At 45.4% G+C, this 72,089-nt stretch overlaps 2 protein-coding genes across 2 annotated transcripts; both read right to left on the reverse strand.

Moving 5' to 3' along the window:
• Nucleotides 1-34,694: 34,694 nt before the first annotated feature.
• LOC125506669 (protein AMEIOTIC 1 homolog) lies at nt 34,695-39,387 on the reverse strand. Its single transcript, XM_048671429.1, has 8 exons — nt 39,370-39,387; nt 38,322-38,902; nt 37,420-38,265; nt 37,024-37,120; nt 36,150-36,212; nt 35,885-35,947; nt 35,669-35,752; nt 34,695-35,495 (listed from the first exon to the last, which is right to left on the reverse strand). Exons 1-8 carry the CDS (start codon nt 39,385-39,387, stop codon nt 34,914-34,916), a joined length of 2,334 nt encoding a protein of 777 aa, XP_048527386.1. The 3' UTR covers nt 34,695-34,913.
• Nucleotides 39,388-40,176: 789 nt separating this feature from the next.
• LOC125507332 lies at nt 40,177-45,535 on the reverse strand. Its single transcript, XM_048671949.1, has 14 exons — nt 45,161-45,535; nt 44,489-44,562; nt 44,275-44,392; nt 44,074-44,156; nt 43,825-43,990; nt 43,554-43,747; nt 42,987-43,174; nt 42,800-42,895; nt 42,433-42,548; nt 41,724-41,825; nt 41,525-41,634; nt 41,344-41,431; nt 40,815-41,032; nt 40,177-40,710 (listed from the first exon to the last, which is right to left on the reverse strand). Exons 1-14 carry the CDS (start codon nt 45,257-45,259, stop codon nt 40,506-40,508), a joined length of 1,857 nt encoding a protein of 618 aa, XP_048527906.1. The 5' UTR covers nt 45,260-45,535; the 3' UTR covers nt 40,177-40,505.
• Between the last annotated feature and the right edge of the window lie 26,554 nt (nt 45,536-72,089).

Consider the following 72,089-nt stretch of genomic DNA (forward strand, 5'->3'; position numbering starts at 1 on the left):
GGCCCGACTACGGCGCCAAAATAAAAGATAAACCCAACATGCGACACGGTCCCGATCGCCCCAACTGGGCACCACTATTGATCATCAGGGAAAGACACGTAGTAACGGCGTGAGTCCTCGTCGAACTCCCACTTGAGCTCAAGCGCGTCATCTGGAACGGAGTCATCAGGCCCTGCATCTAGTTTGGAAGTAATCTGTGAGTCACAGGGACTCAGCAATCTCGCACCCTCGCGATCAAGACTATTTAAGCTTATAGGTAAGGCAAGGTAAATATGTGGAGCTGCAGCAAACGACTAGCTTATATGGTGGCTAACCTGTTCGCAAAAGAGAGCGAGAAGAGGAGGCAAAGCGCGAACGAATAACTAGAGAACAACCTGCGGCAAGCATTACTCCAACACCGTGTTCACTTCCCGGACTCCGCCGAGATGAGACCATCACGGTAACTCACATAGTTGATTCATTTTAATTAAGTTAAGGTTCAAGTTATCTACAACCGGACATTAACAAATTCCCATCTACCCATAACCGCGGGCACGGCTTTCGAAAGTTCAAATCCCTACAGGGGAGTCCCAACTTAGCCCATGACAAGCTCTCACGGTCAATAAAGGAATAGACCTTCTCCCGAGACATTCCGATCAGACTCGGTATCCCGGTTCTACAAGACACTTCGACAAGTTAAAACAAATCCAGCAACACCGCCCGAATGTGCCGACAAATCCCGATAGGAGCTGCACACATCTCGTTCTCAGGGCACACTCAGATGAGACATCCTACGAGTAAAACCAACCCTCAAGTTGCCCCGAGGTGGCCCCGCAGTCTACTCGGTCGGACCAACACTCAGAGGAGCACTGGCCCGGGGGGGTTTAAATAAGATGACCCTCGGGCTCCGGAAACCCAAGGAAAAAGAGGCTAGGTGGCAAATGGTAAAACCAAGGTTGGGCATTGCTGGAAAAGCTTTAATCAAGGTGAACTATCAAGGGGTTCCCATTATCACCCAACCGCATAAGGAACGCAAAAATCCGGGAACATAACACCGATATGACGGAAACTAGGGCGGCAAGAGGGGAACAAAACACTAGGCGAGAGGCCGAGCCTTCCACCCTTTACCAAGTATATAGATGCATTAAGATAACAAGATAATATAATGATATCCCAACAAGTAAAATAATGTTCCAACAAGGAACGGGCTCCAATCTTCACCTGCAACTAGCAACGCTATAAGAGGGGCTGAGCAAAGCGGTAACATAGCCAATCAACGGTTTGCTAGGACATGGTGAGTTAGAGGTTTGACATGGCAATTTGGGAGGCATGATAAGCAAGTGGTAGGCATCGTAGCATAGGCATAGCAAAAGAGCGAGCATCTAGCAAAGCAAAGATAGTAGTGATTTCGAGGGTATGATCATCTTGCCTGCAAAGTTGTAAGAGTTGACTGGATCCTCGAAAGCAAACTCAATAGGCTCCTCGTTAGTGAATTCGTCTCCCGGCTCTACCCAAACAAGACAAACAAGCAACAAGGATACAATCAACCACGTGCAAAGCTCAAACAATATGATGCAAAGATGGTATGCTATGCGGGATGCGATATGGGATGCATATGCAAGATTTGACAAGGAATGAATGAACCTGGCCTCAACATGGAAATCCAAGTGTGCCACTGGAAAGGTGAGATGAAATCGCTTGAAAACGATATAAAGAACGCCGGAATCGGAGTTACGGTTTGGAAATGGCAAGCAATTCAAATATGGCACCGGTCTGCGATATACAGCAAGTAGCCATCTAAATGCGATGAGATGAACATGCTACAGCACTCAAACATGACCACAAAATACATGGCAGGGATCCATTTATGATGCTTAACAAAAGAGGAACACTGAGCTACGGCCAATTCATCCATTAACAGGTTCAAACAAGCATGGAAAAAATGCATTTGGTAAACAGATTTCAGACTTAGTGAAATTAATACTTGTCTGGAATTTCAGATCAAGTAGCACACTTTGGAGCATTAAAACTATATGCTACAGGACCTGAACATGGCAAAGTAAAGCATGGAATGGAGCTACTCAAAGGGCTTAACAAAAGTCCCTTAGTGACCTTGAGCCAAAAGGGATCATAAAATACATTTGCAAGCATGTGAACAAGGCAAAAACATAATCAGTTCTCAGACTTTGTGAAAAACTGGAGCATGCAAAACAGATATCAAGTAGGCATGTTAACGAGCTCGATGCACTCACTACAGAGCATGTCATGAAAATCTAAGCATACACTCATCAAGAATACACATTATACAAGCTAGACATGGAAAGAACAATAACATAGCATGCACGGATCAACTACAACATCCTCGGCAAAATCGCTAACAAGTAGACAATCTGCCCAGATTCATGAAATAGCAAAAGTAGAGCTCGATTGACTCAAGCTATGGTGCTCCATAATTTCAAACAAAGACATGGATGGATAGAGCACTACAATATTAACAAAACATCCTTACTGATCATCCTTAAAAGAGGCACGGATCACTAGGAAACAACATGAACATATGGCATATTGAGATAAATAGGTCAAGGACTTAGTGAAAAAGCTAAGTCCCTTAAATCAGCATTAACGAATGCACCACTTTGCAAGCTTGTGATAGTAACCACACACATCACAAAAATACATGGGTTGCACCTCTGAATAGATGGAAAAACATATAACAAAACACATGTAGAGCTCAGGGGCATATCATGCACACAATAATCATGGCAAAAATGACAAATATCTAAATGGAGCAGCAGATCTGACAATTATCTCAAATAGCACTCTTCCAACAGCATTTCGGGCATCGAAATGAACTTAAATGAAAATGATGCAATGAGATGACATGATGTGCTCTCTGAGGTGAACATTTTGATATGCTATATGCCCAAAACGGATCTACGGATGCAAAGTTACGATGCGTCAAAGTTTGCCAAAAATCTAAGAAACTAGGGACTTAGAGAAAAACAACCGCCGAAACCGATCCGGATCTACGGTTTGCTGGGTCCGCGAACCGAGGCGGCAGCGCACGCGCTCCGGCGAGGCGGTGGTGGCAGGGGCCGGCGAGGAAAGGCTGGATCCGGCCGACTCGTGCCCGGATCCGGTTGGAGGAGGCCGCCGACGAGGTCGGGGAGTGGCGGCGGAGTCCTTCGGCGGCTCGGGCGATGAGGAAGACAAGGTCCGGCGAGGTGCGGCTGGCCGGAGCTCGCCGGTGATGGCGCCTGCGGCGGCCGGGCGCGAGGCGTCGAGGAGGGAGGCTCGCCGCACGGGAGGGCGATGGCGGCGCGCGGAGGAAGCGGCGCGGGCGAGCCTGCGGGCCGGGAGGGCCTGCCCCGGGCCCGAGCGGGCTGCAGCGGCGGTGGGCGGAGCTTGCCACGTGGCGGCCCCTCAGTGGCCGCGGGCGGCGGCGGACGAGGTGTCCGGCGCGGCGGACATGTCCGGTGCGCGGAGGAGACGATTTTAGTGTTTCGGGGAGAAGAAGAAACGTGGATCTCGGAGGGGGGGCTATATATAGACATAGGAGGAGCTAGGAGAGTCCAAATGAGGTACGGTTTTCGGCCACGCGATCGTGATATATTGCTCTAGATGATGGAGAGGGTTTTGGTGGGTTTTGGGCCAACTTGGAGGGGTGTTGGGCTGCAACACACACGAGGCCTTCTCGGTCCCTCGGTTAACCGTTGGAGCATCAAACGAAGTCCAAATGGTACGAAACTTGACAGGCGGTCTATCGGTAGTAAACCAAGGCCGCTTGGCAAGTCTCGGTCCAATCCGGAAATGTTTAATCCCCACACACGAAAGAAAGGTAGAAATGACCACCGGAGGAGAACGGAGCGCCGGAATGTAAAACGGACAACGGGGCAAATGCTCGAATTCATGAGACGAACACGTATGCAAATGCAATGCACATGATGACATGATATGAGATGCATGACAACGATAACAACACACGGAGACAAAAACCCGAACCCGAGAAAATAAAATAACTTAACACCGGAAACGGCAAGAGTTGGATTACATATTGGGTAAGTCATATCCGGGGTGTTACAAGCACACAACCTGTTGAAGATACTCGGGGACGGCGGCCAGCTCGCACACAACCTCCAATGACGCAGGTGCGGCACTGGGAGGAGGAGGGCGTTGGATTATGCAGGGACGACATCGGAGAAGGACTGCAAGGTCAGGAGGATCCGCGATCTGAGGCCTACCACGCTCGTTGCCTCTCAATGTCCACCTCTTTAAGGAGAACATGAGCAAGGGAGAAAATCAGCGGCTACATACCAGGAAAGGAAAGAGAGCGGGAGAGATGAAGAGGATTGACGTCCATGCATATGTTTCCTTTTCTTGGTTTGTTTTCCTTTTTATTTTCTTCCCTTTTTACGTGTGTACCGAAGAATCTCTAATCAATCTCTGAAAAATCAAATCAAAATTAATCAACTATACCATAAGTTCCTCAATCACATTAATTAATATTTTGCGCAAGGTATGGAAACGTTAATTAATGTAATTTTTGAGAAGTATGGAAATATTATTTAATGTGATTGAGGAAGTTATGGTATAGTTGATTAATTTAGATTTGATTTTTCAAAGATTGATTATAGATTAATCATAATTGATTTTTTTCACATAAATACATTACGAATAAACGGAAGGAGTATCAGACGCGATTCGGTTCTAGCATGGGAGGGATGGTGGGAGGTGAGACGAAAATAAACCAGACGAAAATAAACTGGGACTATTCAACCAACTCGTCCATTAGGAGTAGAGATTATCAAGAATAAATCAAGCAGGACGTAGTGTTTTACCTCCATCAAGAGGGCCCGAACCTGGGTAAAACATCGTGTCCCCTGCCTCCTGTTATCATCCGCCTTAGACGCACAGCTTGGGACCCCCTACCCGAGATCCGCCGATTTTGACATCGACATTGGTGCTTTCATTGAGAGTTCCTCTGTGTCGTCATCATTAGGCTTGATGGCTCCTTCAATCATCGATAGCAATGCAGTTCAGGGTGAGACTTTTCTCCCCAGACAGATCTTTGTGTTCGGCGACTTCGCACTATGGGCCAACTCGCTTGGCCATCTAGAGTAGATCGAGAGTTACGCCCCTGGCCACCAGGTCAGGTTTGGAAGCTTAAACTACACGGCCGATATCTGCGGAGACTTGATCTTTGACGAATTCGAGCCCCTGCCTAGTGCGCCACACGGTCACGATGAGCATGATTTAGCTCTGCCATCGGATTGTGTTCAGGAGATCGCGCAGGCAACCGCTCCGGCCCTCAATTTGGAGCCAGTTGCGCCATCCATGGATGGGTGGATAGACCCCGCCACGGAGGCCGCACCCTCATCAGTGATCTAGCCGAGTATCGACCTTACCCTTCACGGGAGCCGTGACGCCAAACTACCGGATTCTTCCCCGGCCACAGACTCCGAACCGCCTGCGCCCGTGCCTATCGAATCTGACTGGGCGCCGATCATGGAGTTTACCTCCGCGGATATTTTTCAGCACTCGCCCTTCGGCGACATACTGAACCCATTAAGGTCTCTCTCCTTGTCAGGAGAGTCCGGGCCGAACTATGTTCGGCAGGATTGGGATGCGGATGACGAAGAAATTCGATGCCCACCCACCACCCACTTAGTAGCCACTGTCGATGATTTGACCGACATGCTCGACTTCGACTCCGAAGACATCGATGGTATGGACAACGATGCAAGAGATGAACAGGAACCACTGCCCACAGGGCACTGGACGCCCACTTCATCATATGATGTATACATGGTGGACACACCCAAAGAAAGCGACGACGAGGAACGGAAGGACGCAGTGAAGGGTTGTTCCCTCGAGAAGCAGTCAAAGCGGCGGCGTAAGAGCCGCTCCAAATCCCGCCTCGGCAGAAACAGCGGTCATATAGACCCAGCGATAGAGCAGGGTGAACCATCGCTCGACCAGGGCAACACGGAGAATCAAACCGAACAACCCGACCCCGTTGAAGATAATAGTCCGGACGACATCACACCGGACAGGCACCCGGAGCAACAGAATGCCCATCAAAGGCTGGTTGCCACTGTGAGGAGTCTGAAAAAGTAGATGCAAAGGCTCAAGGCTGCACAAGACACACTCAGAATCAGATGGAGTGAAGTACTCAACACTACAGCGAAGTACGGCTGTAATCGCCACACCAAGAGCTACCCGAAACAAAAGCTGCTACGTGAATTCGATGAGGAGGCCTTAGATCCCCCGCAATCAAAAAAACGGCCATCCAGTCGGATAGACGACCTCGTGGCCAACATAGAATGGCAAACGACGCCGCACATAAGCCGGTACGCGATCCACGTGAGGACTCGCATCAAAAGTACGGCGCAACCAGATCCATCTACGGGCCACGCAAGCGCTCCAGCACGCAATGCAACACAACAAACATCCCAATGCCATGGTACACCCAAATACAGGGGTGCCGCACACCCCCTATGTTTCACCGATGAGGTGCTAGACCATGAATTTCCAGAGGGATTCAAACCCGTAAACATAGAGGCGTACGATGGAATGACAGACCCTGGGGTCTGGATTGAGGACTACATCCTCCATATCCATATGGCTCGAGGAGACGATCTCCACGCCATCAAGTACTTACCCCTCAAGCTCAAAGGGCCAGCTCGGCACTGGCTTAAAAGCCTCCCCGAAAACTCCATTGGAAGCTGGGAAGAGCTCGAAGACGCCTTTCGGGCAAATTTTCAAGGGACCTATGTCCGACCACCGGATGCAAACGATTTAAGTCATATAACTCAACAGCCCGGAGAGTCAGCCCGAAAGCTTTGAACAGGTTCCTCACTAAAAAGAACCAAATAGTCGACTGTCCGGACGCCGAAGCCTTAGCAGCTTTCAAGCACAGCGTTCGAGACGAATGGCTTGCCAGACACCTCGGACAGGAAAAGCCGAGAACAATGGCAGCATTAAAGCCTTATGACCTGCTTTTCCGTGGGCGAGGACAGCTGGTTAGCCCGATGCAGCACCAGCGACCCAAGTACATCTGAAGTCAGGGACGGAAACGGGAAATCACGACGCAGCAAAAGCAAGCGCCGGAATAAAGAAGACAGCCCGAAGAGCACAGCGGTAAACGCCGGATTCAAAAGCTCTCGGCCAGGTCAGCAAAAGCTGCCCCCCAAAGGCAACAGAGACGAACTGTCCAGCCTAAACAAGATTCTGGACCAAATATGTCGGATCCATAGCACCCCCGATAAACCTGCAAATCATACCCGTAGAGAATGTTGGGTCTTCAAGCAGTCCAGCAAGCTCAACGCCAAACACAAGGGGCAGGATACACCAAGCGAAGACGAGGACGAGCCTCGCAAGCAAAGCACTGGGGAACAGAAGAAGTTCCCACCAGAAGTCAAAACAGTAAACGTATTACACGTGACAAAGGGGAGAAACAAAGCGGCACTCCTAGAGACACATGCCCCAGGGCCTATCACCGTGGAGTCCTGCCACTGGTCGTCCCAACCGGTCACCTTCGACCATCGAGATTACTCAGCAAGTATCCGGCGTGCAGGATGGGCTGCCTTGGTATTAGACCCAATAATTAACGGATACCACTTCACACGAGTCCTGATGGACGGTGGCAGGAGTTTAAACCTGATATATCAGGACACAATCCGCAAAATGGGGATAGACCCAACAAAAATTAGCCGCAGCAATACTACCTTTAAAGGAGTAACGCCAGGCCTAGAGGCCCATTGCATGGGCTCCCTGCTACTAGAGGTTATATTCGGCTTTCCCGATAACTTCCGTAGTGAAAATTTAACGTTCCACATCGCTCCGTTCCAAAGTGCTATCAAGCACTACTCGGACGCGAAGCTTTCGCTCGCTTTAACGCAATACCGCATTATGCTTCACTCATGCTTAAGATGCCTGGTCCACGTGGCATCATTACAGTAAATGGAAATATTGAGTGCTCCTTGTGCGCGGAAGACCGTGCGGCTGCCTTGGCAGCCGCACACTAAACGGCCTCACCAACTAAAGCATCTGACAGGTCGTTAAGACCACGGACACGGTTGGACGAGTCCGGTACTGCTATATGTAATTGATACAGGTTTGATGGCTATACCCCTATTACAATACAAGGGGATCAACGCGCGCGCACAAGTGACAATCAGGCTCAACTTTACTCATATTGTTTATTTAGTATAACTTACCTTTTGCACGGCAACTTTTCAATCAAGTTCCTCTCTTTTTCAGATGACCATCGTGCTACACCCGTCCAGAATATGGCACAATGGAGACACAGGCGCAGACGTGCAGTAGGGACCCGTTCCAAGGATTCTTTTTAGATTAAGACCCTGCGTAAACCTTTTTTACTGTCTCTTGTTGATACACATCCCTCGGATTCTCAGTACAATTGAGAAGGATGCTGACGTATTGGCATGTGGCCACGTCAGAATATTGCACGTACCTGGACACCAGGGGCTTATTACAAAGGGCACTGTTTAGGCCCGGTTTACACCATAAAGACCGAATACCTTAGGGAGTGTTCGGCGTCGCGAGTTTGGCCTTCTATGCATCAGCTCCGAATCATGTCTTTGGTCAAATGTTGGGTTTGCCCGGCTCCTGTGTTTTGCTGCCTTACGATCCGCTCTATCGGCTAAGGCGGCACCAGGAGAACTACTGTGATTGTGCCCTGGTTCATCCGGACGAGCACCTCAGTAGAGAAAGCCAAAAACTGACTGTCATGATATAGCGTGAGACTGGTCAACCACTCGATGACCTATCGGAATCTTCGGGATTCCTCTGCCTTAACGAAGGGCCGTTTCCTGGCCAGGCATGTACGCACCCCGAATTCGGATGAGTAAGGAGCCGCCAGGGGCTATATAGTAGCCCCACTGTCAAACTCCTCTGGCTAAGTGAAAGTGTTAAAGCATTATAGTCCGGTTGCCTAGTTCGCTGCGCTATCACCTCCTTAATGGACCAAGATGTTGGGTCAAGTGTGAACATGCGTCTTCTGCGAACACCCCCGCATTATATGCGTGGGGGCTGAAGCTGACGACTGCAATCTTTCAGGTTATATACATATATACATAAACGGCCGCACAGGAGGCATCATAATACTTTCGGGCAAAAGTATAAATACAGCCTTGATAAACTTAATAAAACAGTGTTTTTATAATGGGAATACATGTCACTCAAACATAATATTCTTCGAGCACTTGGCCTCTATCGAACGAGCGCCTTCAAGAACTTCTTCAAAATAGTGCTCGGCAGCCACTCAGCCTATGGCCGAACCCTGCTCCGCAACAGTGGTGGCATCCATCTCCGCCCAGTATGTTTTGACACGGGCAAGGGCCATCCGCGAGCCTTCTATGCATGCCAACCTCTTCATCGCATTAATGCGCGGCACCACACCAAGGAACTGCTGCACCAAACTAAAATAGCTATTCGGCTTTGGCCTTTTCGGTCACAGATGATCCACAACAAACCTCATGGCGAGTCTGGACAATCTATTCAGCTCGGCCCATTCGGCAAGCCGATCAGTCAATGGAAGCGGACGCTCTGGAATGTTAAATTGTGACCAGAATAGCTTGTCCACTTCACGATCTGTTTGATCTCGGAAGTATTCGGCCGCATCGACAGCACTCGCTGCCAAGTCCAGATATGCGTCCGCCGAACTCCACAGCCGGTCCATAGGGGCATACTGAGGATCTCCAAACTTCCTCCGCAGCATAAAGGGTTTCCCAGCCGCGATATCCCCGACTTGATGCAGCTCCTCCTTTTTTGGCATCGCAGAGCGGGTATCTTTGGTCGCCATTGTGGCCTTTTCCAGGTCCGTCGCCTTCGCCCGGTTTTCTTCTTCAAGAAGCTGGCAACGGTCGGCAGTATCTTTTAACATTACAGCCATTTTGGCCATTTTCTCTTTGCTCTCGCAATGTGCGGCCTGTTCGGCCCTTTACTCTTCGGCCGCTTGCAAAGCAGCCGCATTGCTACTCCTTGCTTGCTCCTTGGCTCGGGCAAGCTCCGCCTGAAGGGTCTCCACGGTGGCCGCTCCATCTGCAGTCACAACATATTAAAGATACTGGCATCATGCTGCTCTTATTATGTGACGATCACCAGAAAGGCCACTCACCCTGTGCCTTGTCAAGCCACTCGTTGACATGCACGATGTCGGCATCTGCCGCATCCAGCTGCCGCTTTAGTTCGGCATACCCATCAGTCCGGCTAGCCACCAGAGCCTCCACCACCTGCACATAAAGGCAGTCTGGTTATTGCCTGGGACTATGATCCTCTGTTTGCCGCCGTTTTCGACGACAATCAGAGTCTCAGGGGCTACTATCTACACAGGGCACATCTAAAAATGTGCGGTACTTTCAAAAATATACATCATTTCACGTACCTCAAAACCCGTCAGTAGACTCATAAAGGCTTCATGCAGCCCGCTTTCGGCGGATGAAATCCTTTCAATCATCGTACCCATCAATGTGCGATGCTCTTCTGAGATAGCCGCCTTCTCCAGCAGATCCCTCCGTACATCCGACCGCGCACCAGACGATGCCGGACTCTTTTGATTGCTCTCTTCGAGAGCCGGATACTAAGGACTTCGGGTGGCCCTAGGATTACCTTCTGGCCTTGCCGGATCAGGAGAAGCCCTCCGCGACGACACCTCAGAGTCGCCCTCTTCGTAAGGCGGTGTGGCAGGGGGAGGCGTTTCGCTCTCCATCATCTCCGGAAGAAGATCCCCCGAAGACGAGCTCAGCTGAGAAGGGCTAAGATCCGAACTGCAAGATAAATACTTCGGTTATTTTCCTCAGAAGTAAGGTAGCATATCTTCACTATTAAATACCTTTTGATTACTTACAGCTCGTTAGAGGGCTGATCCCCGCGCGGACATTGTGCGGCAAGTACACCCTCTGAGGCAGGACCCTCTGGCGGAGATTTCTTCTCCCGTTTGGAAACCTTGATTTCCGGATCTTCGGAGGTAGTCATCTTCCTTCCCCGGGGAGAGAGAATGTTAGATTCTTCCCCTCGATTATCCTCCCTCGTGGAGGCGCTCATTCCCTCGGTTGGAATAGGTAGCGATGGAGGCCTGCTTTCGTCCTCTTTATTCCCCCCTTCGTCTTCCTTTAAGGGCACCGGACAAGGTGCTGGCTCGAGCATCTTTTCCAGCACCGGATTGTCCAAGCCTTCAGGAAGGGGGGCCGAACACCGGATCATCTTCGCCTTTGTTATCCAGTCCTGGTCAAAAAGCGATTCTTCAGAATGATGTCATGATAAATAAAAGGACGGTGTGTTCGGCCATGGGATTACTTACTTGGGCAGCGGTGCGGTTGCTGCTCAGGCTCACGTCCTCGGTAGTGTCCGGACACTCTATTTGGGGTCCGAAGAACGATTTGTACATCTCCTCGTGCGTCATGCCGAGGAAATTCTGAATAGTGCGCGGTCCTTCTGGGTTGAATTCCCACATGCGGAGGGGCCAGCGTTTGCAAGGCTGGACTCGACGAATCAGCATGACTTGCATTACCATAACCAAACTGAAATCTCCCTCGAAGAGATCTTGGATACGGCTCTGCAATATTGGCACGTCCTTGGCTGGACCCCAGCTCAGTCCCCTGCTGATCCATGACATCAGTTGTGGTGGAGGGCCCGAGCGAAAGGTGGGGGCAGCTACCCACTTGGCACTTCGGGGAGCTGTGACGTAAAACCACTCTCGTTGCCACAATCCGTACACCTCTGGAAAGGAACCCTTTCGCCATGGAGCATTAGCAATTTTGCTTATTAAAGCACCTCCGCACGCTGCGTACTGTCCCTCGACCATCTTCGGCTTCACATTGAAGGTCTTGAGCCACAAGCCGAAGTGAGGGGTAATGCAGAGGAAGGCCTCACAAACGACAATAAATGACGAGATGTGAAGAAGGGAGTCCGGGGCCAGATCGTGAAAATCCAGCCATAATAGAACATAAGACCCCTGACAAAGGGATCCAGAGCGAGGCCTAATCCTCGGAGGAAGTGGGAGACGAACACAACGCTCTCGTTGGGTTCAGGAGTAGGGACGACCTGCCCTCGGGTGGGCAGCCTATGCGAAATTTTGGTGGTCAGATATCTGGCCTCCCTCAACTTCTTGATGTCCTCCTCCGTGACGGAGGAAGACATCCACCGGCCTTGAAGGCTGGATCCGGACATGATTGAAGGTCCGAATCGCCTGACCTTGGCTTTGGGTGTTAGAACTCGAGGCGGGGGAGGGATTCGATTGAGCACGGGAGGGGAAAAAGTAACAGCCAAGTCCCTTTATAAAGAGGGTGAATATCAAGCGTCCTCCTCGTAGCCGTTTGGGACTTGCCTAAAATCTAGGAGTCCTAGGCACGGTTGGGTTACCCACGTCCGTATTGATGAGAATCCCGTAATAAGGGGAACACGATCTCTGCTTTGACAAGACATGTCAAGAAACCGCCTCACGTTATGTGCGGGGCTGGTTAAAGAAAAACGGTTCAAATAATTACAGGGCCGTGGTGTGATGTCATGCTGCCAAAACATGTCAGCAGATTAGATTTGTGGAAATATTATTCTCTCTACGGTGGTATGTGGAACTTATTTTGCAGGGTCGGACACTATCCTTGTATTCAAATTCTTTTGTGGTGTATTCGGAGGAGGAACCCGCCTTGCAATGCCGAAGACAACACTGCGCGCCGGACTCATCATCATTGAAGCCTGGTTCAGGGGCTACTGAGGGAGTCCTGGATTAGGGGGTCTCCGGACAGCCGAACTATATCCTTTGGCCGTACTGTTGGACTATGAAGATACAAGATTGAAGACTTCGTCCCGTGTCCGGACGGGACTCTACTTGGCGTGGAAGGCAAGCTAGGCAATACAGATATGTATATCTCCTCCTTTGTAACCGACCTTGTGTAACCCTAGCCCCTTCCGGTGTCTATATAAACCGGAGGGTTTTAGTCCGTAGGACAACATACAATCATACCATAGGCTAGCTTCTAGGATTTAGCCTATCCGATCTTGTGGTAGATCAACTCTTGTACTACTCATATTGTCAAGAATAAATCAAGCAGGACGTAGGGTTTTACCTCCATCAAGAGGGCCCGAACCTGGGTAAAACATCGTGTCCCCTGCCTCCTGTTACCATCCGCCTTAGACGCACAGTTCGGGACCCCCTACCCGAGATCCGCCGGTTTTGACACCGATAATCACTCCTATCATTGCAAGCAAGAAAATCTCTAGCAGTTTCTTCATCCATAACATAGCCCTCAGGCACAACAGGTAATTCATATCTAGGGGGAGAATCTTCATCATCACTTTCATCAATATTATTAGTTTCAATAATTTCATTCTCTCTAGCCCTAGCAAGTTGTTCATCAAAAAATTTACCAAGTGGCACAGTAGTATTAAGCATAGAAGTAGTTTCATCATAAGTATCAGGCATAGCAGAAGTGGCATCATTAATAACATGCGACATATTAGAATTAATAGCAGAAGAAGGTTTAGGTGTCGCAAGCTTACTCAAAACAGAAGGTGAATCAAGTGCAGAGATAGATGGTAGTTCCTTACCTCCCCTCGTAGTTGAGGGATAAATCTTGGTTCTTGGATCTTTCAAGTTCTTCATAATGATAAGCAGATATAAATCCCAAGTGACTCAAAGAATAGAGTTATGCTCCCCGACAACGGCGCCAGAAAATAGTCTTGATAACCCACAAGTATAGGGGATCACAACAGTTTTCGAGGGTAGAGTATTCAACCCAAATTTATTGATTCGACACAAGGGGAGCCAAAGAATATTCTCAAGTATTAGCAGCTGAGTTGTCAATTCAACCACACCTGGATAACTTAATATCTGCAGCAAAGTATTTAGTAGCAAAGTAATATGATAGTAGTAGTAACGATTCCAAAAGTAACGGTAGCAAAAGTAATATTTTTGTGTTTTTTAGTGATTGTAACAATAGCAACGGAAAAGTAAATAAGCGAAGAACAATATATGGAAAGCTCGTAGGCAATGGATCGGTGATAGAGAATTATATCGGATGCGGTTCATCATATAATAGTCATACATATGGTGATACAGAACTAGCTCCAATTCATCAATGTAATGTAGGCATGTATTCCGAATATAGTCACACGTGCTTATGGAAAGAACTTGCGTGACATATTTTGTCCTACCCTCCCGTGGCAGCGGGGTCCAATTGGAAACTAAGGGATATTAAGGCCTCCTTTTAATAGAGTACTGATATGTCTCCAACATATCTACTTTTCCAAACACTTTTGCCCTTGTTTTGGACTCTAACTTGCATGATTTGAATGGAACTAACCCGGACTGACGTTGTTTTCAGCAGAATTACCATGGTGTTATTTATGTGCAGGAGCAAACGTTCTCGGAATGACCTGAAACTTCACGGAGACACTTTTTAGAAAATAAGAAAAATACCTGCCAAAGATGAAGGCCAGGGGGCCACCACCTTGCCATGAGGGTGGGGGCGCCTGCCCCCCTAGGGCGCGCCCCCCTACCTCGTGGGCCCCCTGTTGCCTCTCCGACTCCAACTCCACCTCCATATATTGAGTTTCGGGGAGAAAAAAATCAAAGAGAAGAAATCATTGCGTTTTACGATACGGAGCCGCCACCAAGCCCTAAAACCTCTCGGGAGGGCTGATCTGAAGTCCGTTCGGGGCTCCGGAGAGGTGAATCTGTCGCCATCGTCATCATCAACCATCCTCCATCACCAATTTCATGATGCTCACCGTCGTGCGTGAGTAATTCCATCGTAGGCTTGCTGGACGGTGATGGGTTGGATGGGATCTATCATGTAATCAAGTTAGTTTTGTTAGGGTTTGATCCCTAGTGTCCACTATGTTTTGAGATTGATGTTGCTATGACTTTGCTATGCTTAATGCTTGTCACTAGGGCCCGAGTGCCATGATTTCAGATCTAAACCTATTATGTTTTCATCAATACATGAGTGTTCTTGATCCTATCTTGCAAGTCTATAGTCACCTATTATGTGTTATGATCCGTTAACCCCGAAGTGACAATAATCGGGATACTTACCGGTGATGACCGTAGTTTGAGGAGTTCATGTATTCACTATGTGTTAATGCTTTGTTCCGGTTCTCTATTAAAAGGAGGCCTTAATATCCCTTAGTTTCTGTAAGGACCCCGCTGCCACGGGAGGGTAGGACAAAAGATGTCATGCAAGTTCTTTTCCATAAGCACGTATGACTATGTTCGGAATACATGCCTACATTATATCAATGAACTGGAGCTAGTTCTGTGTCACCCTAGGTTATAACTTTTACATGATGAACCGCATCTGGCATAATTATCCATCACTGATCTGGTGCCTACGAGTTTTCCATATACTAGTTTACGCTTATTTACTTTCCCGCTGCTACTGTTACAATCACTACAAAATACCAAAAACATTACTTTTGCTGTCTTTACTTTTGTTGCCGCTACCACCACTATCATATTACTGTGCTACTAAACACTTTGCTGCAGATACTAAGTTTCCATGTGTGGTTGAATTGACAACTCAGCTGCTAATACTTGAGAATATTCTTTGGCTCCCCTTGTGTCGAATCAATAAATTTGGGTTGAATACTCTACCATCGAAAGCTATTGCGATCCCCTATACTTGTGGGTTATCAAGACCATTTTTTGGCGCCGTTGCCGGGGAGCATAGCTCTATTCTTTGAGTCACTTGGGATATATATCTGCTTATCATTATGAAGAACTTGAGAGATCCAAAAACCAAGATCTATCCCTCAATTACGAGGGGAGGTAAGGAACTGCCATCTAGCTCTGCACTTGATTCACCTTCTGTTATGAGTAAGTTTGCGACACCTACACCTGCTTCTGCTATTCATTCTGATATGTCGCATGTTATTGATGATGCCACTTCTGCTATGCATGATACTTATGATGAAACTACCTCTATGCCTGATACTACTGTGCCACTTAGTGATTTTCTTGATGAACAACTTGCTAGGGCTAGAGAAATTGAAAATATTGAATCTGATGATACTGATGAAAGTGATGATGAAGAACCACTTGCTATTCCTAAGGGTTATGTATTTGATCAAGATGCTTCTTTAGCCATTTTAGCTTGCAGAAATAGAACTAAACTTAAAATATTATTAGCTAAATGGAGTAAGCAATCTCTAAATGCTAGAACGAAACCTGACCCTGCTTTTGCTACTTCACCTATCTTTGTTACTGATAAGGATTATGAATTCTCTGTTGATCCTGATATAATTACTTTGGTTGAATCTGATCCTTTTTATGGTTATGAATCTGAAACTGTTGTGGCACATCTTACTAAATTGAATGATATAGCCACCCTATTCACTAAAGATGAGAGAACTTGCTACTTTTACATCCTTAAAATATTTCTATTCTCATTAAAGGGTGATGCTAAGATATGGTTTAATTCTCTTGATCCTGGTTGTGTGCGCAATCCCCAGGATATGATTTATTACTTCTCTGCTATATATTTCCCTGCTCATAAGAAACAAGCTGCTTTAAGGGATATATATAATTTTGTGCAAATTGAAGAAGAGAGTCTCCCACAAGCTTGGGGGAGGCTTCTCCAATTACTTAATGCTTTGCCTGATCATCCTCTTAAGAAAAATGAAATACTTGATATCTTTTATAATGGACTAACCGATGCCTCCAGAGATTACCTGGATAGTTGTGCTGGTTCTGTTTTCAGGGAAAGAACACCGGATGAAGCTGAAATTCTATTGAATGATATGTTGACAAATGAAAATAATTGGACACCTCCGGAGCCAATTCCTGAGCCTATTCCTAAACCAACTTCGAAGAAGCGGGGTATTCTATTTCTCAGTCCTGGAGATATGCAAGAGGCAAAGAAATCTATGAAAGAAAAGGGTATTAAAGCTGAAGATGTTAAGAATTTACCTCCTATTAAAGAAATACATGGTCTTAATTTACCGCCTGTTGAATAAACATATAATCTTAATCCTTTACCTATTGAAGGAACTCATGATCTTGATAACCCGACACAGGTAGTAAAGGTAAATTCTCTCTATAGATATGATAAAGTTGTAATCCCATTTACTAAAATTGCTAGCCCATGCTTAGATGAGTTTGATAAATTTATGGCTAAGCAAGAAGATTTTAATGCTTATTTTGGTAGACAATTGAAATACAATTCAAATATGCTTGGACACTTGGGTGATTATATGGCTAATGTTAAAGGTGAAATTAAACTTATTAGTAAACATGCTTCTATGGTTACCACTCAAGTAGAACAATTACTTAAAGCTCAAAATGATTTGCTCAATGAATTGAATAGTAAAGATAATGATAATGCTATTAGAGTGGCTACTAGAACTGGTAGAATGACTCAGGAATCTTTGTATCCTGAAGGCCATCCTAAAAGAATTGAGCAAGATTCTCAGAAAAATAATATAGATGCACCTAGCTCTTCTAAAAAGAAGAAAAAGAAAAATGATAGGACTTTGCATGCTTCTAGTGATCCTATTGTTGAAACACCTGAGAATCCAAATGATATTTCTATTTCTGATGCTGAAACACAACCTGGCAATGAACCTGAAACTAATGATAATGTTAATGATAATGTTTATGATGATGCTCAACCTAGTAATGATAATGACATAGAAATTGAACCTATTGTTGATCTTGATAACCCACAATCAAAGAATCAACGTTATGATAAGAAAGACTTTGTTGCTAGGAAACATGGTAAAGAAAGAGAGCCTTGGGTTCAGAAACCCATGCCTTTTCCTCCCAAACCATCCAAGAAAAAGGATGATGAGGATTTTGAGCGCTTTGCTGAAATGATTAGACCTATCTTTTTGCGTATGCGATTAACTGATATGCTCAAAACCAATCCTTATGCTAAGCACATGAAAGATATTATTACAAATAAAAGAAAGATACCGGAAGATGAAATTTCCACCATGCTTGCTAATTATACTTTTAAGGGTGGAATACCAAAGAAACTTGGAGATCCAGGAGTACCCACTATACCATGCTCCATTAAAAGAAACTATGTTAAAACTGCTTTATGTGATCTTGGAGCCGGTGTTAGTGTTATGCCTCTCTCTTTATATCGTAGACTTGATTTGAATAAGTTGACACCTACTGAAATATCTTTGCAAATGGCTGATAAATCAACTGCTATACCTGTCGGTATTAGTGAGGATGTGCCTGTTGTAGTTGCAAACGTTACTATTTTAACGGACTTTGTTATTCTTGATATTCCCGAGGATGATAGTATGTCTATTATTCTTGGAAGACCCTTTTCAAATACTGCAGGGGCTGTTATTGATTGCACTAAAGGCAATGTCACTTTTCATGTTAATGGTAATGAGCATACGGTACACTTTCCGAGGAAACAACCTCAAGTTCATAGTATCAACTCTATTGGAAAAATTCCATCGATTATATTTGGAGATTTTGAATTTCCTCTTCCTACTGTCAAGAAAAAATATGATATCCTTATTATTGGGGATGTGCATATCCACGTTGAGGTAACATAGTGTTATTCGAAATTTCTCCGGTTCCATGTTATTCAGAATGAGTTCATTAACAAGACTTGATAAACCTTGCTAGTGGATTCCTTTTGATGATCATGAGATGGATGAAACTAGAAGGCACAACCTTATGTACCCCACATTTACTTTCTGTTATTTATATTAAATAAAATTAAAATAAATATTTTCTGTCTGTTATCTGATTATCCGTGCAATATAAAAATACCTCGAAAATAAAAGTTCTCCAAATGCCCTGAAAATTAAATATGACTTTTTCTAGAATATTTGAGGATTTATGGAACTGGGAACACACCAGGGGGGTCAACCACCTGCCCACGAGGGTGGAGGGCGCGCCCACCCCCTTAGGGCACGCCCCCTGCCTCATGGGCCCACGGTGGCCCTCCTCCACTTATTCCTGCACCCACACACTTCATATTCATCCCCCAAACACGAATAACCAACTCAAACCCGAGTCCAAGCTCGTTTTGCTGCCATTTTCGATCTCCTTGCTCAAAGCACCTCTCACAAAACTGCTTGGGGAGATTGTTCCTTGGTATGTGACTCCTCCATTGGTCCAATTAGGTTTTGTTCTAGTGCTTTATTCATTGCAAATTTTTTGCTGCTTAGGTGACCCTGTTCTTGAGCTTGCATGTCAAATTTATATGGTCAAAAGTACTTTTGATGCATGATATAGACCCTAGGCACTTGTAGGAGTAGTTACTATCAATATTATTGAGTTTGGTTTACTTTTATTTTGAAGTTACTAAAAATTTCAGAATTTTTCAGAAAATGATGAGGAGACTTTTGAGGGGCTCATCGAGCCAAAGCTCGAAGGAGAAGGCACCGAAGCCTAAGTATAATTTGCCTCGCACCGCGGAGGTTCGGGCGTGTGAATGGCCTTCCGAGGGTTTCTTAAGAGCAGCCGGGATTTATGAAGATTTTCATGAGTTGGCTCAGACTGCAGGCCTTACCGCTTTCCTCCACGACCAATGCGGTCAGTATCTCTTGCTCACAAATACCCTTGTGCAAAACTTGCATTTTAATTCTAGGAACTCACCACCTACGGTGGAATTTCATTTATATGATGAGCATAAGGAGATGTCACTTTATGATTTCTGTCGGATTTGTTTAGTCCCTTTTGGGGGCAAGACAGAAGAACCACATCGTGATGATGTGGAGTGATTTATTGACACTATCACTGTAGGGGAAACAAGGAAGGTTTCCGATGCATGAATCACTAGCATACATTTTCCTGTTTTACGCTACTTTACATTATTTGCTAGTCGTTGCTTAATTGGTCGCGGAAACTGTGGAAACCTGAGTATCCCTGATATTATTATTTTGCACCACGGTTTATACAGTGATAACTCTTTTAGTATGGGCAGCATTATTGCCAAACGGTTAAGTCTAAACCGTACCAAGGGCCCCATCTTTGGAGGCATCTATGCTACACTCCTAGCTGCACATTTTAACATACCTATTAGGCATGCTGAGAAGGAAGAAAAAGTGATGCCTCGTGTTTATCTAGATTATAAAAGTATGGTGTCACATGATTTTATTGTTAAGAATAGGGAAGGAGAGCTTAAATACCAATTGTTCTTTAATAAACATCATCCTGAGACTATTACCTTGCCTGCTCCTTCTTTGTTTGATTTGACTATAGGCACGTACCTTGTTCTGTTTGCGGCTATCCACGCCTACCGGAACCCTGCACCAGCCGAGGAGCCAGAGCCGGAACCACAATTTGATCCTTCACGACAGTCTAATTACCAGTGGGATCCGGAGATGATTGTCAGCCAGTGGAAATCTGAGCCTTCTTCTTCCTCATCACAGTACGACCCCAACAACTATTATTATGGATATCCGCCAGGCCAGCCGTGGCCATAGACCAACTTAGGCCAAAAGCCTAATCTTGGGGGAGTACGTATTTCCCACCGACACTATATTCATGTTCACACACTCATTGCTAAATGTCGGTGCTCATACTTTTTCATTGTATCATCCATGCTAGTTTAATTTCCTTTTTATTCTTTCTTCTTGTGTGTTTAATAAACCTTAGGAAAAACCAAAAAAAATAGTTGTAGCTTTTAATTAGTTTAATTTACATGCTTGTAGTAATGATTAAAAAGAAAACCATAATTAAATTGTTGAAGAGGCTTGTCGGTGTCAAAACCGGCGGATCTCGGGTAGGGGGTCCCGAACTGTGCGTCTAGGCCGGATGGTAACAGGAGGCAAGGGACATGAAGTTTTACCCAGGTTCGGGCCCTCTTGATGGAGGTAAAACCCTATGTCCTGCTTGATTGATATTGAAGATATGAGTGTTACAAGAGTAGATCTACCACGAGATCAGAGAGGCTAAACCCTAGAAGCTAGCCTACGGTATGATTGTATGTTATGATTGTCATCCTACGGACTAAAACCCTCCGGTTTATATAGACACCGGAGAGGGTTAGGGTTACACAAGGTCAGTTACAAAGGAGGAGATATCCATATATGTATTGCCTAGCTTGCCTTCCACGCCAAGTAGAGTCCCATCCGGACACGAGACGAAGTCTTCAATCTTGTATCTTCATAGTCTAATAGTCCGGCCAATGGAGATAGTCCGGCTGTCCGGAGACCCCCTAATCCATGACTCCCTCAGTAGCCCCCGAACCAGGCTTCAATGACGACGAGTCCGGCGCGCAGTATTATCCTCGGCATTGCAAGGCGGGTTCCTCTTCAAATTCTGTGTACCTGTCGAAATAATGTCCGGTTCCTTGTGATGGTTTGTACTTCTTGGCTTCTACGCCCAATAATGGCTACTTTCCACGTGTCGAGCGAATGTAAAGAGCCAGGGTGTTTTCACATTTACCCCCCTAGATATGTAAATGAGCCGTCTATTTAAAAAGACGAGGATTCAGATCCAAATCACATCATCCTCCCTTGTCGAGTCTTCATCAGAGCGTACCCGACAGAGATCCATTCCACCATGGCCGGTCGATGCAGCTCCTCCTCTCGCACCTCTAGTTCCAAGCCTGGAGATTGGGAGAGATGTTCCATCCCTCACAGCAAATTGGTGATGCTTCAGTCCAAGGGATTTCTTCCCCCAGTGTACCTGGTCCCGGTTCGAGCCGGGCTTGCCACTTATAATGGCGGAGAGCAAGCGGAGAGCTGTCCCAATCCCTCCAAGGGAGAGCGGGTATGCCTTGTCCCTTATCTGGTAAGAGGGCTCGGATTCCCAATCCATCCGTTTCTCCGAGGGCTTCTGGAGTTCTATGGCCTCCAGCTACACAACCTTACGCCTGCCTCCCTGCTGCACATCGCGGGATTCGTAGCCCTTTGCGAGTTATTTTTGGGCTGTGAGGCTCACTTTGCTCTGTGGAAGAAGATGTTCTGCCTTGTGCCCCGTTCTAAGAAGGGATCTATATATCAAGTGGGCGGAGCCGAAGTGTGGCGTATCGCTGGGACCGGATATCTATCCGGGACCCTGAAGAAGACGTCCGAAGACTGGCCTTTGGAATGGTTTTATATAGAAGATGTCCCCCTTCCGGACCCTATTCAGATCGGCCTTCCGGAGTTTGACAACGCCCCTTTGAAGAAGCGCCAGAGCTGGCATCCACGGAGCCCCCTGGAGGAAGACGACCGGGACATTCTTTATCTGATGAGCTGGATAAGCTCTTTAGCTCGATCCGGATTGACCATGATTGAGGTCATGGCTATATGAATTATGCGAGGGGTGCAGCCGCTTCAGTATAGAGGCCACCCCATGTGGGACTTCAACGGGGAGGATGACGCCACCCTCCATGGCCGCAAAGGGCCGGGATCGGCTGCTGATCTAATAAAGATCTTGTCTACTTTGTACAAGGGAGAAGAGGAGGAGTTCCTCCGTATCAACCCGCAGGGCGGATTCTCCATGTACAATCCTTCGAGCTGGGTAAGCGGAGATTTTTTTCTCGCCCATCCGTTTAGTATTCCTGTAGTTTAAGTATTCATTCTAGCGATTTCATCGCAGGAGCTGCGCCAGGCAGTAAAGGAGATAAACAACCCTCCTCCACAGCCCGAGGACCCCGGACGGTCCTTTGACCCGGCCTCCCAAGAGGATCCGGACATATCCGTGGAGCTGATCGATGGGGTTTTTTACCAAGGGAGTAATGACAATACCTTGGTGGCCATTACGGCCGATTACCCTGGGCTAGTTTCAACTTCACAGGTGACTGAGACCGAAATCCCAGCACTTCAAAAGGGGTCCGTCCTTGTGCTCTCCTTTTTTTCATTGCCATATAACAGCCGTGTCTTGCAAGGGAGGTCCTAGGGGTAGAAGGCCGAGCCTATGGCAACTAGCCAACAAGGGGCCGCTAGGCCAGGCAGGCTGAAAAGATCCGCAGTCCGGATTGAGGCACTGGCGCAGCGGTATAGTGCGCCATCTTTATTGCAAGACATTACTTACAGGGGCATATTAACGCTCGTGCCTTCTTTTCAGGAGAAAGAGCGCTCGTCGGACTATACCCGGAGAGGCTACCAACCACGCATCCACAAGCCAGGCTCCAAGGCCGGACTCAGGGGTGGGAACGAGTACAAGGCGTGCACCGGGTGCTCCTCCGACAGAGGATACGGATGGACTATATGCCACCCCTTCCGAGGTGGAAAGTGCCATGAATCATAGACGTCGCCGGACTGTTCTTCGTGACGCTTGTTTCTCCCAAGAGGCTTTAGATGCCTTCAACTCGGGAGATGCGCACCTCCGTGCCGCTCAAAATGGTCTAGCCAGAGCCACGGAGCAGTATGTAAAAGACATACGGGTGAGAAAATTTGATGATTATATATATATCAGTAGCCCCTGAGACTTGAAACAGTTAGGATAACTGGTTTAAGGATCATTTGTTATGTAGGTTCTTACAGAAAAGAATACTCAACTGTCCCAGGAGCTGGAAGAGTGCAAAGACCAACTTCAGGCCGCACTGTCCGCCGCAGGGGAGCCCAAAGAGACCCCCGCTGGTAACATATCCGTCAAATGATAAGTATCATATTGGAGTGCGGCTTTATATGCAAATTTGATGAAAAAATTGCAGATGACGCTGGAGTGAATCCGGATAAGCAACAACTCAAGCACCAGCTGAAGGCTGGTGAGAGCGTGCTTACAAGGGTGAGGCAGGAGAAGAATGATCTCCAAGATGCCAACACCAAGCTGGGCGTGGAACTGAAAGATGTTTGTGCCCAACTGTCGAACTCTGTTAAGGAGAATCGATGGCTTCAGCATGGCATATTTAGTAAGTGCTTGAACGAACTTAAAAAGAGTTCGGCGGGGAAGCTGGCTGACAGAGTTATGTCTGTAGGTATGTTAACAGGTCGTCCTGCCGAGGAGATGCCTAGTTCGATGAGTGATCTTCTTCCCAAGCTCGCACAGTTGCACAAACGAGTTCGGCAGGTGATGCAAGGCATTGCCCAGGCCTTGTGGCCGTCCATCTCCCTACCCGTAGGCCTCAGAGAGCTTGCAGAAAAGCTGAAGGGAGCACGGCGGCGCTTCCGATTATGGAAGATATCGGCCTGCCATCAGGGCGCCAGGGAAGCTTGGGCGATGGTGAAGACACGGTACACGAAGGCTGACCCGAACCACATGGCCGAAGTCGGACCTGTGGGGCCTGATGGCAAGGAGATCCCTGTAAATTTAGTGTATGGCCAAGTAGAATTGGCCGCAAAGTATTCCCAACAGGACTGTAGACTAGACAGCCTATTGGATGGCATTGAAGAGGAATTCAACCAGTCAGATTGACTATGTAATTGTAAAGTGACATATATGATGCCTTCTATCCGGATTGTAGATCGTTTGTCATGGCGGACCTTTTCGCTTCAACCTCGGGACCCGACAGTCCGGAGTGTATCCGAATACCCTCTCGGTTATATAAGAACCGGGGCATGCGTGGAGACTAGGCATAGGGGTCATTAGTGCTTTATCAGACAAGTGCCCAACTAGTTGTGTTATATTACATGAGTAGTAAGAAACATCTTCCAGAGAGAATAGTTCCGTTAAGGGTTCCTTTCCCTAGGTAGGCATGCCCTAAAGTGCATGTCCGGACTGCGACAAGAAGCGCAGTAAAAACGTCTGGGGGCAGATATGGTTAATAAATAAAAGTCATCTTTTGTTCAATGACCGAATATTCTCTTAAGAACGCTAGCTTTCGGCTTCACCCAGCCTGAGGTACACGTCCGGCTGACCCGGCGGTAACAATCGCAGAGGTGCTCCCCTTATGCTCTAGTCGAATTAACGGGAACGTAGGGCATAAATACAAGAGCCAGGCAACCCAGCTTGGCCAAAACTTAAGTCATATCGATGCATATAATGGTGAAAAAAGGTACATGCGGAAGTATAACACATGTGTTGGGCGTGATGTCCAGGTAAATAATTTAAGCTTCTGTGAAAGAAGCTCCCAGGTGTAGATAGTGCGGCTAGCACCTCTGTAATGTACAAGTGAGGCACAAGGTGACCCGTGAAGGTCTTAGAGGAATAAAATAAAGAAAGGGAAACAAGACAGACGACGCATATGCGGAAAATGGACAAAGGGAGGGGACTAACATAAAGTCTGATGCTAGGCGTAGAATCTTCGGAGCCTGGCTGCGTTCCATGGGTTCGGCTCAAGTCGACTAGTCGATGCATCCCGCAGTCGGTACGCTCCGCCGGTCAGAACTTGGTCGATGATGAAGGGACCTTCCCATTTGGGCTCTAGCTTGTTATTTTTCTTATCCGGCAGCCGGAGAACTAGTTCGCCAATGTTATAAGTTTTGGCTCGTACTTCTTTGCTTTGGTATGTGCGAGCCTCTTGCTGGTAAAATGCGGAACGGGCTTTGGCTACATCGCGCTCTTCCTCCAAGGTGTCCACACTGTCCTGCCGATCGAGCTCAGCTTCTCTTTCTTCGTACATGCGCACTTGAGGTGACTCATGAATTATGTCACAGGGCAGGACTGCCTCTGCGCCGTACACCATAAAAATGGTGTGTATCCGGTACTACGATTTGGCGTGGTCCGCAGCCCCCAGAGTACGGAGTCGAGCTCCTCTACCCAGTGCGTGTCAGACTCTGTTAAGGAGCGCACTAGTCTGGGTTTAATGCTGCTCATTATAAGACCATTTGCTCGTTCGACTTGACCGTTGGTTTGTGGGTGGTAGACTGAAGCATAATCGAGCTTGATGCCCATTTTGCTGCACCAGAGTTTTACCTCGTCGGCCGTGAAGTTTGTGCCGTTATCAGTGATGATGTTGTGGGGGACGCCATAGCGATGTACAACCCCGGATATGAAATCTATCACCGGTCCGGATTCGGCTGTTTTAACCGGTTTGGCCTCTATCCATTTGGTGAATTTATCCACCATGACCAATAAGTATTTTTTTCTTGTGGGTTCCACCTTTAAGGGGTCCAACCATGTCAAGCCCCAGACCGCAAAGGGACATGTAATGGGGATTGTTCGAAGGGCGGTGGGTGGCATATGGCTTTGATTTGCAAAGAGCTGGCAACCGGCGCACCGCTGGACTAAGTCCTGTGCGTCTGCCCGGGCCGTTGGCCAGTAGAATCCTGTACAGAAGGCCTTGCTCACAAGAGCCCGGGCTGCGGCGTGATGACTGCCGAGTCCGGCATGAATTTCTGCCAAAAGGTTCTGTCCTTCCTCTTCGGAGATGCACCGTTGAAGGACTCCGGTAGCGCTCTTTTGTACAATTATCCCTCGTGGACCCTGTAGGCCTTTGATCGCCGCACTATGCAGCGTGCCTCATTTTGGTCCTCCTGGAGTTCCTGTCTAGTTAAGTAGGCCAGGAATGGTTCTGTCCACGGGGCAATAATGGCCATTATTTCGTGGGCTGATTGTGTTATTTCGGTGGCGGAGCCTCTGATTGTGTCAAAGAGTTCAGTATCGGGTATTTTGGCCAGGTCCGGACTGTTGTTACTGGTGTCCCCTTCCCATGTTACGGATGGCTTGAAAAGCCTTTCCAGAAAAATGTTGGGAGGGACCACGTCGTGTTTTGCGCCAATGCGAGCGAGGATATCCACCGCCTGATTGTTTTCCCGAGCCACATGGTGAAATTCGAGCTAGCAGATCTTGATCAGCTTGAAGCTGTTGCTGCTTTTTCTTCAGGCTATTTGTCGTGGCCATAAGCCTGCACTTGAAGCGCTCTTGTTTGACGGGATCCTCTGGTACGGCGAATTCATCGTCGCCGAGGCTTGCCTCGTCTTCGGAGGGGGCATGTAATTGTCATCCTCCTCCTCTCCACCAGCCGCTCTCTCAGGAGAGCTGGCTCCTTCATCCTCCTGATCTAACTCTTGCTGGAGGGGGTTTTCGTTGTCTTCGGCGCTATCCGGAGTGTTATTATCTCCCATGCCGGTATCACCACTTTTGCTTTGGCGGGACTTAGAGCGGTGCCGCTGACGTCGGCGCTTGGGTTGCTTCTTGGAGGGGTCATCCTCCGCTATCTCGTCGTCGTTGCCTTCAAAGGGTGTATCCACCATGTATATGTCATACGACAGGTGGCTTTCCAGTGCCCTGTAGGTGCTGGTTCATGTTCGTCTCCTACATCGTCGTCCATACCGTCGATGTCTTCGGAGTCGAAGTCGAGCATGTCGGTTAAATCATCGACAGTGGCTACAAAGTGGGTGGTGGGTGGGCGTCGAATTTCTTCGTCGTCCGCATCCCAGTCATGTTGGCCATGATCCGGCCAGGGCTCTCCTGACAAAGAGAGAGACCTTAGTGAATTCAGAATGTCGCCGAAGGGCGAGTGCTGAAAGATATCCGCAGCGGTGAATTCCATGATCGGCGCCCAATCGGGTTCGATTGGCAGGGGTGCGGATGGTTCGGGGTCCGGAGGAGAGTCCAGCACCTTGGAGTCACGGGCTGCGCAGAGGATTATGCTAGTGTTTGGCTCGATCGCCGTCGAGACTGCAGCCCCTGAGGCAGTGTCTAGCCACCCGTCCTCGATTGGCGCAGCTGGCTCCGAGCTAAGGGTCGGAGCTGATGCGGGCGCGGCCTCTGGGGTACCGTCCGATGGCAGAGCTAGGTCATACCCATCGCGACAGTGCAGCGCGTCCGGCTGTGGCTTGAATCCGTCGAAGATCAAGTCCCACGGATGTTGGCTGTGTAATTCAAACTTCCAAATCTGACCTGATGGCCAGGGGCATAGCTTTCAATCTGCTCCAGATGTCCAAGCGAATTAGCCCACAGTGCAAAGCCGCCGAATACGAAGATCTGTCCGGGGAGAAAAGTCACACCCTGGACCGCATTGTTATCGATGATAGTAGGAGACATCAAGCCTAACAGCGACAACACAGAGGAACTCTCAATGAAAGCACCAATGTCGGTGTCAAAACCGGCGGATCTCGGGTAGGGGGTCCCGAACTGTGCGTCTAGGCCGGATGGTAATAGGAGGCAAGGGACACGAAGTTTTACCCAGGTTCGGGCCCTCTTGATGGAGGTAAAACCCTACGTCCTGCTTGATTGATATTGAAGATATGAGTGTTACAAGAGTAGATCTACCACGAGATCAGAGAGGCTAAACCCTAGAAGCTAGCCTACGGTAAGATTGTATGTTATGATTGTCGTCCTACGGACTAAAACCCTCCGGTTTATATAGACACCGGAGAGGGTTAGGGTTACACAAGGTCGGTTACAAAGGAGGAGATATCCATATACGTATTGCCTAGCTTGCCTTCCACGCCAAGTAGAGTCCCATCCGGACACGAGACGAAGTCTTCAATCTTGTATCTTCATAGTCTAACAGTCCGGCCAATGGAGATAGTCCGGCTGTCCGGAGACCCCCTAATCCAGGACTCCCTCAAGGCTCTTATATGCATTATTGTTGATATGATAAAAGAGCCCATATTGCCTTGTCGTCTCCTGTTTATTGAATGCTTGCAGATCCCAGCTTAGTCCAATGCACGTGCACTATTATTATTATTCACATCGTTCGGTCGTGCAAGTGAAGGGCAATTATGATGATATATGATGGACTTGCTGAGATGAGAAAAGCTGGTATGAACTCGACCTCTTTTGTTTTTGTAAATATGATTAGTTCATCGTTCCTGATTCGGCCTATTATGAATAAACATGTTTGCAATGACAACTAGATATCATAGTTTCTTGTGCCATGCTTGATTAGCTATGAGTTATAATGATTTACCTTGCGTGCCAACATGCTATTGAGATGGTTATGATGTGGTATGATAGGGTGGTATACTCCTCTGAATGATTTAAGTGACTTGACTTGGCACATGTTCACGCATGTAGTTGAAACAAAATCAACATAGCCTTCACGATATTTATGTTCATGGTGGATTATATCCTACTCATGCTTGCATTCGATGTTGATTAATTTTAATGCATGTTCATGACTGTTGTCGCTCTCTAGCTGGTCGCTTCCCAGTCTTTTGCTAGCCTTCACCTATACTAAGCGGGAATACTGCTTGTGCATCCATCCCTTAAACCCCAAAGTTATTCCACATGAGTCCACTATACCTACCTATATACGGTATCTACCTGCCGTTCCAAGTAAATTTGTATGTGCCAAACTCTAAATCTTCAAATAAATATCATGTTTTGTATGCTCGAATAGCTCATGTATCAACTAGGGCTGTTTGTATCTTCCATGTTAGGCAGGTTATTCTCAAGAGGAGTGGACTCCGCTCCTCACTCATGAGATAAATGGCTGGTCGCCGGGATGCCCAGTCCCATGCTTTATGCAAACTAAATCAAAATAATTGCAAACAAAACTCCCCCTGGGACTCTTGTTAGTTGGAGGCACTCGTTGTTTCGAGCAAGCCATGGATTGATGCTTGTGGTGGAAGGGGGAGCATAAACTTTAGCATTCTGTTTGGGAACCGCCTATAATGTGTGTAGCATGGAAGATATCGCCATCTCTTGGTTGTTATGTTGACAATGAAAGTATACCGCTCAAAATATTATCCACCTCTATTTCAAAACCAAGCTCTGGCACCTCTACAAATCCCTGCTTCCCTGTGCGAAGGGCCTATCTATTTACTTTTATGCTGAGTCATCATCCTCTTATTAAAAAGCACCAGTTGGAGAGCACTGTTGTCATTTGCATTCATTATTGTTAGTGTACATTGAGTATGACTTGACTGGATCTCTTTTACCATGAATTACAATGTCTAGTCAGTCCTTGGTCTTTAAAGGTGCTCTGCATTTATGTTATGCGGTCTCAGAAAGGGCTAGCGAGATACCATCTTGTTATATCATATTATGATTGTTTTGAGAAAGTGTTATCATCCGAGATTTATTATTATTGCTCTCTAGTTGATTATGCTATTGATATGAGTAAACTTGATACCTATGCGTTATTGTGAATGTGGTTAGTTATAATATTTGCTGAAAATTTGAATGCTGGCTTTACATATTTACAACAACAAGAGCAAACAGAGTTTGTAAAAGTTTTTCTTTATCACTTTTAGTTTGTCAACTGAATTGCTTGAGGACAAGCAAAGGTTTAAGCTTGGGGGAGTTGATACGTCTCCAACGTATCTACTTTTCCAAACACTTTTGCCCTTGTTTTGGACTCTAACTTGCATGATTTGAATGGAACTAACCCGGACTGACGCTGTTTTCAGCAGAATTACCATGGTCTTATTTATGTGCAGGAGCAAACGTTCTCGGAATGACCTGAAACTTCACGGAGACACTTTTCAGAAAATAAGAAAAATACCTGCCAAAGATGAAGGCTAGGGGGGCCACCACCTTGCCACGAGGGTGGGGGCACGCCTGCCCCCCTAGGGCGCGCCCCCCTACCTCGTGGGCCCCCTGTTGCCTCTCCGACTCCAACTCCACCTCCGTATATTGAGTTTCAGGGAGAAAAAAATTAAAGAGAAGAAATCATCATGCTTTACGATACGGAGCCGCCGCCAAGCCCTAAAACCTCTTGGGAGGGTTGATCTGGAGTTCGTTCGGGGCTCCGGAGAGGGGAATCCGTCGCCATCGTCATCATCAACCATCCTCCATCACCAATTTCATGATGCTCACCAGCGTGCGTGAGTAATTCCATCGTAGGCTTGCTGGACGGTGATGGGTTGGATGGGATCTATCATGTAATCGAGTTAGTTTTGTTAGGGTTTGATCCCTAGTGTCCACTATGTTCTGAGATTGATGTTGCTATGACTTTGCTATGCTTAATGCTTGTCACTAGGGCCCGAGTGCCATGATTTCAGATCTGAACCTATTATGTTTTCATCAATATATGAGTGTTCTTGATCCTATCTTGCAAGTCTATAGTCACCTATTATGTGTTATGATCCGTTAACCCCGGAGTGACAATAATCGGGATACTTACCGGTGATGACCGTAGTTTGAGGAGTTCATGTATTCACTATGTGTTAATGCTTTGTTCCGGTTCTCTATTAAAAGGAGGCCTTAATATCCCTTAGTTTCCGTAAGGACCCCGCTGCCACGGGAGGGTAGGACAAAAGATGCCATGCAAGTTCTTTTCCATAAGCACGTATGACTATGTTCGGAATACATGCCTACATTATATCAATGAACTGGAGCTAGTTCTGTGTCATCCTAGGTTATGACTGTTACATGATGAACCGCATCCGGCATAATTCTCCATCACCGATCCATTGCCTACGAGCTTTCCATATATTGTTCTCCGCTTATTTACTTTTCCGTTGCTATTGTTATCATCACTACAAAATACCAAAAACATTGCTTTTACTACTGTTACCTTTTGTTACCATTATCACCACTATCATATTACCTTGCTACTAAACACTTTGCTGCAGATATTAAGTTTCCAGGTGTGGTTCAATTGACAACTCAGCTGCTAATACTTGAGAATATTCTTTGGCTCCCCTTGTGTCAAATCAATAAATTTGGGTTGAATACTCTACCCTCGAAAACTGTTGCGATCCCCTATACTTGTGGGTTATCAAGTACCGGACCAAAGCATTAACACATAGTGAATACATGAACTCCTCAAGCTATGGTCATCACCGGGAGTGATCCTGATTATTGTCACTTCGGGTTGCCGGATCATAACACATAGTAGGTGACTATAGACTTGCAAGATAGGATCAAGAACTCTCATATATTGATGAAAACATAATAGGTTTGGATTTGAAATCATGGCACTCGGGCCCTAATGACAAGCATTAAGCATAGCAAAGTCATAGCAACATCAATCTCAGAACATAGTGAATACTAGGGATCAAACCCTAACAAAACTAACTCGATTACATGATAAATCTCGTCCAACCCATCACTGTCCAGCAAGCCTACGATGGAATTACTCACGCACGGCGGTGAGCATCATGAAATTGGTGATGGAGGAAGGTTGATGATGACGATGGCGACGGATTCCCCTCTCCGGAGCCCCGAACGGACTCCAGATTAGCCCTCCCGAGAGAGTTTAGGGCTTGGCGGCGGCTCCGTATCGTAAAACGCGATGAATCATTCTCTCTGATTTTTTTCTCCCCGAACACGAATATATGGAGTTGGAGTTGAGGTCGGTGGAGCTCCAAGGGGCCCACAAGGCAGGGGGCGCGCTCAGGGGGGTTGGGTGCGCCCCCACCCTCGTGGACAGGGTGTGGCCCCCCTGGCATGGATCTTTCTTCCAGTATTTTTTATATATTCCAAAATAATTCTCCGTTGATTTTCAGGTCATTCCGAGAACTTTTATTTCTGCACAAAAATAACACCATGGCAATTCTGCTGAAAACAGCGTCAGTCCGGGTTAGTTCCATTCAAATCATGCAAGTTAGAGTCCAAAACAAGGGCAAAAGTGTTTGGAAAAGTATATACGATGGAGATGTATCATGATGCCCCCCTTGCCTTTGTTGGGTGCAAGCAATTGTTGTGTTTGTGTGCAAGTACTGCTAACGTTGTTAGTGTGGTGCCTCCTACTGGTTCGATAAACCTTAGTTCTTAACTAAGAGAAATACTTTCTGTTGCTATGCTAACCTTTCCACTCCGGGGAATCCAACAACTCCTACGGGAGTAGCAATGCCTAATAGTGCTTAGCTAGAGCACGTATGCCGACAAGGTATTTAATAGGTTGAAAATGGAGAACGCCAAAAAGGGCTTACTCCCAATGTCACCTGGTACAGTACTTTGCAAGAATCAGTGTCCTTGAATGGCTGATGAGTGGATACAGATGAATGATCGAACTCCTGCATGCCAGAATTGATCTCCCCTATAGTCCAGCTTCGATGATGCCATAACATTACCGTTTCCACAATTAAGGTCGTAAGACCGGAACAACACATTAGGTTTCGTGGATTCCCATTATCTCATATTGTCTTCGCTCCTCATAGATATCAACACCTATCACCTGGAGGACACAGACTCACTAAACAATATGTGTTATCTGTGTAGGTCTTCGAATCATGTTGCATGGGCTCTTAAATTGGACAACACACATTATGTTCACCACAGATAAACAAATTAGTGAACAATCATAGAACTATTGCGACAAATGATGGCATATATAATAGACACAAATGAATTTCATCAATCCCCTACATCTCCAACACCTATGGGGAATTGCTCATGCATGAGAGGGGGATAACCAAATAACTCCAGATGTCAAACAAAGGGAATTCATCTCAATAATATCAAAAAGATTTGTAATAAGATGAATGATTGAACAAGTCTCGATCTCGAGATGAGTATGAATAGTGTCACAAACCCTAATCTTACAACTTGGAATTCCTCCCCCTATGGTGATGTTGCGATGAATGAAATGGAGATGGGGCGGAAGAAATGGGATGGATCTCCGAGAATTCTTCTCCGTATCTCTTCTCTCTCTGTTATGAACGTGGTGGCGACTGCTCCTCTCTGTATTCGATATTGTCCCCTTCACAAAAGGCTTCTGTAGATAAGGGGGTGGCGACATCGTGTGGTATGACCGCTGGTACGAGCGGGTGCACTTGTACCATGCGTCGTCTTGCGCTATGTTGCCTCTATTACACTTTTGCCCAAAAGGAAAATTGCCCCAAATAGCTTCATTTGCTAGGGTTTGATTGGTTTCCTTCCAAATAAGTACTATATTCCTGCACATCAATAAGAAAAACATGTTTTCTTTTTTCTCGAAGGATTAGCGCTAGAAAGATACAAGAATTATTAAAAACGACATCAAACCCCTCTTATAAAAGTGACAAAATATCGAGTAATCACTCTCCCACTGGTCGGTCCATGCTGGCGTTCGGGATTGAGTAGACTATGGTGGAGGCGCAAATAGCGAGAGGAGGCAAAACCCTAACTCGTTTTCGATGTGTGTTTGCTTGTGGCTGGTTGTCGTATATATAGGAGGACCAAGGTGGTATCGTGTCGTGATCACAATCTCAAAGCGACTTGATTTCCAAACTTATTGGACAAGAAAACAATCAACTTGTCTGCCAAGACATAAAAAAAATAAAACGGCAAAAAGAAACCACGCCCCTGCAATGTCACGGGCCAGATTTTGGCGGACCATTTACGCGCATGTCCAATGTTGCACGCCAGCACCCAGCCAGGTGGGCAGGGCGAGCACGTGTGTGTGGTGTTCTCTTTCTCTCCTTAACCTATCATTTAGTGGAGTGCAGAGAACCCGCTATTTAAGTTGGTTTCACACCTCCTCCACTTTCAGCGTGGGACTAAACTTTAGAACCACCTCTTGCCATTTTTTTCATGGGATTTTGAGATTTACAATAGGAATTACAGAAAATCTTCATCGGCCAAGCCCATTATTCTAACACTTGCTAGGGTAACTAGGTTTTCTCCCACTTATTATGATTCGTTTGAGGAGCCTCTGAATGATATTATACCCCTCCTCTTAGGCGATGTAACTGTTATTCCGAATTAATAAAGTTCTATCATTTATTAAAAAAATGTTATTCTTAATTGATGTCATGTAACTGTCGCCTGGATCAGCCAGGTATGTGCTTGTAATGCTCGGAGCATATGCATGAAGCAAGAACATTGCATCTCATGAAGCAAGAACTTCAGGCGTTTGCGGTATCAAATGTGAGATGTTTACTCGCCGTACTTCGAGATGTGCAAACATGATCTTGCCATGTGTCTCTGCACTTTGTCATGATCATCTTGAGGACACGTATAACCACATTGCAACTGATGACAAGACAAATCGAGGATCAGAAAAACTAGTTAAGCTGTCTCTGATTTCTGCAGTGGGCGAGCAGATTAAACAGCAACATGCAGAAAGACGGGTCTCAAAATCAAAGTCTGATCCATGACAACGACGACGAACATACTGCTACAAACAAGATGAAAATTAAGGTTGGCAATGGAGAACCCAACAAACGATCATCAGCAGCAGTAGTGATGCAGAGTATTGTCTTTCTTCACCCTCTTCCTTCTCCTATCCTGTTCCCTGTGCAGCGGTGTTGTCTTGCTACGATCTGTCTCGTCAATGGCGATGGGGGGCAAAAACTTGGACGGTCGGTCAGTAGGAGGGGGTGGCGAGGGCCAGCTCGGTGCCCACTCTGCCGCCGCCGCCGGTCGTCGTCGTCTTCCCGCCTTCCGGCGATGGACGGACGGCGGTGGCTCCGCACGGGAACGGCAGCGACGCCGCGTCCTGCGCCGTGTGCCGGAGCTGCAGGTCGAGGCCGCTGTCAACCCTGGGGCTGCTGCTGGTGGCCGGCGGCTGCGGAGGGTGCTGGACCGGCGAGTCCGGGGCGGGGAGGAGCAGGAGCTTGGTGGAGGAGGCGGCGTTGGTGGAGGAGGCCGACGGCGGCGTGGGCGGGAGCTCGAGGCCGCCATCCATCGCGCACTCGTCGTCGTCCACGGACGCGACTCTCGCCGCCGTCGGTGTCCGCGGGGACGATGGTTGCGCCTCGTCCGGCCACTCCCTGCACTTCCCGCCGTCGCCGTCGACGTCGGCGAGCTGGTCGCCTGCGCCATTGCTCTCCTGCCTGTCAGCTTCGCCGCACTCCCTGGCGCACAGAAGAAGACGCGGCTCCGGTCCCATGATCCGCAGCTGCTGCTGCTGCTGCTGCTCCCCAGCATTCAGAAGCTGCATGCCCTCCTGTTCATCACACACACAGCACTAAATTACCAAATCATTCCTCAAATCTGATGCTAATATGTAATCATCAGGCACAGAATCTTGGAGCAAATGCCATCATAACAAGAAATCAGAAAGATTATTCATCATTCATCATGCAACTGGTGCAGTTGATGAACTGCAGCGAAGTGTACCTTGAGAGACAGGAAAGAAGTGGAGAGAGCAGCCACCTGCTGCTCCAGCCTGGTGTTCTTCTCAAGCACAGCCTCATACCTCTCCTGCACAACAGATTCAGAATCAACTCCACATCAGGCACATGATTAACTCATCAAGAAATGCAGCTAAAGTTGATCTGTACAGTACAATGAGAACAGGAGCTGGGCAAATATTTGGTTAAAATTCAGATGTACCTTGAGGAACAGAACCTCCTCCTCCAGCTTGCCATTCGCCCGTGCCGCGCTCACGTACTTCTCCTGAAGACAGATGCACAGCAACGGCTTCAGCATGATCAACAATGTGGAGACAACAATTCAGCCAGGAAAGTAGAATCTGATTGTTCAGATTTAACTTGGCAGGCATTTCTTGCAAGATAACTAACTAACTAGATAAGTATGATTTTTTTTTTGATAAACTAGATAAGTATGATGAATTTAAACTGAGGAGTTGCAGCAGTACCTCCAAGGACTGAACTTGCTTTTCCAGATTGCCATTGGCCTTCAGCACACACTCATACTTGTCCTGCAAATAAGATCATCATGAGTTCAAGATCAGCTAAGGAAATGCTCCATGGAATAAAGAAAAAGAAAGTGAACTTTGCAATTCTTACAGCACTAGTGGAAAGAGAGATGCATTCTGATGATTAAAACTACCAATGTCAAGTGTACTTGCAGATCATCATTGGAAATAAAAAGGTGCCTGGCCTAAACATCCACCTTAACCTCAGGTGTGAAAAATGAAATGTGAGAAGCAAAGCTGAGAAAGATTAGTGTGTACTGCAGGTGTCCCTGCAATGCCTTTCCAGAGGAGACAAATTGAGAGCTACAAATGTACCATGCTTTGGAAAGGCAAACCTGCTCCTGCATCTTACAAATTTCTGATGCAGTACTGCAATGCAATGTAATACTATGAGGCAACCAAAACCAAGAATTGCCACATGGAAGCAACTCAAATGTCAAATTTTCTTTCTTGATGTAATTGAAAATCCAAAAACAAGACTATCACAAAACCAAGACTATCACCAAAGACTTTCCACTTCCAAGCAAACTCAAATGTCAAAGTTCTTTCTGTAACTGAAACTCCAACACCAAAGTTTTCACAGAAGATGGAACCAGAAACATGCAAACCCTGACAGCTGACAAGTGTGCATCACAACTAAGGGTACCGGCTACATCCATGCATGCATACAACATTTTCCCCAAAAAGAATTTACTTCAACAAACTTACATGATGCAGAACAGGGAGATGTAATTTTGACAGCAAACATACATGATGCAAACAGAGAGATGCAAAGCAAAGAGATGCATATCTCAGGACAGATAAGTGTGATCACCTGATAAGGCTCATGAGAAATGCAGGCTTTGACTGCCTCAGGTTTCACCTCATTGTTCATTGTGCCTTGATGTGCCTTCACCAGCTGCTGCATGTGCCTTCATACACAAATTCAGAGCAACAGGATTCAGTGCCAACACAAAACTAGCATTGCTACTAACTGTATGCAAAAAATGTTGACAATTGTAACAAAATGTTACAAAATTCAGTCTTAACAGTACAGAAATGTTAGTAATTCAGCACAAATGATCAACTTTAGCACAAACATTTCTTTGTCACATGCAAGAATCAATGGAAGATCGTATCAGCATTGCACTGCATTCTCCGGTTAGACCAATCCAAGAAGATGAAGAAGAAATTGCAAGAGAAGATGGCAGGAGAACAGGGAAAAGGAGACCTTTTTACTCCGGCGAGCTCCTTGGTGAGCTCCTCCACCTGCCTCTTTGCCTTGAGCGCGTAGCCGTCGGCGGACACGGGGTCCCCGCGCTTCCACCCTGGAGGCGGCACCCAGTAGGGGTCGACGCCGACCTCCCGGCGCAGGGCCGCGAGCTCGGCCGGCTCGAGCCAGTACTCCATGGCGCCGTCGGCGGTGTGGCGGCGGCGGATGCGCTCGGCACTGCCGCGCGGCACCTTGTCCGCGGTGTGCTTGAGGAGGTGGTCGAGGAGGCCCGTGTCGCCGATGTGCTTGCGCGCCGCCTGCCGCAGCTCGCCGCGGGGGACGGTCTTGCCGGGGCGCGCGCCGAAGCGGCGCAGGACGCCGAGCAGGGACGCCTCGGCGGCCGCGTAGCGCGTGGCCGTCCACCGGTCGACCATGCCGCGCGGCGCCGCGGCCAAGGCGGCGGTGGTGGCCTCCTCGGCCTTGACTGCGCGAGCGGGCTTCGTCTCCGGCTCCTCCGTGACGGTGACGGGCGCGGCCGCAGAGAGGAGCCTTGCTCTTCCTCTCCCTCTTGACGGCCACCAGCACCACCGCCGTGCGCTCCTCCTCCGGCAGGCCCTCTTCCTCTCCGTCTGACCAGCACGGTCGCTTCGCTCCCGGCGCGGGGCGCTTCTCCTCCTCCGGCAGGTCGCCTTCTTGGCGCGCTTGGGGACGCCACGGCCACGGCGACGAACGTCGTTCCTCTTGGCCTTGTCCGCCCTGGCCACCACCTTGCGCTGGCTCTCTGCTTCCGGCCCGGCGTCGGCGTCCTCGAAAGCCTCGACCTTCGGAGCGGGAGCGGGCTTTCGGACCCTCCTCTTGGGGAGGCTGAAGCTATGGACACGGCCGGGCTTCCTCCTCCTCCGCTTCTTGGTCGTCCTCACCTCCGCCACGGCCGGCTCCTCCTCCTCCGGCGGCCGCTGTCTCCTCCCTCCTCCTTGTCCGCCTGCGTCTCCCCAAGCAGCCCGAGCAGGTCCTTGGTCTTGACGTTGCTGGAGCTGCCCTCGTCCGCGTTCGCGCTCTGGTGGACGCCGGTGGCGGGCGCGGGACGGCGATCGTGCGGGGTCTCGGCGACGACGGCGGCCGGCGCAGGCAGGGGGTGTACACGGGGGCGATCGTCGTGGCGCGGGGCGCGGTTGCGGGCGACGTAGTGGACCCGCTTCCGGACGCCCCAGCGAGGCCGGTGCCCTGCAGCGCGAGCAGGCAGAGGTGGGCGCTGGGCTTCCTCGGCAGCGGCGAAGGCGAAGGCGCCCGCGGGGACGGCGCGCGTCAGGTGAGCGGGTCCGGCTTTGGGGAGGCGAGATAGATATGGGGTTGATTCGGGGCGCGTGCTCCGGCTGAAGGTTGTCGCTTGGCGGTCCGATCGCGTAAGAGAGGAGTCGTAGAGGGAAAGCGGCGGCCCAACGCGACGTCCACAGGTCTTTAGAGCGCGGCGCAAGGAGAAGAGCGTGGAATGGCCGTGGCGCTATCGCGTGGCAGGCAGGAGCCGAAGCCCGCAAAGGGAAAGGAGAAATGGTGGACTGAGACGACAGGAGCGGGGAATATAGAAGAGCGGAGATAGAGGATAAAAGAAGAACAAAGGCGGCCGCGGCCAGAGAAGGCGGCTGGTGTCTGCAGCCGGGGTGCAGTCAGGTCGCTCCGTCAGAAGAGTGAAGGGAAATTTACTTTTAGAGAGAGAGAGGGAGAGGCGAAAGAGAAAAGGGATCGTCTCGGATCAAGGAATAAGCAGAAAAAGCACTGCACAGCAGAGAGAGGGGAGATACAGATACGTCCGTCCGTCCGTCCGTCGTGGTGTGCCCGCTTTCTCTCTGCTCGGTTCCCGCCAAAATTCAAAACCGGAGCAAAGAGACAACGCGGTCGTCCCACTCCCAACTGCTCTCTTCCCGCCAAAAAAATCAAAATGCCCTTGAGGAGGATCGCGCCGGCAATTACTGGCAACCTGATTGCCATGATCCGCCTCTGCTCTGGCTCGCTTTGGATGGCTGTTCGTCGGTTGCTGGAGGCCGCCCTCCCATGTCCCCCACAAGGGGGTTAAGGAGGTCAATTCCTCGCAAGCACCTCATCGACAAACAGTGAAACCCAGACCTAGACAACAGGGGGGGGGGGGGGGGGGGGGGGGGGGGGGGGGGGGGGGGGGGGGGGGGGGGGGGGGGGGGGGGGGGGGGGGGGGGGGGGGGGGGGGGGGGGGGGGGGCGGGGGGGGGGGAGGGGGGGGGGGTGGGGGGGGGGGGGAGGGGGGGGGGCAACAAAATCAACTGTGGCAGCAGAAACAGAAGGACCAAAGAATTCTTCAGGCTCTGCTGATCAAGGGGGGGTCAATCTGCTACAGTTGTGGTGATCCATCCTGGACACCGTAAGTCCATGTGTGATGGAATTAAAAATAAGTGCTTCATCTGTAAGGCTACTCCTCATCAAGTACGTAGATGCTTTGCTTGTCAAGAAGGGGCCATCATCAGTCTGCTGGGTACATTGGCAGTGCAGCTCCAGGGCTGGGTTTTTTTTTATCAGGTTTCTGCTACTGTTCTAGCGATGAGAGTTTCTCGTAGAATCAATTAATTAAGGAGGATGAAGCAAACCAAACAGCACGAGACGACAAACCTGAGCACGTACTAACTGACCAACCAACCAGAAGAGAGTAAGAAACCATCCAATCCAACAAGGAAACAGAAGCGGCTCTGGCTCTGGTCTCCCGCCAAAACATGAAAGGAAGCCAAGGAAAAAAAAACACGGACAGACGGAGAAGTCAAGAAAGATCATTTTTCCATCAATTAGCAGATTAATTACCAGTCGGGGAAGGGTAAATAACACACGTCCAGAAGTTACAGCCCTCCATTAGCACTACTACCCTACCCAGAGCGCAAAAGCTGAGCAGCTGGAACTGGATATACCACCTCCTCCTACAAGGAGACCTCTTTCTTTCATCGATCAGGCTTCTACTTCTACTCTAGATCAACATCATGCCGTGGAGGAGCCTTCTACTTCTGCCCACACCGGAACACCAAAAATGGCGGGTCCGCACAAGCACCCGCACCGCCCTCTCTGAGCCCCGAGGCGCCTCTCTGGGGGAGCTCACGCGGTCGTGCGCGCGAGGTACTTGCCGCGTTCATAGCTCAGTCCCCGGAGCGACGCCGAGCACAGCGAGGGGACCAGGACGGCGCCGGGGACGCCCAGGGCCTCGCAGACGCCTTCCGGTGGTGTCGTCTTCGACCGTGCGTCCGTGCCTAGGGATGCCAAGGCGGCGTTCAGGCCAGCAGATGAGGGCTCCAACCCGATCCTGCAAAAACAACAGAAGCACACGCAGCCGCTATTTTCAGCACGTGCAGAAAAAGGGTTTCCAATGGGCGATGGATGATGGCGGGGAGGAACCTTGGTGCTTACGTTAGATCGAAGCGGTCCGTGTCTGAGGTCATCACGGCACAGACGCCCGAGACGACCCATGGCGGGAGAGCCGCATCCTTTATCTCCATGCTGTAGCACATGCTGCCACCCGCCACAAGAGGGGGATCAGACGCCGCTAATCCAGCTTCTCCACCGTCATCACAAACACTAGACGAGGCCAGGCCATTGTCGGCTTTCCTCATCTCCCTGCATATCACCTGCAAGACCATGTATTCAGGGAGGGTATGAGATTTTCCGAGTTTTTGCACAAACACAGCGAGGCGTTATAAAACATAGTATAGCTGCTTCGATTTCAAGTGGATGAATAAGGTGCTTTTAGACCAAGCATTCTGTGACTTATTAACAGCGAATCCAGCAAACAAAATACTTGCACTAATGATAGATAGTTGTGCAGCAGTAGCACCACATGGTTAATAACTGGACGTAAATGTGGGTCCGCAAAACCATTTTGCTTGCTGCCTAAGGAAGCAGGCAGGAAGAAAAACAAAGTCGATGGAAATGAAACTACCTCGGGAATATGGAGGGAACCATTTTGAAATGGCACCGGTGAATAGAGCACCGGGACGTCTGTGGCAGATAATGAATTCAGAAAGGATCTGGAAAAAGAAATCACAGGTTTAGATTACACAACATGAAAAACCCAGGGGGTTAAAAGGAACAGAGTGATTATTACAGATTAAGCACCCTACTTGTAGTTCAACAAGACATCATATAAGCCATGAACGCTCTTATTGCCAGTAAATGAAAGGAGTGACTGCGTGGTGTTGTCCACCTCAGATAAAGCATCTATATGAAGTGTCTGCCCATTCAATAGAAAACAATCACAGTCAGTTACTAGCTGCAGCCTTACCAGAGCAAATAAGTGCAAGTTGAAGAATTAAATAGAACCTGGCCCAGGTTGAGTGTTCGGATTTTTGAGAATTCGATCAGGTCGTCTTCGGTGGCCTGCTCCACTTCGGCCTTGCATAGGGGCATAGAAAAGCAAACACCCTGCAACAATGCAGTCATATGGTCACACAATTATGATCGCAAGTGACAATGATGTGTTAACCCAGTACAAAGCTTGAAATCAACACAGCTTGGATTGGCCTGGAGCAATTCGATGCCCTAGAGACCAACATACCAAGTTAATATTTCGTTTCTATTATGGTACTCCCTTGTAAACTAATATAAGACATTTTAAATCACTAAAGTAGTGACCTAAAACGTCTTATATTAGTTTACACAGAAATACCAAATAAGTGTAGAAAATCGACTTCAACAACCAAAAAGATGTTTCTTTCAGTAAAATTGGCAAACAGAAGAAGCACTGAGTTTAATCACAAAAGTCTTAAAGCTTTATTCACATGTGGAACTAGTGTGATGTTGTAACTCATATGTCGTAAGTCCCCCAAAAAAATGGAAGTGGAAAATGAAGAAATCTAGAATAGACTTGCCAACCAATAAGTCGATCTACTTGAGTGAAGTAACACTTAGAAGTTGGAAGCAGTAATGTACATAATGGTTGGTCTGTAACAGAAATGTGGCACTGTAATAGGGGTTTCAAAAAGAAATGTGAAACGATGGTGAGGTTGGAAAAACAAAATGAAGGACTGACCTGTTTTCGTAGTAGTGACCTCATGCCACGTGTAGATTGTGATAAGTAGGCGTTACAGGACTGCTTCTCCGAACCGTTTCCGCTGATAAATAGAGCAACAAATTGTGCTGTATAAACTGCAATAACAAAAGTAATGTTCAGTAAGATGAATGAGGGTGAGCCATAGACTCACAGTCTAGTAGAACCTAAAGATTCAATACTTCCCACGAAAATGAAATATAACTGCAATCGAAGGTAATCATGAGACAAATGTGGAATCTTAACATGTTCAGAATTCTTTGTACATGTACAAAGACAGTTAAATGTTTCATATATATGACTAATCAGATTATTATGAAGGATTGAGGTATGAGGAGCAAGAAGATACCATAGAAGATATTCAATAGATTCTTCCGGAACATGTAGTAAAGATTCTGAAAAGAATCTTCCCAATCCTGATACCTTTTGTCCATGAAATCTTTTTCTACATGCCAGAAGGAGAAAGGGTAAAGATCCACAAAAGTACGGGGATATTTTATCTTGAAAAGCACGCAATAGTTCAGTCTAGTAATTACCTCCTCGTGCAGTTGATGAGAGCATGGCAGATACGATGGGAGCAGGTAACATGGATTGTGGATATACCCATGACTGGAGTGCCTTCGAGAACAAGAATTCCTTGTTGCTCTCTTGCCTCGTGCGTCCTGAACTTTGAGATCTACCTCCAGCAACAGTGCCCCTACAACTTGTACTCAAATTGTGACACCTGTTGCAGGCAAGAGTTATTATACTTTGGACCTTTGAGGCAGAAATCTAAACAAAACCAAACGAAAACGACAGGGTTCAATTTGCAAGTACATTTCAATTAATTTCCCTAGCAACCGTATGCTGTACTAGACATGATATCACTTGGAGCACTGACTCATACAGACACCAATACTTCATTCAAATTTCTGGAAAAAAATTGCAGGTGTAGTAAGCATCCAATGAGACTAAATAACCAAGAGACACATACCATTTACATATCTAATTTTCAGAGTGTCAATCTAAGACATGTCACCGGGTCAATCAAGATACTCATGAACTTTCTCTGGGAACGGTGCATTTTCTAAATGAAAACAAGAAAGAAGCTAATGCATACGCACCACTTCACAGAAGATGATGAAACAAACTGCAGGGTTGTCTTCAAGGTGAGATCCAAAGGAGCTCTTTTTCCTGGTATTGTGATCTTGGAAGGGCACACCTCTGAAGACTTCAAAGGAACATCACCAGCCTGTATGTTAGTGCCACTGGAAGCTCCAGAAGCACCACGAGCTCCGAACCCTTTCATCACTTTGTCCTACACAGAGCACTAGAAATATTAGAGGATGGTTAATAAATACATATACTGTAGTGCACTAGGTAGATGCTCCTAACCATGTCAAATTTACTAGAGCCAGCCTGCTTCTCATCGCCAATGTGAAGCTCTGATACACTCCGCAGAGCATTCTTGCTGCATTTCTCAGCTTTCCTAAAACCTGGTTTTGCTGCTTCCGCGAGCGATGGAACAGAAGAGTCCAACTGGGCAGAGTCATCATTGGTGCTGAATTTTGGGAGAAAAACAATCCAAATAAGAGCATGGACATCGCATGAAACAAGATCAACTGCCTCTGGTAAAATAATTACCGTGGAAACGGAGATTCTGCAGACTGTGAAGCCGTTACAGCATCAGCAGACTTGGGAGCCTTCTCATTGTTCAGTAAAGCATCCTGCTTTGAAAGACACTATAACAAGTTACTTATATAACAAAACAAGTGGTTCAACACGATGCTGTCAAATACTTGGAGCAATGAGCATCATTTTCTTTAACAAGACACAACGTCTAACCTTACAATTTTCTTTCCCAACGTTTCTGGATTTTTTAACTGGGAACACCTCTGTGACACGAGTGCTGATGTATTTGGATATTTTCTGCTGTTCTGGGTTCCGAGGCCCATTGCTTGGCCTATACCCAGAAAATCAGTCAGGCATCAAATTTCCCAACAAAGCAAGCACAAGAGGAGAGCAACATCACGATACACGACAAAAGAACACTTTATACCTATCAAACGCCGCAGAAGGGAGTGACTGATCATTGGCAACCTTTTCAGACACGCGTCGCTTCAACTGCTCTTCCTGCGGGAATCAATCAACGGAACAAGATTCAGTGTTCATCTGCGACCCTGTAGCATATAATGCTTGCAGCAGGATTTGATGCATTTTTAGTGTGTAATAATGTGGCGATGTGAAGTGGAGACGAAGCTCTAGCAGGCCCCATGTTTCCCCTTTGTAAGATCAACTCACTCTCCTAAAATCGCTGAAATACGGAGGTTCTTCACAACGCATTCTTCATAAGTGAAAAAACTGACAATGCGGCTGATTCACAGCGCATTTAACTATACATATGCATGTATACCAATTGGTAGATTACAATGCAGCACTGCATCAAACACTTGGCTAAATTCTGGTGCAGTGCAGCTACTCTCTGGCTGAAACCTAAGCGCCGTAAACGGTTGGATGTGGCATCGTTCTTAATGGGTAATAAACGCCTTTCTTTCAAAATAACTGCAGCGCTGCGTCAAGATCTTGTTTGGGACTTGTTCGGCGTCGCGTTTCAAAATAACTGCAGCGCTGCATCTCTGGATTGTAGCGACAAGGAACCAAGCATGGATTGGAGGTATTATGAAAAAGAAAAAAAAGGGGGGGGGGGGGGGGGCGAGATTGGGGCATTGACTCGCAGTCGAGGGGTCTTCCGCTTCATCCTCGGGGCCTCGGCCGGCCTCTGGATGAACGCGCCGCCGCTCGCCGCGGGCTCGACGGCGGCCTGCGCCATTAGACTGCTGCCAGCAGCATCCGAAACCCCTCCCAGGCCACGCCTAGCCCGACCTCACTTTCGCTCAGTCCCGGACGCGGCGGCGGGGGGCCGGGGCCGCGGAGGAGGGTTTCTTTTGGGTAGGCGGCGGAGGCGGGATTGATTGGAGACGGCGGAAGCGGGAGCGGGCGGGCGGGCGGCGGAGAGGAGAGGGAAAGATTTTCCCCACCGGGTCCGGGCGGCAGGGGGAGAGAAGCCGAAAGTTTTGGGGAAATTTCAGCCCACCCCGCGCTGCATCCATCCCACGCCCACGCCCACGCCCCGCACCAATTGTCTCAAAAGCAAATTCCTCTTCTACCCCTAAAAAAAACAATTTCCATTTTTTTAAACGTAGTACAGTCGAAATCGCTCACATACACGAGCATACACTACCCCTATAAACGTACGCACACGTTACCCCTGTGAGCACCTCCCAGAGATTGAGCTGGCATAGTATTTTGAGATTTTACCAAGTCACCACAGGCGCCTTGCAGTCGACGGGATCGTATCCTCCCATTGAATGAACAAAGCCGGAAGTCTGAAATAAATTCAGGAATGATGAAAGCATCAATGTCAAGTTTAGGACTTGAACTCTGATGATATTAGGACATCACCGTTCTTCTAACCATCCAATCACAGATGGGTTCGCATTTCCTTTTTTTTGTGGGACCCATCCAACAAGCAAGTAGCAAGTTCACTAAAACACACCTCAAAAATCTACAGTCTATCTATCTACTACCCGTGTAAAAATCAAGTGTGTTGCGCACATCATGCTCCACAGTCGTCCGAAGGTCGAACAGAAGGTTGTCATCACTATAAGAGAGCTTTGTGAAATAGGAAGGACGAAGAACCAAAACATCTCCATCGTTGATACGTCTTCAGTGTATCTATATTTTTTATTGTTCCATCTGTTATATTATTATTTTTAAATGTTTTATATTCATTTTATAGTAACTTTATATCATTTTTGGGGACTAACCTATTGACATAATGTCCAATGTCAACTGCTGTTTTTTGCTTGGTTTTTACTTCACATAATATCCATATCAAACGAAGTCCAAACGCAGCGAAACTGTTTAGAGATTTTTTCTGCCAAAAATAACTTGGGAGCCAAGAAAGTGCCAGAGGGGAGGCCAGTGGGGCCCACTACCCACCTGGGCGCGCCAGGGGCTCATGGGTGGTGGGACCCACAGAGGTCCTTTCCACCGTCTCTCAGCTCTATAAATACCCAGATATTCCAGAAACACTGGGGGGTCGATGAAACAGAATTCCACATGATGATTGCCGTCACATGACGATTGCCCCGACGGTGTTCCGGCGCCACCGGGAGAGAGGGTGAGAGAGCCTTCCTCCTTCTTTCTTGGCCCCCTAGATGGGAGGAGGTTTCCCCTCAGGTCCATGACCTCCATGGCGGCGGAGTGGCAGCAGCCCCTCCGATATTGGATCTCTCTCTCTCTCTGTGTGTGTTCTCTTCTATTTCGCGTAACTTTTTTCTAGCCCTTTTCTCGGAGATATGTAACTTTGATTGAGCTAAAATTTTGAAGGGATTTTCTTCTAGATATTATCTTTCTTGTGGCGAAAGAAGGGCACCAACCGCCTTATACGGACCCCACAAGCCTAGTGGGCGCGCCCAAGGTAGGGGGTGATGACCCACAAGTATAGGGGATCTGTCGTAGTTCTTTTGATAAGTAAGAGTGTTGAACCCAACGAGGAGCAGAAGGAAATGATAAGCGGTTTCCAGCAAGATATTCTCTGCAAGTACTGAAATAAGTGGTAACAGATAATTTTGTGATAGGATAATTTGTAACGAGCAACAAGTAACAAAAGTAAATAAAGTGCAGCAAGGTGGCCCAATCCTTTTTGTAGCAAAGGACAAGTCTGGACAAACTCTTATATAGAGAAAAGAGCTCTCGAGGACACATGGGAATATCGTCAAGCTAGTTTTTATCACGCTCATATGATTCGCGTTCGGTACTTTGATAATCTGATATGTGGGTGGACCGGTGCTTGGGTACTGTTCTTACTTGGACAAGCATCCCACTTATGATTAACCTCTATTGCAAGCATCCGCTACTACAACAAAAGTATTAAGGTAAACCTAACCATAGCATGAAAACATATGGATCCAAATCAGCCCCTTACGAAGCAACGCATAAACTAGGGTTTAACCTTCTGTCACTCTAGCAACCCATCATCTGCTTATTACTTCCCAATGCCTTCCTCTAGGCCCAAATAATGGTGAAGTGTCATGTAGTCGACGTTCACATAACACCACTAGAGGAGAGACAACATACATCTCATCAAAATATCAAACGAATACCAAATTCACATGACTACTAATAGCAAGACTTCTCCCATGTCCTTAGGAACAAACGTAACTATTCACAAAGTATAAACATGTTCATAATTAGAGGGGTATTAATATGCATACAGGATCTGAACATATGATTTTTCCACCAATTAAACCAACTAGCATCAACTACAAGGAGTAATTAACACTACTAGCAACCTACTAGTACCAATCCCGGACTTGGAGACAAGAATTGGATACAAAAGATGAACTGGGGTTTTGAGAGGAGATGGTGCTGATGAAGATGTTGATGGAGATTGCCCTCTCCTGATGAGAGGAGCGTTGGTGATGACGATGGCGATGATTTCCCCCTCCGGGAGGGAAGTTTCCCCGGCAGAACAGCTCCGCCAGAGCCCTAGATTGGTTCCGCCTCATGGCGGCGGAATTTCGTCCGAGAAGATGGTTTGTTATTTTTTCCCATCGAAAGACTTCATATAGCAGAAGATGGCCACCGGAGGGCCACCAGGGGGCCCACGAGGTAGGGGGCGCGCCCAGTGGGGTAGGGCGTGCCCCCCACCCTCATGGGCAGGGTGTGGCCCCCCTGGTGAACTTCTTCCGCTGAGTATTTTTATGTAGTCTGAAAACGTCTTCCGTGGAGTTTCAGAATTTTTGGAGCTGTGCAGAATAGGTCTCTAATATTTGCTCCTTTTCCAGCCCAGAGTCCCAGCTGCCGGCATTCTCCCTCTTTATGGAAACCTTGTAAAATAAAAGAGAATAGGCATAAGTATTGTGACATAGTGTGTAATAACAGCCCATAATGCAATGAATATCAATATAAAAGCATGATGCAAAATAGACGTATCAACTCCCCCAAGCTTAGACCTCGCTTGTCCTCAAGCGAAAGCCGAAATCAAAAAATATGTCCACATGTTTAGAGATAGAGGTGTCGATAAAAATAAAAATGCGGACATGAGGGCATCATGATCATTCTTAGAACAGCAACTTATATAATTCTTGTCATATGATTTCTTATGCTAGAGTGATAATTCAATCACCATTTCAAGTATGAATCGTAAACTTCATTAAAAACTAACAAACTATAATCTCAGCCATTGGAGCAATTGCAATTTATCATAACATAGGAAAGAGTCAATGTATAAGAGCTTTTCAGCAAGTCCACATACTCAACTATCATATAGTCTTTCACAATTGCTAACACTCACGCAATACTTATGGGTATGGAGTTTTAATCGGACACAGAGAAAGATAGGGGCATATAGTTTTGCCTCCCAACGTTTTACCTCAAGGGTAATGTCAACAATAATAGTTCATGAAAACTCACATCCAGTTAGCCATATATACCAGGATCTTTCCAACATACTGTGCTTGCTAAAGGATAAAATGTAAAAAGGAAAGGTGAAGATCACCATGACTCTTATGCAGGGTAGGAGATAAAAGTAAAAGATAGGCCCTTCGCAGAGGGAAGCATAGGTTGTCATGCGCTTTTATAGTTGGATGCACAAAATCTTAATGCGAAAGAACATCACTTTATATTGCCACTTGTAATATGGACCTTTATTATGCAGTCTGTCGCTTTTATTTCTTTCATATCACACGATCATATAAAGCTTATTTCTCCCACACTAATAAGTCATACATATTTAGAGAGCAATTTTTATTGCTTGCACTGATGACAACTTACTTGGAGGATCTTACTTAATCCATAGGTAGGTATGGTGGACTCTCATGGCAAAACTGGTTTAAGGGTATTTGGAAGCACAAGTAGTATCTCTACTTGGTGCGATGAATTTGGCTATCATGAGAGGGAAAGGCAAGCTCAACCATGTTGGATGATCCATGACAATATAATTTATCTCAGATGTAAAAAAATATAACCCATTACGTTGTCTTCCTTGTCCAACATCAACTCTTTAGCATGTCATTTTTTAATGAGTCCTCACAATCATAAAGGATGTCCAAGATAGTATATCTATATGTGTAGACCTCTTTCTTTATTACTTCCTATTAATTGCAATGATGACCAAAACTATGCTTGTCAACTCTCAACAACTTTTATTCGTCATACTTTTTCTATGTGAGCTCATTACTCTCCATAAGATCCATATGATCTCTTTGTTTCTTTTTGTTTCTTTCTCTTTTCTTTTATTCACTTAGGATCATGGAAAAATAATCAAGCCCTTGACTCAACACTAATCTTTATTATATAGCTCACGGACTTGATTACATAGAGGAGTTATAAAGCAAAACTCACGACTAGATCATACTAAGAACTTTTATTCTACTAGATCAAGATATTACCAAAAAGATCGAACTAAGAAAAACGGTAAAGATAAAAGTGATGGTGATACGATACCGGGGCACTCCCCCAAGCTTGGCAGTTGCCAAGGGGAGTGCCCATACCAAATACTCAATTCTTCTTTGTTGGTGGAGACGGTGGTGATTTTGTTGATGGCGTAGGCTTGTCGTCCTTCTTCCAAGGCATAGGCTCACCATCATAGAAGGATGGCCGAGTCTCCTGAAACCTCAAATTTGCAGCCAAACTCATCCTCTTGAATCTATATTCATACTCACAGTTTTGATTTTGCAGGTCATAGATTTGGGCTTGGAGGTGCTCATTTTTCTCATGAAGATTGAAGATGGCCTCCCCAATGTCCTTGACGTCCAGCTTGTGGTTGTTGGTGAACTCCGTGATCATAATGTGATTGGAATCGAGTCCACGCTCCACCATCTCCTGACACTTGAACACTTCTTGCTCCAATGCCTCGAGCCTTGCCTCCATGCTTCCTGTCTTCTTGGTCCCTCAGCATCGCGGATGTGCAACAACCCCTCACGCGTCTCAATGGTTTGAGGGTGTTGCAGCACTTCTGCGAGGTAGGGGTTGATGAACTTCTCGAAGAACTGGTCCTTGGGGGCGCTTGAAGACGACATGACGACCTGGATCTGTCAGAAAAATAGTTCGAAACAAAAACAGGGGATTTTTGCGTGATACGGGAGTCAAAACCTCCGGGAGATTATATAATGAATTTTTACCGACCAAAATACATGTCGTGTAAGAAAACGGAGTCCGGAGAGCGCACGAGGTGCCCACGAGGTAGGGGGCGTGCCCAGGGGGTAGGGCGCGCCCTCCACCCTCGTGGAGCCCTCGTGTCTTTCCCGGACTGCTACTTATTTTTCTATTTTTCTAAATATTCCAAAACAGAGAAATATTGCCTTAAAAACTGTTTTGGGTCGGTTTACTTACCGTACCACATACCTATTCCTTTTCGGAGTCTGAAACGTTCCGGAAAGTGTCTCTTATGTATTCCTCCAGAGTTACGGTTTCAATAACATTGGTTTCAACATTTATGGGATTACCTGAGATATAATGTTTGATTCTTTGACCGTTCACCACCTTCGGATTTGTACCTTCGAAGTTGTTGATTTTTATGGCACCGAAACGATAGACCTCCTCGATAACGTAAGGACCTTCCCATTTAGAGAGAAGTTTTCCTGCAAAAAATCTTAAACGAGAGTTGTATAGCAATACATAATCACCTACATTAAACTCATGCTTTTGTATCCTTTTATCATGCTATCTTTTAACTTTTTCTTTAAACACCTTGGCATTTTCATATGCTTGGGTTCTCCATTCATCGAGTGAGCTAATATCGAATAACCTCTTCTCACCAGCAAGTTTAAAATCATAATTGAGCTCTTTAATAGCCCAATATGCCTTGTGTTCTAGTTCGAGAGGTAAGTGACATGCTTTTCCATAAACCATTTTATACGGAGACATACCCATGTGATTTTTATATGCAGTTCTATAGGCCCATAATGGATCATCAAGTTTCTTGGACCAATTCTTTCTAGATCTATTGACAGTCTTTTGCAAAATTAATTTGAGCTCTCTATTACTCAATTCTACTTGGCCACTAGACTGAGGATGATAAGGAGATGCAATTCTATGATTAACATCATATTTAGCAAGCATTTTACGGAAAGTACCATGAATAAAATGTGAACCACCATCAGTCATTAAATATCTAGGGACTCCAAATCTTGGAAAAATAACTTCTTTAAGCATCTTAATAGAAGTGTTATGATCAGCACTACTAGTTGGAATAGCTTCTACCCACTTAGTAACGTAATCAACAGCAACTAAAATATGTGTATATCCATTAGAGGAAGGAAAGGGTCCCATATAGTCAAAGCCCCAAACATCAAATGGTTCAATAACGAGTGAATAATTCATAGGCATTTCTTGACGTCTACTAATATTACCAATTCTTTGACATTCACCACAAGATAAGACAAACTTACGGGCATCCTTGAAGAGAGTAGGCCAATAAAAACCAAATTGCAATACCTTATGTGCAGTTCTATCTCCAGCATGGTGTCCTCCATAAGCTTCGGAGTGACACTTGAGTAGGATCTGTTCCTGTTCATGCTCAGGTACACAACATCTAATAACACCATCTACTCCTTCTTTATAAAGATGTGGGTCATCCCAAAAGTAATGCCTCAAATCATAGAAGAACTTTTTCCTTTGCTGGTATGTGAAACTAGGTGGTATAAACTTAGCAACAATGTAATTAGCATAATCAGCATACCATGGAGCAGTATGAGAAGCATTTATGACATTTAATTGTTCATCAGGAAAGCTATCATCAATAGGAAGTGGGTCATCAAGCACATTTTCTAACCTAGACAAGTTGTCTACAACGGGGTTCTCAGCTCCCTTTCTATCAACGATATGTAAGTCAAATTCTTGTAGCAAGAGAACCCATCTAATAAGTCTAGGTTTAGCATCTTTCTTTTCCATAATATATTTAATAGCAGCATGATCAGTGTGAATAGTTACTTTAGAATCAACAATATAAGGTCTGAACTTATCACAAGCAAATACAACTGCTAAGAATTCTTTTTCAGTAGTAGCATAATTTCATTGAGCATTGTCTAGGGTTTTACTAGCATATTGAATAACATTTAATTTCTTATCAACTCTTTGCCCTAGAACAACACCTACAGCATAATCACTAGCATCACACATAATTTTAAAGGGTGAATTCCAATCAGGTGGCTGAACAATAGGTGCAGAGATCAATGCTTTCTTAAGTATTTCAAATGCTTCTACACAATCATCATCAAAGACAAATGGTATATCTTTTTGTAATAAATTAGTCAGAGGCCGAGAAATTTTTGAGAAGTCCTTAATGAACCTCCTATAAAATCTGGCATGGCCAAGGAAACTTCTTATACCTTTGATGTCCTTGGGGCATGGCATCTTTTCAATAGCATCAACCTTGGCTTTATCAACTTCAATACCTCTTTCAGAAACTTTATGCCCCAAGACAATACCTTCATTAACTATAAAGTGGCACTTTTCCCAATTCAAGACAAGATTAGTTTCTTCACATCTCTGCAAAACTCGATCAAGGTTGCTCAAGCAATCACCAAAAGAAGATCCATAGACGGAGAAATCATCCATGAAAACCTCACAAAATCTTTTCAAAAAAGTCGGAGAATATAGCCATCATGCATCTTTGAAAGGTAGCAGGTGCATTACATAAACCAAAAGACATACGTCTATAAGCAAAGTACCAAAAGGGCAAGTAAAAGTAGTCTTTGATTGATCTTTGGCTGACACGGTATTTGAGAGAAACTAGAATAACCATCTAGAAAGCAAAAATGTGTATGTTTGGATAATATTTCTAGCATTTGATCGATAAAAGGTAAGGGGTAATGATCCTTTTTCGGTGGCCTTATTTAATTTGCGGAAATCAATTACCATCCTATAACCTGTAATAATTCTTTGAGGAATCAATTCATCTTTATCATTAGGAACGACAATAATACCTCCCTTCTTAAGGACACAATGAATAGGACCTACCCACTGACTATCAGCAACGGGATAGATTATACCTGCCTCAAGGAGCTTTAGTATTTCTTTTCTTACCACTTCTTTCATTTTAGGATTCAGCCGTCGTTGATGATCACGAACTGGTTTAGCATCTTCTTCCAAATTAATTTTATGTTGACATAGAGTGGGACTAATGCCCTTAAGATCATCAAGAGTATACCCAATAGCAGCACGGTGCTTCTTTAGAGTTTCAATAATCTCTCTTCCTCATGCTCTGAAAGGTTAGCACTAATAATAACAGGATATATCCTTTTCTCATCAAGATAAGCATATTTAAGAGTATCAGGTAACGGTTTAAGCTCAAACACGGGATCACCCTTGGGTGAAGGAGGATCCCCTAAGATTTCAATAGGTAAATTGTTTTTCAGAATAGGTTCCTGTTTAAAGAATACTTCATCTATTTCCCTTCTTTCATTCATAAACATGTCATTTTCATGGTCTAGCAAATATTGTTCTAAATGATCACTAGGAGGTAAGGCAATAGAAGCAAGACCAATAATTTCATCCTTACTAGGTAATTATTCTTCACAGTGTTGTCTATTAAATTTAGAGAAATTAAATTCATGAGTCATATCATCTAAACCGATAGTAACAACATCCCTTTTGCAATCTATGGTAGCATTAACAGTGTTCAGGAAGGGTCTACCAAATATAATTGGACAAAAGCTATCTTGTGGGGAACCAAGAACAAGAAAATCAGCAGGATATTTAGTTTTCCCACACAAGACTTCAACATCTCTAACAATTCCCATTGGTGAAATAGTATCTCTATTGGCAAGTTTAATTGTGACATCAATATCTTCTATCTCAGCAGGTGCAATATCATGCATAATTTCTTTGTATAAGGAATAAGGTATTGCACTAGCACTACCACCCATATCACATAAGCCATTATAACAATGATCTCCTATTTTAACAGAAATAACAGGCATGCCTACCACAGGTCTGTTTTTATCTTCAGCACAAGGTTTAGCAATTCTAGCAGTTTCATCACAGAAATAAATAACATGCCCATCAATATTATCAGACAAGAGATCTTTAACAATAGCAATATTAGGTTCAACTTTAATTTCTCATGAGGTGTATAAGTTTTAATATTGCTTTTACGAACCACACTTGAAGCTTTAGCATGATCCTTTATCCTAACAGGAAAAGGTGGTTTCTCAACATAAGAAGTAGGAACAATAGAATCATTATAAGTGACAATCTTTTCTTCAACTTTAATAGGTGCAACTACTTTTACTTCTATGGGAGGATGGTATTTAAACCACTTATCCTTGGGGAGATCAACATAAGTAGCAAAAGATTCACAGAAAGAAGCTACTATCTCAGAGTCAAGTCCATATTTAGTGATAAATTTACGGAAAACATTGGTATCCATAAAAGATTTAACACAATCAAACCTAGGTGTCATACCTGACTCCTTACCTTTGTCGAGGTCCCAATATTCAGAGTTGCGTTTAATTCTTTCCAATAAATCCCTTTGAATTCAATAGTCTTCATCATAAAAGAGCCAGCACAAGAAGTATCAAGCATGGTGCGATTGCTATCAGAAAGCCGAGCATAATTTTTTTGAATAATCATTTCTCTTGAGAGCTCATGATTGGGGCATGAATATAACATTGATTTAAGACTCCCCCAAGCTTGAGCGATGATTTCTCCTTCGCGAGGCCAAAAATTATATATATAATTGCGATCACTATGAACAAGATGCATAGGATAAAACTTCTGATAAAATTCCAATTTCAATCATTTGTAATTCCAAGACCCCATATCATCACATAGCTTATACCATGTCGATGCATCTCCCTTCAAAGATAAAGGGAAGACCTTCTTCTTAACAACATATCAGGGTACACCTGCAAGCTTAAATAATCCACAAACTTCATCCACATATATTAGATGCTCATCAGGATGCTTTGTTCCATCTCCTAAAAAAGGATTAGCTAGCAGCTTTTCTATCATACTCGAAGGAATTTCAAAGCAGACATTTTCATTTTCAGTAGGTTCAGTAGGTTGAGGAGCAACTCTTTGCTCTACTGGTCGGGGTGAAGATACCCCGAACAAGCCCCTTAGAGGATTACTTTCCATAGTAACAAGTGACAGTAAATTTCAGCACACTATATAAATTTTTCCTTACCAAATTCCACCTACCAAAGGCGCTTCACTCCCCGGCAACGGCGCCAGAAAAGAGTCTTGATGACCCACAAGTATAGGGGATCTATCGTAGTCCTTTCGATAAGTAAGAGTGTCGAACCCAACGAGGAGCAGAAGGAAATGATAAGTGGTTTCCAGCAAGGTATTCTCTGCAAGTACTGAAATAAGTGGTAACAGATAGTTTTGTGATAGGATAATTTGTAACGAGCAACAAGTAACAAAACTAAATAAAGTGCAGCAAGGTGGCCCAATCCTTTTCGTAGCAAAGGACAAGCCTGGACAAACTCTTATATAGAGAAAAACGCTCCCGAGGACACATGGGAATATCGTCAAGCTAGTTTTCATCACGCTCATATGATTCGCGTTCGGTACTTTGATAATCTGATATGTGGGTGGACCGGTGCTTGGGTACTGTCCTTACCTGGACAAGCATCCCACTTATGATTAACCTCTATTGCAAGCATCCGCAACTACAACAAAAGTATTAAGGTAAACCTAACCATAGCATGAAACATATGGATCCAAATCAGCCCCTTACGAAGCAACACATAAACTAGGGTTTAAGCTTCTGTCACTCTAGCAACCCATCATCTACTTATTACTTCCCAATGCCTTCCTCTAGGCCCAAACAATGGTGAAGTGTCATGTAGTCGACGTTCACATAACACCACTAGAGGAGAGACAACATACATCTCATCAAAATATCGGACGAATACCAAATTCACATGACTACTAATAGCAAGACTTCTCCCATGTCCTCAGGAACAAACGTAACTACTCACAAAGCATAAACATGTTCATAATCAGAGGGGTATTAATATGCATAATCAGAGAGGAGATGTGCTGATGAAGATGTTGATGGAGATTGCCCTCTCCCGATGAGAGGAGCGTTGGTGATGACGATGGCGATGATTTCCCCCTCCGGGAAGGAAGTTTCCCCGGCAGAACAGCTCCGCTAGAGCCCTAGATTGGTTCCGCCTCGTGGCGGCGGAGTTTCGTCCGAGAAGATGGCTTGTTATTTTTTTCCCATCAAAAGACTTCATATAGCAGAAGATGGCCACCGGAGGGCCACCAGGGGGCCCACGAGGTAGGGGGCACGCCCAGGGGGGTAGGGCGAGCCCCCCACCCTCATGGGCAGGGTGTGGCCCCCCTGGTGAACTTCTTCCGCTGAGTATTTTTTATATATTCTGAAAACGTCTTCCGTGAAGTTTGAGGACTTTTGAAGCTGTGCAGAATAGGTCTCTAATATTTGCTCCTTTTCTAGCCCAGAATCCCAGTTGCCGGCATTCTCGCTCTTTATGGAAACCTTGTAAAATAAGAGAGAATATGCATAAGTATTGTGACATAATGTGTAATAACAGCTCATAATGCAATGAATATCAATATAAAAGCTTGATGCAAAATGGACATATCAGGGCGCGCCCCTCGAGCTTGTGGGCCCCTCGGGCATCGTTTCACGTTGATTCTTTTTCCCAAAAATCACATATATTACAAAATAATTCTCCGTAAATTTTTATCTACGGAACAATCTTATTTCACACATATGAAACGTTAATTCAAAGCACTTCCATTGATCCCCACAATAAATACAGAGGTTTGCAAGGATCATTGGTGATGTCGATGGCTTCGATTTCCCCCTCCCAGAAGAAAGTATCCCCGGTGGAATTGCCCCACCAGAGAGTAAAAGTGCTCTTCCCCAGGCTCTGCCTCGAGATGGCGACGCTTCGCCCCAAAAGTCTTCTCCTGATTTTTTTCTAGGGCAAATAGCATTATATATGAGAAGATGGGGCCCAAAGGCCTGCTGGTGGAGCCACCTCCTGGTGTTTCTTCCGTCGGTATTTTATATATATTTCAAAATAATTCTCCAGAAATTTTCAGGTCATTTGGAGCTGTGGAGAATATCTATCTCTGTTGCAGCTTTTTCAGGTCCAGAATTCCACCTGCCGGCAATCTCTCTCTTCATGTGAACTTGCAAATTAAGAGAGAAAAGGCATCAGAATTGCATCATAAAGTGAAATAATGGCCCAAAACATAATGAATAACAGTAGGAAAACATGATACAAAATGGAAATACCATGTCGTCGTCCTGCCCCTACGGTCACCACGCTTGCAACAAGAATAGTTGCCGTTCGTAGCAAGACACACCGCGACACTAGTCGTTGACCTTCATAGAAGCCTCTTGCGGCAGATGCTTGGTGGCGGTCAGCAATCGCCATTGGAGGAGGGGAGAAACGAGGCCGCGCTCGGAGAAGAAGAAAGGCGAGATTGAGGCGGGGCACGACGAGGTGTTAAGCGATGGGGCCATTGAAGGAAATATGCCCTAGAGGCAATGATAAAGTTATTATTTATTTCCTTATATCATGATAAATGTTTATTATTCATGCTAGAATTGTATTAACCGGAAACATAATACATGTGTGAATATATAGACAAACAGAGTGTCACTAGTATGCCTCTACTTGACTAGCTCGTTGATCAAAGATGGTTATATTTCCTAACCATAGACATGAGTTGTCATTTGATTAACAGGATCACATTATTAGGAGAATGATGTGATTGACTTGACCCATTCCGTTAGCATAGCACTTGATCGTTTAGTTTGTTGCTATTGCTTTCTTCATAACTTATACATGTTCCTATGACTATGAGATTATGCAACTCCCGTTTACCGGAGGAACACTTTGTGTGCTACCAAACGTCACAACGTAACTGGGTGATTATAAAGGTGCTCTACAGGTGTCTCCAAAGGTACTTGTTGGGTTGGCGTATTTCGAGATTAGGATTTGTCACTCCGATTGTCGGAGAGGTATCTCTGGGCCCACTCGATAATACACATCGCTATAAGCCTTGCAAGCATTGCAACTAATGAGTTAGTTGTGGGATGATGTATTACGGAACGAGTAAAGAGACTTGCCGGTAACGAGATTGAACTAGGTATTGAGATACCGACGATCGAATCTCGGGCAAGTAACATACCGATGACAAAGGGAACAACGTATGTTGTTATGCGGTCTGACCGATAAAGATCTTCGTAGAATATGTAGGAGCCAATATGGGCATCCAGGTCCCGCTATTGGTTATTGACCGGAGACGTGTCTCGGTCATGTCTACATAGTTCTCGAACCCGTAGGGTCCGCACGCTTAACGTTCGTTGACGATATAGTACTATATGAGTTATGTATGTTGATGACCGAATGTTGTTCGGAGTCCGGGATGAGATCACGGACATGACGAGGAACTTCGGAATGGTCCGGAGATAAAGTTTGATATATGGGATAGTAGTGTTTGATCTCCGTAAGGGTTCCGGAATTCACCGGAAGGGGTTTTGGATGTTTCCCGAAATGTTTGGGCACAAGAACACTTTATCTGGGCCAAAGGGGAAAGCCCACGAGGCTTTTGGAAAGTGCAAAAGGAAGTTTTGCGGAGACCAGAGGCTAGATGCCAGGAACCCTGGCGTCTAGGGGGTAGACGCCGGGAACCCTGGCGTCTAGCCCTGGAGCCCGAGAAGGACTCTTGCCTTTCGGGTGAAACCGACTTTGAGGAGGCTTTTACTCCAAGTTTCGACCCCAGGGCTCAACATATAAATAGAGGGGTAGGGCTAGCACCAAACACACATCAAGAAACACCAAGCCGTGTGCCGGCAACCCCGTCCCCTCTAGTTTATCCTTCGTCATAGTTTTCGTAGTGCTTAGGCGAAGCCCTGCGAAAATTGTTCTTCACCAACACCGTCACCACGCCGTCGTGCCGCCGGAACTCATCTACTACTTCGCCCCTCTTGCTGGATCGAGAAGGCGAGGACGTCACCGAGCCGAACGTGTGCAGAACTCGGAGGTGCCGTGCTTTCGGTACTTGGATCGGTCGGACGTGAAGACGTACGACTACATCAACCGCGTTGATATAACGCTTCCGCGAACGGTCTACGAGGGTACGTAGACAACACTCTCCTCTCTCGTTGCTATGCATCACCATGATCTTGTGTGTGCGTAGGAAAATTTTGAAATTACTACATTCCCCAACAGCCATGAGGATCCGAGTATCGCCTTGAGTGCCCTCTTCTCTCTCCCATGGAGCAAGCGTTTTGGATGGGTGGCATGTAGATTGCTCACAGATGCGTGGTTTGTGAAGAGATAATGTTTTGCATAGTGAAACAAGAGGATGAGCTGAGCGACGCTTAGGACCGACTCATCACGCGTGACGCGCAAGAGTGACCAGCCGAGCGTTTCACCGGTCGGTCGATTTTAAGCGTTTCCTTTTTTTTACAACACATACATTGAAGAGTTGAGGAGGGAGAAAGTCAGCCATGTAGAAAAACAGAACCTTAGTTTTTTTTAGTGTAAAAAAACAGAACCTTGGTAGTTGGGAGAGGACGTGGTGTGCGGCCCATGTGCTTGAGAAGAAAAGAAAATATCGAACGCTAAGGCCAGGCCCATGTGCTAGTGATTGATCGATCGAGAAAGGCTTGACAAAAGTGAAACTCGATCGATCCGGAAATGCTTGACGAAATAGGGTGTAACACGGGGGACCCTATATCTCGTCTTCAGCGAGTCCACGGGCACCCCTATACCTCTTTGTCTGTTTTTTAACGTTTTTTGTTTTCATTTTTTGCTTCCTTTTTGTACTTTTGTTTATAATTTGAAATACTCTAAATATATTACAAGAACACTCTACAATTTTTTTAAATGTTGAACGAGTATATAAAAATGGTTATCAAGTATTTGAAAAAAAATGTTGAACAAGTATTTAAAAAATGTTAATCAAGCATTTCTGATAAGTTAAATGTGTATAATTTTTTTTAAATGTATTAAAAAATGATGAATGTTTTATCTTGTATATAAAAATGTTAATAAAGCATGTAAAAAAATATTGAACAAGTGTTTGCAAAATGTTAATAATCAAGCATTTATAAAATGTTAAATGTGTATAGAAAAATGTTGACAATGTATTAATTTTTTTATTTTTTCATTTGAAAACTGTTAATTAAGCATTAAAAAAGTGTATAAAAATGTTGATCAATTATTCAAAAAATGTTATTCAAACATTTAAAAATATTAGAAATGGGAATAGAAAAAATGTTGACCATATGTTAAAAAATGGTAAATGTGTATTACAAAACTGTTGTTGACATATAAAAAAAATGTAGAATGAAACTGAAAGAAACAAAAGAAACCAAAAAATGAAAATAGACGGAAAAAATAAAATAATAAAATAAAATCAAAGAAACAAATGCAAAAAATAATAAATAAGAGAAAACCTGAGAAAACTGGCTGGAATTGCCTGAGGCCTTGTTTGGTTCCTTGAGATTCGAAGGGGTTTGGAGGGGATTGAGAGTGATTAAACCCCCTACAAGTCAAAATCCACCTCAATCCCTTTCAATCTATATCTATATCTATATCTATACCTACTAATAAAGCAAGGTGCGTTTCTTCAATTTTTTCATCTGTTCATCGTCGAAATTTATTTTTCTATCCGAGTTGATACTAAATTTTTGTGCGTTCATCTGTTTTTTTATTTAAGAACTCCAGATTTTTGTAATTGGGCCGCACACGCTGTGGCCCAGCCAAGCCTGCCTATTTATTTTGCCTGCTCATGAAGCTGCAAAAACTCTATTTGACGCCCAATGCGGCAGATAGCCAGAGCTTCGCACAGGCCGCCCAAAATTGTGCCGGCCCGTTTTACTTTTCCTTCCAAATTTATTTTTTTACCTTATTTCGTAATTAAAACTTTTCACAAAAAGTTCAGATTTTTTTTCCAAATTTACAAAAAATGTGGAGAATTAAAATATTGTGTTCTCATTTTTATAAATGTTTGGAAAAAATAACTTTTTTCTCATTCCAATTTTTTTTCGAGATTCAGGACATATTCAATTTTTTTCCAAAAAATATTTGTGTTTTCGAAAATTGTTTGGATTTTCAAAAAAATCATTTTAGAAAAAAATATATTCATATGTCAGTAAATTGTTCACTAATTCAAAATATATCTGCGTTTAAAAAATACATTTTATAAAATTGTTCTGAATGTTCAAAACATGTTCCATTTTCAGAAGTCGGTCACTACTTCAATTTTTTGTATTTTCATAAAAGGTTCATGTCTTCAGAAAATGATGCCGTTTCAAATTGTTCATGTTTTTTTCCAAAATGGATGGAATATTAAAATCATTGTTCATATTTCAAAAAATGTTCATTTTTCCAATAATATTTGGCAATTCATATTAAAAAATAATTTTTTTATAAATCTGACATTGCAGTATGTTCCTAAATATTTATGCTGATCATTGGTTAGCATTAGGTGTTTGTTGCCATGGCTAGCAGCACGTGCTCGAGTCTTTAAGGTCATGTGCTCGATCGTTCAACCCGTCATTTTTCTGGATTATTACTGTGCCTTGCAAACAAAGGTTATTTCGGTGCCTGCCAGTAACTGGCCCAGACGTGATCGGTTGTCCGTTCCACATGCTATTTGATGCAGCTAGCGTCATATAGTAGCGCCCATGCAACTGCCTCAATAAAAGCAAAAATATACGTATAAATTTTGTTCCGTCCATTCCACACGTAGTTCTCCATTTTTTTTGTTTATCCTCAATTGGGCCTACCACACATTTCTTTTTCTGTCACAATGACAAGCAGCAAAAAATTAAGGGCGCGAGAGGATTGAACTATGACCTTCCCTATTGTGTCGACGGACAAAGCCAACTCAGCTAACTTGCAATTATGGAATAGTCCCACCTTGGAATTTTATACTAAATCACACCAGTTTTTATATGTCCCTAAGTTATCTGGAAATAAGAAGGTTGTCCCGAGAATCATGTGCAGAACGAGGTACTCCACAAATTATTGCCAGAGATAACTTGCACGTGTCAATAAAAGACAATATGCTGGTTGGTTATAGCCTATAATTGAAAAAAATATGGGCACATGCTAATAAAAGAGAATATGCTGATTTTGCTCTAATTAATAAAAATTGTGGGCACATGAGCGCAAAAATAGTTAAAGAGAATAAACCCTGATAATGAAGGGACATTTATGCTTGGTTATACGCTAATTACGCCAATCAAACAAAATTTATGCACTATAATTAGTAATTCATCCGGTTACATCGTCGTAGGAGAGAGTGGTCGAAGCAGCCGTGCCTCGAAGGTCGCCGTGTAGCAACAAAATGAGGATGCAACCACAACTCCGACTAGGTCAGAAACAATGTATATGACTATTTTAGAATCATGCCTAGGTCTATAATTTTTGTAGCAAACTTACTTGCAAATTATACTTGCAACACTGACAACAGCTCGGTTGATGGAGGAGGTGACTATAGGCGAGGCGCTAACCAATGACACCCCGACGCGGCCGAGCACTACTGCCGACTATCTCCTCCCATTATTGACGGCCGCCGCCCACATCGTTCCACTGACACAAGATTGAACTACCACCGCCGACGATGACAGGAAGGAGGATAAGCGACAATATAGATCGGGCGTCGTGTTCACATAAAGGACATGGAAAAGTGTGTGTGGGGATGTGGGGAATGCTGAAATATTATTTTTCTCTCGTTGTAACGCACGTGCATATTTCCTAGTCCTTCATAATCTGATTAACCAACAAGCCCTCAATAAGGAGGGCTCCCATACTACTAGACACGAACGAGAAGCGGGCGGAGCGGCTCGATACCTTTATATCCAAAAAATGAAAAATTCAATAGGCTTGGTTAGCTTAAAGGAAAAGAAAAAGAAAACAGGTTTGGTCGGAAAATGGTAGACGAGGAGGGAGACGCGGGTTGGGCCGGGCCACGTCTGCGCTCATCTTCTTAAGGCTTCGTTTGGCGCGAGAGGAACGGAGGGGTTTCGAGAGGATTTTCCTCGCGGGGGCCAGAAACCCCCAAAAATCCCCGACGGCCCATTTGGTACAGGGGGTTTCCACGGGCCGATCCTCTCTAATCCTCTTCAATCCTCTCGAACCCACGCGACTCACAACCCTCGTCGAGGGACTCAGGGAAGCACTTGTCGTAGCGCACGCCGCCAACCTCCTCGACGCCGCCGAGAGGAGTCCCGCCGCTGGATCGTCAATGCCCCGCCGGCACGACGGAGAGGAGGAGCCCCGCCGCCGCCATCGAGGGGAGGAGCCACGCCGCCTGCTCACCGCGCCGCCTCCACCGCCCGACGCCTTCTCCCCGGTGGTATGCCCTCGCCTCACCTCCCCTCCTTCCCCCCTTGTTGTCTAGGTTTCTTTCATCCGCCCGACCATGGGTGCCGCTCGTCCTCCCCGGTGAACTCAGCTAGCACGCTGTCTCCGAGGGCACCAAGGCCATCACCAAGTTCACCTTGTCCTAGATGGCTAGATAGGCTTTGTGTGTTTATCTGTAGTTAGCTGATGGATTGTGCCCTGACTAGATGTTGTCTTTGCAAACTACAGACATGTAAGCAATGTTGCTGCTTGGATGTTGGACTTGTTCTGATGGTTTGGCTGATGTTTTCTGAATGCTTGCTGATGCCCTTGGTTGTGAGAACTGAATCTGTGGTGCAAACCTAGATTGAGAAATAATGATGCACTTCTGTATCAGTGATTTCATTTTTACTAGGCGCTTGAATCAACTAGTTCATTTTTACTCCCTCCGTCCCAAAATGTAAGATGTTTTTGAGACTTAGCCTAAAAAACGTCTTACATTTTGGGACAGAGGGAGTACTAGATTGAGAAATAATAATGCACTTCTGTCTGTGGTGCAAACCGAACTGTTTGCCTTGCCATGTCCTGTTGTTGTTTTTGTACTCCACCAGCAGCAGCTCGTCTTAGTGGTCGCTGACTCTGATTATGTATCTCCAAGTAATGGTAGTAGTCGTTCGAGGGCTAGATGATTGACAACGCTTTGTTGGTTCGTAGGTTGTAAGGACTGAACTTGTTGATTTTGCAAACAGGTATCTATATATCCAGAATACTGCAGTTCTGGTTCTATATCTATATCAGTGATGGTTTGATTGATGTTTGCTTTTCTACTCATCTGAACTGAACACAACCTTGTCTAGCCATTTGTATTTTGTCTGCGATTTCTAGTGCTAATTATATGATGGAGCTAATTGAACCATTAGAGCAAGTTGATGGGATGAGAAAATCCAGTCTATTTTGGTGGCATATCTCTGTACTGGAGCTTAATGTGAGTTGTCCAGTTTCCAACTTGTAGATGTGTGTGCTGATGATGTTGCTATTTTTGGCATTTTTTTATGTGGACTCAAGATGTGTGATAATGATTTCTGTTTTTTAGCCCACTGCATTTGTTTAGAGGAACGTGTGGACAAAATTCAGGTTTTGTCCCACAAGACACTGCATTGTTTTGAGGTTTTGTACATCAGCTTCCTTTTTTATCTTCTTATTTAAACTTGTCGCATTACCTGTGACACATGATGCCTAACTGCTTAACTAATTTTCTGCTAATTCAGCTCACGCGGTGCTGTGGTACGTGGAAGTCGATGCAGAGTAGAGAGATACCTCGCCTTCTTGTCCACCTCTTCAGAAGTCCCACCGCCTCGGACATGACGACATTAGAACCCAGTTCCTTTCATAGAGATATGGGATCAGGAAAACCCAGCAGTTCATTTGTTCCTGCTAGTTAAACTTGGTCTGTTATAGGGATATGCAGGTCCATCTAATTACATGTTATTCTGAAGCTGTTTGAGCAATGGTGTGGTGGCATTAGTCCGTAATGCGTTGACAATGGCCACTACTTCAGGCATTGCTAGATGCATTTCTCTACTGCCATGTTGTTTTGTAGTAGTTTTGCTATGCATATTCTGGGAGCAAGTACAATGAGGTTATATGTTATTTTTGTTCACTTGATATCTGCACCGCCCTTCCTTGCATAATTTGATGTCGTTTTACTTGGAAAGATTGCATTTTTAGATGTTTGCACTATCTTATCTAAATATGTCAAGCCCTGTCAACCAAACAAATTTTTCATATGGAGGGAATTGTGGCTGAAGGGGTTTGGGGGTTTCAAGGGGTTTTGAGGGGATTGGGTGGAAGGAAGGGATTCACCCAATCCTCTGGAAATCCCCCCTCCCCAAACCTCCCCAATCCCTCTGTGCCAAATAAGGCCTAACGGAACCCCGTGTTCGAGGCCGAATTGGAGCCCTGGGCCAACCAAGACGACACCGACTAGGAGGGCTGGTGCCGTCCCCTTCCCAAATATCAATCGCCTCGAGTCGGAAGCTAGGGTTCCAAATCGATCAAAAATCCCCAACTCGCTTAGATCGAGAGATGGCGACTGCACCCGCGCGTCTTGATGGGAAGAAAGGGTCCTGCAAGAAGGACGAGGAGGAGGAGGTAGTGACCAAGAAGGGGGTGCTTTCCGATGTACAACTCAACTCCGCGGCTTGTGGTGCCCATGTCAAGTCGAAGGTGGCTCCGGCGAAGAACACCATGCCGAGCGAGTGGGTTGACCACATCCTGCGCTGGAAGAAGCCTCCCACCACAACCGAAAGGGTGCGACCACTGACGAGTTGCATGATGATCTTGTCGATTTCCAGCAGAGGTCCAGAAGGAGCTGGATGACAAGGGCTACGTTGAGGTCCCCGACGACCACGAGGAGAGGATCACACGAGCCAACGATAACGCGTACACGCAGGCATACCTTGAGATGTATGGCTCCTATCCCCCGCCCGAGCTCCGCTCAGCATGAACTCGCCGCGGGGCCTTGTTGTTTTACCATCTATCTATCTAGGACTATATCTGTCACAACCCTAGAATTGCCCTTGCTTGTCATTGCATCATCATCTTGCATCATGTCTAAATTTTGAAAGTTGAATTGAGGTTAGTTGAAACCCTCAGAAATCACTTCAGAAATAATCAACATTAAAAATCTTTTCAAATGAGTCCAAGGAAATGTTCCTGTTATTCTGTAAAAATATTGGCAAGAGGTAAAATTCAAACCAATATTTTTGAAGTCCTAGAAATATTTATTTTGGGCATTTGAAATTAATTCAATAACTATTTGAATTGGATATATATTTATTATATAAGAAATATATGTTCAATAATTCTGAAAATTGTTGTGTGGCTTTGGATAAGACCACTTAGCTCACACAATTATTTTCATGAAGTTTAAAATTGATTTGGTATTTAGATCAAATCAAAACAAACAACAGAAAATAGAAAACAAAAATAAAAGAGAGAGAGAGAGAGGTTACCTGTGCGACTTACCTGGCAGCCCAGCCAGCCCAACTCCTGTGCTGGCCCAACCCACCTCCCCGGCTCCCTGTCGTCTTCCTCCCCACGCCAATAGGCAGCGCGCGTGGCCGACGCACGCCGGTACGCGCCCGGCCACCTCCTGCCTTCCTAGCTGCCCCCTCGTCGCCCTGGACGCCTCCCGCGACGCCACGCAGACCTCTTGACCCTCTCTCACTCTCCCCCGACCTCGTCCCCTCCTCTGTCCCGCTCCTCTCTCCACCGAACGGAGCCGTCGCCACCGTCGCCGTTCGTCGTGGCCACCGACCTTCCCACGCCAAGATAGCTAGCCCACGAGCACCGCCTCGCTGCGGTGCACTGATAACCCACAAGTATAGGGGATCGCAACAGCTTTCGAGGGTAGAGTATTCAACTCAAATTTATTGATTCGACACAAGGGGAGCCAAAGAATATTCTCAAGTATTAGCAGCTGAGTTGTCAATTCAACCACACCTGGAAACTTAGTATCTGCAACAAAGTGTTTAGTAGCAAAGTAATATGATAGTGGTGGTAGCGGCAACAAAAATAAAGACATCAAAAGTAATGTTTTTGGTATTTTGTAGTGATTGTAACAGTAGCAGCGGGAAAGTAAATAAGCATAAACCAGTATATGGAAAACTCGTAGGCACCGGATCGGTGATGGATAATTATGCCGGATACGGTTCATCATGTAACAGTCATAACATAGGATGACACAGAACTAGTTCCAATTCATCAATGTAATGTAGGCATGTATTCCGTATATAGTCATACGTGCTTATGGAAAAGAACTTGCATGGCATCTTTTGTCCTACCCTCCCGTGGCAGCGGGGTCCTATTGGAAACTAAGGGATATTAAGGCCTCCTTTTAATAGAGAACCGGAACAAAGCATTAGCACATAGTGAATACATGAACTCCTCAAACTATGGTCATCACCGGGAGTGGTCCCGATTATTGTCACTTCGGGGTTGCCGGATCATAACGCATAGTAGGTGACTATAGACTTTTAAGATAGGATCAAGAACTCACATATATTCATGAAAACATAATAGGTTCAGATCTGAAATCATGGCACTCGGGCCCTAGTGACAAGCATTAAGCATAGCAAAGTCATAGCAACATCAATCTCAGAACATAATGGATACTAGAGATCAAACCCTAACAAAACTAACTCGATTACATGATAAATCTCATCCAACCCATCACCGTCCAGCAAGCCTACGATGGAATTACTCACGCACGGCAGTGAGCATCATGAAATTGGTGATGGAGGATGGTGGATGATGACGATGGCGACAAATCCCCCTCTCCGGAGCCCCGAACGGACTCCAGATCAGCCCTCCCGAGAGGTTTTAGGGCTTGGCGGCGGCTCCGTATCGTAAAACGCGATGATTTCTTCTCTCTCATTTTTTCTCTCCGAAAGCAAATATATAGAGTTGGAGTTGGCGTCAGAGGGCATCCAGGGGGCCCACGAGGTAGGGGGGCGCGCCCTAGGGGGGGGGCGCCCCCCCACCCTCGTGAGAAGGGTGTGGGCCCCCTGGTCTTCATCTTTGGCGAGGATTTTTTATTATTTTTTCTAAGATGTTCCGTGGAGTTTCAGGTCATTCTGAGAATATTTGTTTTCTGCACATAAAACAACACCATGGCAATTCTGTTGAAAATAGCGCCAGTCCGGGTTAGTTCCATTCAAATCATACAAGTTAGGGTCAAAAACAAGGGCAAAAGTGTTTGGAAAAGTAGATACGACGGAGACGTATCAACTTCCCCAAGCTTAAACCCTTGCTTGTCCTCAAGCAATTCAGTTGAAAAACTGAAAGAAAGAAAGAAAAACTTTTACAAACTCTGTTTGCTTTTGTTGTTGTAACTATGTCAAGCAAGCACTCAAGTTTTCAACATAGATCATAACTAACCACATTTGCAGTAATTCTCAGGTCTCATTATTATTCATATCAATAGCATAATCAACTAGCAAGCCATAATAATAAATCTCGGATGACAACACTTTCTCAAAACAATCATAATATGATATAACAAGATGGTATCTCGCTAGCCCTTTCTGAGACCGCAAAACATAAATGCGGAGCACCTTTAAAGATCAAGGACTGACTAGACATTGTAATTCATGGTAAAAGAGATCCAATCATAGTCATACCCAATATAAATTAACAGTGATGAATGCAAATGACGGATGTGCTCTCCAGCTAGTGCTTTTTAATAAGAGGGTGATGACTCAACATAAAAGTAAATGGATAGGCCCTTCGCAGAGGGAAGCAGGGATTTGTAGAGGTGCTAGAGCTCGGTTTTGCAATAGAGATAAATTATATTTTGAGCAGTATACTTTCATTTTCAACGTAACAACTAAGAGATGGCGATATCTTCCATGCTAAACACATTATAGGAGGTTCCCAAACAGAATGATAAAGTTTATACTCCCCCTCCACCAACAAGCATCAATCCATGGCTTGCTCGAAACAACAAGTGCCTCCAACATACATTAGGTCCCAGGTAGGGCTGCAAATGAGTCGAGCTCGAGCGAGTTGGAGTTGGCTCAGCTCAACTCATATGAAAATTCGAGCGAGCTCAAACTGAGTGAAGCTCATGATCGAGTTGTAGAACATGACTCGTGCTCAGCTTGTAACGATCTCGAGCTAGTTTCGAGCAAAATGAGATGGTAAAAATTATAAATCTGGATGATAAACAAAAAAATTAAGGTGAATATGCTGGGAATCTTTGCCAAAATTATAGGATATTTAACACATAGTCGACCACGTGCCATAATTAGGCCTAAATCTTCTCTGCACTTAATTAAGTTTCCATGTTCGTTGGTAAATAAAATGGAGAAAAATTATGGACAACATATATGGTAATAAATTATCTTATTTCCATTTAATATATGGCATGATCATTTAACATAATGACATTCCGTCGAGCTAACGAGCTAAAATCGAGCGAGCCAACATTGGCTCAAGATCGGCTCGATTCTCGGTCGAGCTACATAAAGTGTTCAAACTTAGCTTGTTTTCTTTTCAAGTCGATCACGAGTCGAGTTAAAAAACGAGTTGATCTCGAGCGGCTCACGAGCCTCGAGCTTTTCTTGCAGCCCTAGTCCCAGGGGGAGTTTTGTTTGCAATTAATTTTGATTTAGTTTGCATAAAGCATGGGACTGGGCATCCCGGTGACCAACCATTTTCTCGTGAGTGAGGAGCGGAATCCACCCCTCTTGAGAATAACCCGCCTAACACGGAAGATAAGGACAACCTTGGTTGATACATGAGCTATTCGAGCATACAAAACAGAATGATTATTTGAAGGTTTAGAGTTTGGCATATACAAATTTACTTGGAACGGCAGGTAGATACCGCATATAGGAAGGTATGGTGGACTCATCTGGAATAACTTTGGGGTTTAAGGGATTGGATGCACAAGCAGTATTCCCGCTTAGTACAAATGAAGGCTAGCAAAAGATTGGGAAGCGACCAACTAGAGAGCGACAACAACCATGTACATGCATTAAAATTAATAAACATTGGATGCAAGCATGAGTAGGATATAATCCACCATGAACATAAATATCGTGAAGGCTATGTTGATTTTATTTCAACTACATGCGTGAACATGTGCCAAGTCAAGTCACTTAAATCATTCAAAGGAGGATACCACCCCATCATACCACATCATAATCATCTCAATAACATGTTGGCACACAAGGTAAATCATTATAACTCATAGCTAATCAAGCATGACACAAGCAACTATGATCTTTAATTGTCATTGCAAACATGTTTATTTATAATAATCTGAATCAAGAACGAGGGACTCATCATATTTACAAAAACAAAAGAGGTCGAGTTCATACTAACTTTTCTCATCTCAGTCAGTCCATCATATATCATCATAATTGCCTTTCACTTGCACGACCGAACGGTGTGAATAATAATAAGAGTGTACGTGCATTGGACTAAGCTGGAATCTGCGAGCATTCAATAAACAGGAGAAGACAAAGCAATATGCGCTCTTTTGTCAGATAAACAATAATGCATATAAGAGCTACTTCAACAATTTAATTATGGTCTTCTCCTACTGACCCCCAAAGAAAAGAAAAGAAATACAACTATTTACACGGGAAAGCTCCCAACAAGCAAAAGAAGAACGGGAAATATTTTTGGGTTTTCTTTTTAGTTATTACTACTACAACAGAAAAATAAACTACTACTATTTTTTTTGGTTTTTTTAAGGTTTAACAAACACACAAGAAGAAAGCAGGAAAAAGAAAATAAACTAGCATGGATATTACAGTGAAAAAGTATGAGCACCGACATCTAGTAATGAGTGTATGTGAACATAAATGTAATGTCGGTGAAAAATACGTACTCCCCCAAGCTTAGGCTTTTGGCCTAAGTTGGTCTATGACCACGGCTGGGCTGGCGGATATCCATAATAATAGTTGTTGGGGTCGTACTGTGATGAGGAAGAAGAAGGCTCCGATTGCCACTGGCTGGCAATCATCTCCGGATCCCACTGATAGTTAGACTGCCGTGAATGATCAAATTGTGGTTCCGGTTCTGGCTCCTCGGCTGGTGCAGGGTTCTGGTAGGCGTGAATAGCCATCAACGGAACAAGGTACGTGCCTACAGTCAAATCAAACAAAGAAGGAGCAGACATGATAATAGTCTCAGGATGATGTTTGTTAAAGAACAATTGATATTTAAGCTCTCCTGCCCTATTCTTAACAATAAAATCGTGTGCCACCATACTTTTATGATCTAGATAAACACGGGGCAACACCTTTTCTTCCTTCTCAGCATGCCTAATAGGTATGTTAAAATGTGCAGCTAGGCGTGTAGCATAGATGCCTCCAAAGATGGGACCCTTAGTATGGTTCATACTTAACCGTCTAGCAATAATACCGCCCATACTAAAAGTGTTATCACTGTATAAACCGTGGTGCAGAATAATTATATCAGGGATACTAAGGTTTCCATAGTTTCCGCGTCCAATTAAACAACGACTAGCAAATAATGTAAAGTAACGTAAAACAGGAAAATGTATGCTAGTGATTCGTGCATCGGAAACCTTCCTAGTTTCTCCTACAGTGATAGTATCAATAAACCCAACCACATCATCATGATGTGGTTCTTCTGTCTTGCCCTCAAAAGGGACTAAACAAATCCGACAGAAATCATAAAGTGACATCTCTTTATGCTCATCATATAAATGAAACTCCACCATAGGTGGTGAGTTCCTAGAATGAAAATGAAAGTTTTGCA

The sequence above is a fragment of the Triticum urartu genome, chromosome 5 (assembly GCF_003073215.2).
Source record: "Triticum urartu cultivar G1812 chromosome 5, Tu2.1, whole genome shotgun sequence".
NCBI classification, from domain to species: domain Eukaryota; kingdom Viridiplantae; phylum Streptophyta; class Magnoliopsida; order Poales; family Poaceae; genus Triticum; species Triticum urartu.

Coding starts and splice junctions, on each gene's coding strand:
- LOC125506669 (XM_048671429.1), bottom strand. Junction 35,753..35,884: donor AGGAGGTTCTGTTCCTCAAG/GTACATCTGAAT, acceptor TCTGTTGTGCAG/GAGAGGTATGAGGCTGTGCT. Junction 35,496..35,668: donor CTTCTTTCCTGTCTCTCAAG/GTACACTTCGCT, acceptor TGTGATGAACAG/GAGGGCATGCAGCTTCTGAA.
- LOC125507332 (XM_048671949.1), bottom strand. CDS start 45,259: ATGGCGCAGGCCGCCGTCGAGCCCGCGGCGAGCGGCGGCGCGTTCATC. Junction 43,748..43,824: donor GCTCTAGTAAATTTGACATG/GTTAGGAGCATC, acceptor TGCTCTGTGTAG/GACAAAGTGATGAAAGGGTT. Junction 42,896..42,986: donor CTCATCAACTGCACGAGGAG/GTAATTACTAGA, acceptor TCTGGCATGTAG/AAAAAGATTTCATGGACAAA.